This window comes from Rutidosis leptorrhynchoides, chromosome 2 (genome assembly GCF_046630445.1).
Source record: "Rutidosis leptorrhynchoides isolate AG116_Rl617_1_P2 chromosome 2, CSIRO_AGI_Rlap_v1, whole genome shotgun sequence".
Taxonomy (NCBI): Eukaryota; Viridiplantae; Streptophyta; class Magnoliopsida; order Asterales; family Asteraceae; genus Rutidosis; species Rutidosis leptorrhynchoides.
Window position 1 is genome coordinate 399,760,268 of NC_092334.1, and position 72,089 is coordinate 399,832,356.

General features: G+C 33.4%; 1 protein-coding gene across 1 annotated transcript; it reads right to left on the reverse strand.

Moving 5' to 3' along the window:
- Positions 1–12,842: 12,842 nt before the first annotated feature.
- On the reverse strand, positions 12,843–38,192 carry LOC139892221 (ABC transporter G family member 25-like). The gene is made up of 2 exons (XM_071875266.1): positions 37,273–38,192; positions 12,843–13,967 (listed from the first exon to the last, which is right to left on the reverse strand). The coding sequence occupies exons 1-2, from the start codon at positions 38,183–38,185 to the stop codon at positions 12,958–12,960; spliced, it is 1,923 nt and encodes a 640-aa protein (XP_071731367.1). The 5' UTR covers positions 38,186–38,192; the 3' UTR covers positions 12,843–12,957.
- Positions 38,193–72,089: the final 33,897 nt, after the last annotated feature.

The following is a 72,089-nucleotide window of genomic DNA, read 5'->3' on the forward strand; positions in this document are numbered from 1 at the left end:
AACATCTCGTTATCAATTAAAATATAAATATTAATATCAAAACATTTTATATCTAAATTACTATTATATATTATCACATCGTAAAATATATATTATTTTAAAATATTTATATAATTATGAAACAATAAACGAGTGCTATTAACCTTTAAAAAAATATATATATTTCGAACCCATATATATATATATATATATATATATATATATATATATATATATATATATATATATATATATATATATATATATATATATATAACACGTTGCAAGTTATTTTATATATCTAATTCCAAATATAATCAAAAGGAAAAGATTTTCTAAATCGAAGTGGACCTCACAATAGAGACTCGTAACAATCGTAATAGCTATGTGATTGTTAGATGCTATCAAAATATCCTCTACTTCGATCGTTTGATAATATCCTTTAATTCCGTCGATAAACATATAAAACATATATTGAGACAAATACGTTTAATGTGAAGTATTATACACTTAATACTTTGTTAACGTTTTCAAGTTATAATATTTACATATATATATATATACATATCTCATGTTTACAATCGTTCGTGACTCATCGAAATTTGGTCGAAGTTAAATGAATACATGAACACAGTTCAAAATGTTTGAGATTTAACTTATCAGACTTTGCTTGCCGTGTTGGAAACATTAAATCATTTAAGGATTAAGTTTAAATTTGGTCAGAAATTTCCGGGTCATCACAGTACCTACCCATTAAAAAAATTTCGTCTCGAAATTTGATTAGAATGGTCATGGATGACAATAAGTATGTTTTCATGATGCATACGAGCTGAAAATTAGAGTTTTATCATCATTGAGTAATATAGATAAAACAATTCGATTTTGTAAAGAGTACGAGTGAAGTTATCACAAAAGAGTGAAATGAATAAATGTAGATTCGTCATATCTTTTGACGTATATAGGATTGATTTCCGGAGTTCAAGGGATTTAGAGAAAATCTTCGTAATAAGATTTGATTCTTCGGTAATTAAGGAAATTAGGATCTTCTTTGATTAAATGCGATAACCTGTCACGATTGCTCTGTCAGATTTTTCGCTATAAATCCACTCCCTTCGTTTCTTTATTTCCACAGCTCACCTTCTATTCTTCCTCCCTCAACTCATACTTTAAAGTATTCGTCAATATGCTTCATCCAGTTCTGATTCTTGATATACTCCTAACTTTCATATCTATCATTCTTATTTTTCATCTGCCGCCGGAGGAATCTATTCACTTTTACTATACTCTTGGCTTTATAGTGTTTTAGTTCTCCCGTGTCTTTACGTTGCAATACTTATTGATATACACGGTTTGTAATTTATGTGTTGTCGTCGGGCTTTATATCTTTCCTTATTTTTCAGAGTCCCTGCTTCTGTCTTTCTATCATCATCGACATCCACATTTAATGCTCTCTCCTTTTTGCTGCGATTTATACTCCCATTTATATTTCGGAGCTTCATGCTCTGTTTTCTCTTCTATCCATTAAGCACCGTATGTAATGGTCCAGAATTCGCAGATATGAATTTCGTAATGAACATAGTTAATGTTCTAAGAAGGAAATTGTAATAGCACGATCTTGATTTGTCAAATTACCTGAATATCCGGAAAAGACCGAATCATCAAAAAAATATTTTCTTGATATTTTTAGAGGTTAAATAGAATACAAGAGTCGTGTAACATGGCACATGATGACGTTATGATATGTGAATCATCACATTCCATTTAGAAACTCAGCATGACTTACTTTAATATAATCACATTGATCAAGTGTCATTATATTATACTATCTCATGCTTCAGTTCTCAACACTACTTCAAAAACATTCATATTTTAAATTCGAATTTTCAGAATTTAGAAACTAAAACAGTTTCTTTTATGATGTAATGCAGATAGGGCACTGAGTTAAACTATTTCAGATAAGAATAGTTATGAAAATATTTTCAGAAATATCGAGGATATTTATAATGAAAGATATGATGATATCTTAGAATTTCTAATATCTAAAGATGATAGAGAAGATTTGTCCGTAAAAGTTTAGAGTTAGGAGCAAGATATTCGTTAATGACTTCAGCAGATACTGAATCATTTGGATTCTTTAAAGGCAGGTTTAGTCTTTGTGATTTGTCCACAGCCTCCTTCATGGTTTGCTCAATCCGTTTTCCAGTTCCAAACCTTCTCTTTTTCTGAGCTTTGCCAACACACTATTCTTTATCATCAAACTTTTGGCTATTAAAGTCGTTTACATTTTTTGCTGCTTCATCAGCATTTTCAAAACTTCGAGAACTAATTCGCGGTTTAGGGTGTTTTTCAGAAACTTCACATTCGAAGTATGTAAGTCTTGGAGATAGACGTTATATGTACATATATAACTGTTGGCGTAGAATTGCTGGGAAATTCAAGAATAATGATTGAAGCTTTTTGGTATGACAATTACTGTTACAAGATGCAGATGAGTACATGCCAGGGTTTCAATGAATATAATGATTTTTCGGAAAGTTAAAGATCAATGATGTTGCTAGTAAGTTTACTGCTAATATGGTGGAATATAAACGGTTCCCTGGTAACTATGACGAAGGGCAAACTTATATATCAAGGTTATAATGAGGCCTATTCGAATGAAAAATTGAAGTTGATTTGCTGGAGGTGTGACAAAACTGGCTACTTTGAAAAGGAATTGCAAAGTTATTTTCAGTAATAATAATGTCAAAGGATCTAGCACAATTTTGAATTCAAAGTATGGTTTTGTAAGATGTGAAAATTTAATAGTGATTTCTTCTGTTAAATCTTGACTCGGATTCTGATCTGTCAAAAATCAGAATGTATAATCGAATTTGTATGAAAATGGTTGTTATGATTCTTATGGAAGAATGTATATCGCTGTGAATGTAGTGAGTATAGTTAATGATTCTTGAATCAAAATTGAAGAATGTACAGTGTAACATATTAATTGTGAACTTATATATTTCCTGGGTATTACCTACCCGTTAAAAATTTCACAAGTAATATTTTGTACAGAAGAATTTTACTACAGTCTTTATGAAAATATATATGTATATTTTCTTCGGATGTAGTACGGATTTAATGAGTTAATATCATATTAAGCTCATTTGTTTTTCGGCTGGATTAGAAATGAATAATCTTTAAAACATTAAAGATTTCATAATTTTCGCGGAGTATTTCACTAATGTAATCAATACTTCATTATTCAATTTTATTGATATTTTCTCAGTGAATCATGTTGGTGTTCATGGAACTCTTGCTAACTTCGCAAGGTACGAATGATGTTTTCTAGAAAGTTTCGAGTACATCGAAAATAAAAGTGTAAAATCAGACGTGTAATTGAATAATACATTTAGTTTATTATGAAAAGGAATTCATTGAATTTGAAACAGAGACTGTAGTTAACGATGGTTATGTCGTTAATGTAGGATGTACATCATTGCATATTAGTAATATGAACTAACCGAGTAGTACCCACCAGTTAAGATTCACACGTAATAGCTTAGTACGAAAAGATTTATTTTGATTTCAAAATTCATATATATTAAATATACATATAATTTCTTCATAGGAAATGAGTTAATACTTCATCGGTTATTGTTGCTGGTATTTCTTGGTAACTACGGTGCGTATGACGTTGATGCTCGTGGAACAGATTGTGAAGTTGAGGTTTGCAATGCGGTTATTGTTGGTGGTGGTAATAGTACTGTCGGTGTTATTGTCGGTGATACTGTTGATGCCGGTGATGCTGCTGGTGCTTGTAACCTTTGCACCATATTCTCCAAAGCCACTACCCAAGCGCGAAGCTCGTTGACTTCTTCTATTACACCGGGATGATTGTTGGTTCGGACGAGCGGATGAATAAGATTCAGAATTTGAGATAGTATATTATCGTGACGAGATACTCTGGAAATGAGAGAGAAAATGGTGTCTCGAACAGGTTCGCCGGTAAGTGCTTCAGGTTCTTCGCCAAGAGGGAAATGTGGTGGATGGAAGGGATCACCTTCTTCTTGTCTCTAATGACTAAGCAGGTTACGAACCCATCCTCAATTCATCCAGAATAGGTGATGGGTGATTGGTTGATCTATTCCGGTTACACTGTCTTCGGAGTTCAGGTGAATATCCATATCGAAATAGCTGTCAGAGTTTAAGGAATTTGAACTAGATACGGGATCCATCTTCTATAATTAGGGAGATGATTTTTGATATGAAATAGATTATAGAATTTAGATTGGTACTCCTCAATACATAATTTACATATGTATATATAATACCAAAATTCCATAAATCACGGAGGAAATTTCGGAAGATGTCAAGCAAAGTTACAGTAACAGATATGCTAAGATATGAATTAGCAGATACGCTAATATATGAATTTTGTCTATACACTATTCATGCAATCAATGCAATAAGATGTGTCTAGACTTAAGAATGATAAGCATGTAATTTCTGACAAGAAATGATAAGCAAAACTTGGTAAAAACAGATACGGTCATAGTCCAGACTCACTAATGCATCCTAACAATTACCAGTTAAACACACTAATGCAAATTCTGGTTCCCTATGACCTCAAGCTCTGATACCAACTATGACGATCCGTCCAAATCCCTTTGGATAAATACATCATTCATCGCTTTCACAGTGAGGTACTGACCTCTATATGATACGTTTTGTAAACCTTTCATTCTTTTGAAAAGACACACCATAAATGAATATCAAATTCCAAGGTTTTTGACGTCTAATGATTTCTACATATAGACAATCACCGTAAATAATAGTTTACAATACTACATCCGTTGATAATGCAGTCAAAATAAGATACATGTTGATGATTTTATGAATGCAACGTTTTCTCGAATAAAGCATGTATGACTCCATGTACATAGCTTGTATCACATATAAGCAAACAGCGGAAGACTTCTAGGAATCTGAGAATAAATATGCTTAAAAGTGTCAACACAAAGGTTGGTGAGTTCATAGTTTTATTGTTGCGCATAATCTGTATATAAAGGTGGATCACAAGATTTCAGTTGTTTCATCCAGAAACGTTTATCAAAATATTCTACAAGATTGAGCACACTGGTAACTAAGCTTTAACGTTATAATAAGTACTCCTGTTTTAACATACATGCAACCAACATGTACAATACACGCAATCTAACATGTACTAACCTCAAATAGCATACGTCTGTTTTATAGTTCAGGCTAGGGTTTTCATACCTGGAACAGACGGGAATGTCAAGCCCTATGGATCCATATACAACTATTTACGCCCACCAGTTCTTATAACCGGCAGTTACTAGTTACTAAAGCTAAGGGATTTTCGGTTCAAACTCAGTGTAGAATTTAGTATGTACTTATATCCATTGCGTTTAAAGTAAAGTGCATGTATTCTCAGCCTAAAAATATAGATTGCAAAAGCAATTAAAAAGGGAGCAAATGAAACTCACCTTAGCAGCATATAAGATCATTCACCGAAATGTGACCGAAAATCAGAATGCAAAATAACCGTAGATCTCAACCTAGAGAACATATGTTGGTCAATACATGTCTAACAAGCTAGGTCAGGTCATAGTGTATCACAATCCTAATGCTCGAGACCATCAAACAAAAGTTAACAATAGTCATCTCAAAAGTCAGCCTGACCCAATATGCTCTTTAAATCTATACATGTTTATAGTATAAGTCATGATAATTGAACGAATTTATAGTTTATCAAACTCAAAATATTATTTATTTCAGGAGCTATGTTATATTTGAATTATCATGGCAATCGAACATATTTTACTATCTCACATAGTTTTCCAATACTTGTAAAATTAGATTATATTGTTTATAAAGATTTAAAACATAATAAGACAGTCAACTTTAACAATTGTTAAACAAGACGAGACGTGCCTTATATAGAAATTCATTTACTCGATTAGTAATATTTGAAAATCCAATTTATCAATCTTTTAAACAAGTTGTTTAAATATCAATTGCAGATTCAAAAGCAATTTCAATTAATGTTAATCATAATTCAGTTGATCATAACTTTTAATCCGTTCTTCGAAAACACACTATTTCTAAAGGAAAAATTAATAATTTTTCGATAGCTTTCCAACGACATGCATATCATATACCTTATATCAATAACATATGTATCAATTTCGTGATTCATCATACACTATCTATCAACATAATTAAAGCATACTAGCGTGCATAAACATATATACTCGAGCACTAGACAGGGATACACTATTAATATATATAAAAGATAAGATATGAATGCTCACTTATCAATATTGTGATTCAATATTGCAGGAAAGTACGTAGACGCAACGAGATGGATAAACACTAGGTCGACCACACGAACAAAACCCATGACCTCCAAAGCTATAACCCTTAATTTCCTTAGCTTAAACCCGTTTGAAAACTCATTTTGAAAATATGCGAGCAGAACCTCGTCGTAGTATTTTATATATAAATAATAATAATACTAATACTACTAATAATAATAAGATTAATAATCTTAATAATAATAATAATAATAATAATAATAATAATAATAATAATAATAATAATAATAATAATAATAATAATAATAATAATAATAATAATAATAATAATAATAATAATATATAAATATAGAGAGAGTAGAGATTGAGAAATGAGATGCATTCGGTACCAGAATGATCGAGCTTTATAGAACCTGATCAGCCTTTCCTTGCCATGTGATCGCATGGTTTGGAAGGCATATGGCCATGCGATCGCATGGCCCTTCCTGCCAGCTGACATCCACTAATTTAAGGGCTGCCGACACTCGATTATTTTTATTTAATATATAATATAATTAATATATATAATTATATATATTATATTATATTTACATCGTAGTTAAATGGTAATTTTAGTTCTGAATACTTGTACGTTGTCACTTGACTTATGTCCCGGTTCCGGATTTTAGAACGTTACTTCGTATGCTTTAATAACTTGTACTTTACATTTCGCGACATGTACATTTATCAATAATTAGACTTAATCAATGATAAACTATATTACCCGAAGTATAACTTAATCATTTGAGTGTTTTGGTCATTTGCTTCCTTAAATCAACATCTCGTTATCAATTAAAATATAAATAATAATATTAAAATGTTTTATATCTAAATTACTATTATATATGATGTTAAAGCGAAGGGGTACTAAATACTATAATATTTTAATAGGAAATACTATTAAATACGATACAATTTTACACAAGTTATTTATTTATTTATAGAGTGGATATACCTAAACCTTGCTACAACACTTATAGACAGTGTACCTAATCGTATAGTAGTGTAGTTTTTAGTAAGTCCGGTTATTTCCACAGGGAGCTAGCCAAGTTTAACGCTATATTTTTAAAACTATATTTGTATATAAATATATATATAAATATAAGAAGTATTATTATTATTATAAAAAGGGGGTTTTACCGTTTAATGACCGGTTTGTCGATTTCAAAACTTTAGTCGCAGTTAAAACCTAATGTAAAATATTAAATATATAAAAGACTTAATTTAAAGCGTAAAGTAAATAACGATAATTAAAATGCGAGAAAATAAAAGTACAATAATTTAAAGTACGATAAATAAAATGACGATTAATAAAAGTGCGATAATTAAAAGTGCAATTAAATATGAAATAAAGGAATTATGCTTATTTAAACTTTCGTAATCATGATGTTCGACGTGTTGATTTTAGTTTATTACCATGGGTTAATTGTCCTTTGTCCTGGATTATTCGATATGTCCATACGGTTTTGTCCATAATAGTCCATTAGTCATAAATATAAAGTGCGAGAGTCTTCGTCAAATTATCCTTATACCCGAAGTCAAATATTCCAATTAATTGGGGATTCGAACTGTAACAAGGTCTTATTACTTTGTTTAATGAATACACCAGGTTATCGACTACGTGTAAACCAAGGTTTTAATACTTTATTAACAATTACACCAATTATCCTTGAATGTAATCCACCCCTGTTTTAACTAGTCCATTAACTATTAATCCAGTCCCGTATCCAATAAAATGAACAATTATTGGTATTTATAGATATCCCGCCCACCGTACCCGATTAAGCGTAAGTGGTTATTTATAGATACGTCAAATTATAACCTTTATATTAAATTAACGAGGTATTGTTAAGTTAATATAAAACCCATTAATATCCCATAGTCTAATTTCCACAAGTGTCGTTCTTTTATCCAAACCCCAATTATGGTCCAAAGCCCAATTACCCAATTTTAATATTTAGCCCAACATCACGATTACTTCGGCATTAAATAAGCATAATAATAACTTAGCTACGAGACATTAATTTAAAAAGGTTGAACATAACTTACAATGATTAATAATAGCGTAGCGTTACACGGACAGAATTTCGACTTACAAGCTTAAAACATTCGCTAACATACCCTTATTATTAAAATTAAATTAAAATTAAAATTATAAATTATAAATATAAATATATATATTGAGAGATAGAGTAAGGAAAATAAAACGATGTGTAATTTTCGTGCAGAATTCGATGGCTTTTATAGGCCCACATTTTACTGTGCAGCTCCGCGAGTGCGGAGATTTTGTTCTTCTAAACTCTTCGAGTGCGGAGGTCTTAAATACAGCTCACATTATGATCCAAAACGTGGGCGGCTTTTAATTAATATATATAATAATATATATAATTAATTATATATTATATTATATTCTTGTGCACAGTTGACTTGTAATTTTTGGTCCGTTGCGTCGCGCGTTGAGAGTTGATTCATGTCCTGGTTTCGGTTTTTCGAACGTCCTTTTGTACGATTTAATAATTTGAACTTTGCATTTTGAGGCTCGTACTCTTGTACTTTTGAGACGTTTCTCATCAATAATTTGAACCTCTTTGATTGTACTTTGTACTTTTTAGATTTTTGGTCGTTTGCGTCTTCAATTCGTCGAATCTGCCTTTTGTCTTCACCTTTTATTATTTAAACGAATATCACTTGTAAATAGGACAATTTCAACTAAAAGCTTGTCTTTCTTGAGGGATAATGCTATGAAATATATGTTTGTTTTTAGCATTATCAATGTATTATCACATCATAAAATATATATTATTTTGAAATATTTATTTAATTATGAAACAATAAACGAGTGCTATAAACCTTTAAAAAATATATATATATTTCGAACCCATAAATATATATATATATATATATATATATATATATATATATATATATATATATATATATATAATATAAACACGTTGCAAGTTATTTTATATATCTAATTCCAAATATAATCAAAAGGAAAAGATTTTCTAAATCGAAGTGGACCTCACAACAGAGACTCGTAACAATCGTAATAGCTATGTGATTATTAGATGCTATCAAAATATCTTCTACTTCGATCGTTTGATAATATCCTTTAATTCCGTCGATAAACATATAAAACATATATTGAGACAAATACGTTTAATGTAAAGTATTATACACTTAATACTTTGTTAACTTTTTCAAGTTATAATATATACATATATATATACATATCTTATGTTTACAATCGTTCGTGACTCATCGAAATTTGGTCGAGGTTAAATGAATACATGAACACAGTTCAAAATGTTTGAGATTTAACTTATCAGACTTTCCTTGTCGTGTCAGAAACATTAAATCATTTAAGGATTAAGTTTAAATTTGGTCGGAAATTTTCGGGTCATCACATGTACACTCCACAACAAAATGGAATTGTTGAAAGGAAACATATGCACTTGCTCAATGTAGCAAGAGCTCTTATGTTTCAAGAGGGGGTTACCTTTGAATATGTGGAGTGATTGTGTTTTGACTACTTGTTATTTGATTAACATGACTCCTTCTTATTTGCTCTCTGGACTGACTCCTTATGAAATTTTATTTGAAAGATCTCCTAATCTCTCCCATCTAAGAGTTTTTGGCTATCTTTGTTATGCTGCTATTGTAAAACCTTTGGATAAATCAGTAGGTCTGAGCAGTGTGTTTTTATATGTTTTTCAAATGAGAAAAAAGGATATAAACTTTTTTTTATTCTAGAGATTTGTAATTTTATGAAACTGTTTTTCCTTTTAAAAATAAAAAATTTGTTGAGTCTTCTATGTCTTCTTAGTTTGATATAGATCGTAATCATTTAAATTTTTTTATCATGTTTTTATGAGTCAACCTAATTCTCTAAGTCTCAATGATGAAGGGAGTGATAATGATGATGATGATTGCAGTAGCGGCTCATGTCCTATGAGTAATGAAAGTTCTATTGATGGTAATGATAGTTACAATCATACTCCTAATGATGAGATCCTACAACAACACCTGTAGACAGTTCCACATCTTCTGAGGGCAATTCTAACTCTGAAATGAATAATATTAACTTAAGGCAATCAAACAGAGAGACTATTTTGCAAAAAATTTAATGATTTTATTGTTAAGGGGAAAGTTAAGTATGATGTGGAAAGAGTTGTTAATTATTATTTTCTTTATTCTGATAATTACTATTTTGTTTCTAATCTTGATAAATCTGTTGAACCAAAGTGCTATAGATAAGCTTCTTTAAGTCAACACTGGGTTGATGGTATGAATATTGAAATAGAAGCTCTTAATAGAAATAATACATGGATTGTTACTGATTTACCTCCTAATAGAAAATCTATAGGTTGCAAATGGATTTATAAGATTAAATACAAGTCTAATGGTGAAATAGATAGATATAAAGCTAGACTTGTGGGTAAATGATAGTCAAAAGGAAGGAATAGATTATGATGATACTTTTTTCTCTTGTTGTTAAACATGTAACTGTTAGGTGTTTCATTACTCTTTCTCCTAATCATAACTGGCCTTTATATCAACTTGATGTTAACAATGCTTTCTTTTTTGGTGATTTATATGAAGAAGTTTATATGCAAATACCTGAAGGTTATTTTTCTATTGATAATAAAAGAGTGTGTAAGCTAAATAGATCTTTATATGGGTTGAAACAAGCTCCTAGGCAATGGAATGCTAAACTTAATTCGGCTCTTATTAAATATGGTTTCAAACAAAGTTCTAGTGATTATTCTTCATATGTTAAAAATTCAGAGAATGTGTTCATTGCTTTTCTTGTTTATGTAGATGACATGGTTGTTACTGGAAATGATGCAAATGAATTGATAAGTTTAAATTATTTTTAAAGTCTAAATTCTCAATTAAAGACTTACGGAAATTAAAATACTTTTCTCGGAATAGAAGTTTTAAATAATGAAAAAAGCATTTGCATGAATCACAGAAAATATTGATTGACGTTGCTTAATTATTATGATATGCTTGGTTGTAAGCCTGCTAATACTGCTATTAAACCAAATTTATGTGTTTCTTTTGATCCAAGTGATAAAGTTAAATTGTTAACTAATATAACTGAGTATTAGAAGTTAGTTGGCAGACTTATCTAGCTTACTCTCACCAGACCTGATATTTCTTTTTGTGTTCACGTTCTTAGTCAATTTATGCATACTCCTTTAAAATCTCATTTTGATCTTGCATTTAGAGTATTAAGGTATCTCAAGGGAGCCCCGGGTAAGGGAATTCAACTTGTAAAAGGTAATAGTTTCAGCCTTAATGCATATTGTGATGCTGATTGGGGTAAATGCAAGGTCAATAGAAAGTCTGTTACTGGATATTTGACTTATTTTTGTAATTCTTTATTTTCTTGGAAAAGCAAGAAACAAGCTACCATAGCTAGATCTTCTGCAGAAGCGAAATATAGAGCTATGGCTATTACAACTTGTGAAATCGTCTAGATTAAAAAACTTTTACAAGATTTAAATGTTTTTGTTAATCTTCCTATTGAATTATTTTGTGATAATAATTCTGCTATTCAAATAGCTGTTCATCCAGTTTTTCATGAAAGGACCAGGCATTTTGAGATTGACACTCATTATATTAGAGAAAAGGTTTCTTGTGGTCTTATTAAGACTGTTAAGGTTCTTTCAGACTTGCAACTTGCTGACATCTTAACAAAAGGTCTAAGTGTTACTCAACATGGTTTTCTCACAAACAAGTTAGGATTATATGATATGTACCAAAAATAAGTTTGAGGGAGTGTTAAAATTAACAATTGTTAATTACTCAAACTTATTTGTGGTGTTTTCTAGTATTTTATGCAGGTTTTGTCATTGTTTTATGTTGAGGGATCAAAGGTGTCATTTATGGATTCTAGTACTTTGGGGTCAAGATTAGAGTATATATCTGACAGAGTTGAGAATCCATACATCAATCATCTCATTCGTTTTTCTGCTTCACCTAAAAAACCCTAATTCGTTTATACTAACTAGAGTGCAGTTGGATCATCACTTTGATGATCCTGTTTTCGATTCTGAGTGTTTCTCTTATGTGAGATTGTTACAAAGTAATTTTGGCTAGAATTATTGTGTTAGGGTTTGTTCATCGATCTTCTTTCACATCTGTGTGATTGAATTGTTGTCCTGGAAGATTTAAGTGTTTAAGGTGTTGTTGGTGATATTCGTTATCAATTTTAACATGTTCTTCGCAGTGGTGTCCATTTGGGCGGGTCTGGTTCAAGCTGCTTCTTTTATGATAATCTAGCCTTTTATTTTTTCAACATGATTCATACTTTGTAGGTTGCATACACAATGCTTTTATTCATCCATTTGAATAAGTAGGAGTTGTATGCGCATCACAATTACAGTATAATTTTAACACCCCAACCAAGCTTGAAACTAAATAAGCAAATATATAAACTTTTTATATAATAATTATGAAAGAAAGAAAACAAAGAACATATGAAATCCTTTACATTTATTCAAGTATGGTTCCTTGAATTTGTTAACCGCAACATCATGTGGGCGTTTCATCCTACTGTTACACCAATATCGATCACTAGTCACAAAAAAACCTTTATTTCGTTCACTTACACCTTAATTCGCCTAAGCGCAAGGTAAGCCAATAATCTATAACCAAAGAACATAATAACCAAAACACCTATACACGTACCAATCGACATTTGACCTTCAATATCGTCTTCAATGAACTTACAACTCGCATGTTTATCTGCATATCGGAAACACCCCAACAAATACCATATATCCCATCCTTGCCCATATTGCACGTGAATTAGTAATCTGTAACTATAAAACGTCGAAGAAATGTATTTCATCCAAGCCATAAAAGCAGGCACTTTATGCACATAATAACCTCCTGTTAACACAAAAGCTAACATGGTCACAGTTACTACTGTAGACCCTTGTTTAGCGTCCATTATAATCGCACCAACTGCAAATCCAAGTCCTTGCGAGACAAGTACGTACGCTAATAATATCACCAATGTTAAAACAAAGGCCCATGGTTCGGGTTTTAGCCCACACATCCAATAAGTTATGGTGAGAAACAGAGTTGGTAGAATTAGTTCCATAGGTGCATCTCCAACGATTCGAGCCATAAAATACGACGAAAGTGAATACATACCGGAAGCTCGTTCTTTAGTGAACACAGCTCGATCTTGCGGGAACGCAAAAACTGCGTTAAACGATGGAAAAACACCCCAAAAAATCGAAAAGAAGAATAGTAAACCAAGTCTATCTTGTATGTCCCTATAATCTGAATGCCACCACATAGTGCCAGCTAACAATGCGGCTGTGATTACTTGGATAACACGAAGGGGATTGAAAGTTTCGTGCTTTCTTTCTTTAAGGCTTCGTTGGATTAAAATTGTGAACTCGTTAAACCACGTGTTGACACCGTTTGCACATCTCGTTCTGTATTGTTTTGGTTCTAGATTCTTTACCGGCGTATGTTCTTTCGACGCGGTATCTAAGCACGCTTCCTTTATTTTCGACGCTAGTAAATCGTTGTACGAAGATGTCAAAGTGTTCCTTATGTTTGGTCTGTCTTTTTCAGTTATCGAGTCGTGTTGCAATACACCTGGCAGGATTAAATCGTTAAAGTTAGCACAAAGTGTTTGATCATGCATCATAAACATAAAACAACTAAAAAGCAAATCTAATGGGATAATGTTTGACTGCATATATAACATCTACACATGCACAAAGGCAAAATTTTCCTTGACCATTTAAAATAAACAATAGATGCTTTTTTATGTAACTTTTTGGTCAACGTATAAGGATATTCCCGTTAAGGCTGCTCGAAAAAAGGCGAGTATGTTTACTCAGATGTATGTACGCAGTTAAATCGAGTTATATCGTGACCGTTTTCAACCGTTTCCTTTGTCATTCTAAATATTTTTGCTCAAATGTACGTGACATAACTGGTTTATCCCATGATTTCTGACCCTTTTTCTAGCTACCTCAAAATGTGTTCCTAGTGACGTTTGAACTTGTGACCTCTTATATGATATCAACACGTCATCCACGTACTGGCTAATCGGTTTCATATAAAATGAAAGATGTGTAAGCTATAAAAAAGGTGAGAAACCACTATAAACGAAAGATGTAGATATATAAACTAAGAAAAGATGTATAATATATGTTGGTGTTGTAAAGTACTAGTGCACTTAAATCACTACTAATGGGATAAACGACAACCACCCACACCCTAAACAACTTTATTATCACAAAAGTGTGTCACTTTAATAGTATTATTATTGACCCCCATAACATGTGACTACAGTCATTCATATATATTTATTTCCATCTTACAGTTAAAAGGAGCTGTTTTACAAACTTCCAATCACAAAAACAGGCTAGATCGACACGTTTCCATGTACAACTTATCAATTATCATACATGTATATATAATTAAATTAAATAATCAATATATAAATATATAAACGATATTATATGGTTGTATTTGGCTTTTTATGATATGACTATATTGGTTGGCTGATGATCACTCATGTTGTGCATAAAAATATACGACTATTAACTTGATTTGACAACCTTAATTATTAAAAGAACCCTTTTCAAAAAGTGGGAATTATAATTTGATTGACGGTAACTAAATGGAATATATATGGATTATTTAATTAATAGTACTCAAAATGGATCACTTTTTTTTTTTTTTTTTTTTTTTTTTTTATCTTAGTTTACAGGGGAAGGGTGAACATTATTATTTAGATGTATGTGATTACTCTGTGATCGTTTTTGATTATATCTTTGACTACTCAATAAGTATGGTATTTGCCGTAACAAAAAAGTATAAGTTGATGTTTATCATTAAACATACTATGTTACTTGTATATATAAATTAACATGAAAAGCAATAACCAAATGATAACCAAATTTCAAACAATACTTGTTAACATATCTTGCTACTATGTATAACAACCCTCATATTTCCATACCTGAATTGACTAATTTGACTATAAGGTTGTTATCCATACGTAATATATAATTAAATTCGACGTTGATCAAATATTTATTTTTAGTTGACACGTTCTGTTAACTAAAGTTTACACTAATTATATAAAATAACTTTAGTTAATATTAATGCGTATTATATTATATTTAAAACTATATGTAACATAATTATTAATTAAATATAAGTTATTTTAATCATTATATATATTTTTAGCTTATAAAAAAAAAAAATAAATAAGATTTTTTTTAATAAATTAAATAATGAGCCCATGAATTTTGACTAAATATTTTCAAAAACAAAAACTTATTAGAAACATTTTTAACATGTTTTTATTATTTTGTCAAAATTGGCACCTTTATTTTATTATTTTTTTTTTCTTTTCACTAACCATTTTTTACCTATAAATACATGGCTCCTCATTCATTTTTTCTTGCCAAACACAAAAACTTAAGTTATTCTCTCAAAACCTTGAAGAAAATTTGAGGTACTTTCTATTTTTATTAATTTTTTTCAATATTGTCATTTATATTTATATTTATTGTATATTCTTTGTAAAATTCGAAATTAATTATGTTTATATGTTATAATTAGTATTATAAGTGTTATGATGCATAAAAATAATTTTGATAATTTATGGAATATTATTTATAATTAAATACGAATTATGTAGTGTTTAAACGTAAAAATAATGTAAAATTCGTAATAAATACTTTTAACCAAAAATAAAATATATATAATTTTTTTCTGAGTTTTTAAAACTTATATAGATCTGAAAAAATTATAAAAATAATTACTTGGGTCGAATTGGTATTTATTATATAATTAAACTCTATTATTATGTAATTCGAAGGTAAATTAAGAATAATTATAAAATAATAAAAAAATATTTTTTTAAATATTTTTCTACAGGTTATTAGACTGATAGAAACTTATAAAAATTATAAAAATAATTATTTGGGTTTATTTAGTAATTATGTAGAATTAAAATTATTTTGTGAATACATTAAGGGTAAAAATAAAAATAAATACAAAAATATAATACAAACATTTTCTTAAATTTTTCTACTAATCTATATGATTAACTAAGACTATAAAAATTATGTATGTAATTTTTAGATATTTAATTTATTATTTAGACATTTTTGAATAATGTTCGATTAATAAAACACTATTATTTTTGAAGTAATTTAGGTATTTTTTTAAAGGTAATTATATTTAATATATATAAGACATACTAAGGTATAATAACTAAATATTAAATAAAACTTAGGTTATATTATCACATATATAATTATTAAGTACATTAATAATTCGTTGTGTGTATACACCTAAAGTGAAGGTTAATCAAAGATAATGTATAATTCATGTGAACTTCATCGCTACTCACGGTCGTAAGTGAATGATGTCTAGGTTGCCATTTATGGGTAAGCTTGTGGATCTCGAATGCCATGACTTAGATTCTGGTCAAGAATCCTGGGCCCCCGGTTACATCTGGTCATTCCTGACTTATTTGATAGCAACGAAGTTTGAGTAAAGTTATACAACGTCTTGCTAAAGATTAACCCGAACTTTCTAAAATTGGAAAATTACTATAAGTGAAAACTTTCCATAAATAGTAACCTTCTGAAAATGGAAATTCTTTAGTGAACCATTACTATCAATATAGTACTATATACTATTGTCTGTTAGGCAATGTCTGATCATACGTTCTATCTCTAGGTTGAGATCTCGGTCACGTCCTTCCGTTCAATTCTTTCGTGTGCTACTAAGGTGAACTTCATAGCCCCACTTTTTACTGTTTCATAACTGTTTTACAACTTTTGGGGTGAGACACATGCTTGCTTTATAACTATTTTACACTTAGACACAAGTACTAAATTGTTAACTATGCTGTCATGCTTTGATTCATGCTAAATCCCTACCGTAATATCGTCAATTGCTACGTTTAAATGCAAACTTAATTATTGTGAGTAGGCCTATTGAGAGTAACGCCTCTAACCATTCGACCGTTGGTCTTTGGTTACATAATAATGATTCCACGACACTGACAGTACAATGTGTCATAGGATAAACTTGTTTAGTAGCGATATTACAAAATGCAGCAACACTTTTAGATTGATATTTCTATATCAATCAACTTTAAACTAAATCTTGTGGTCTAAAACTTTGGATATTATTTATAAACCTATGAATTTCACTCAACCTTTTTGGTTGACACTTTAAGCGTGTTTTGTCTCAGGTGATGATTGAGCTAGCTGCTACTTGCTACTAGATGATTGATGTATGCTTTGCTGCTTGCATGGAGTCCATCATTCATATTTATCATTTTGTTTAAGACATTTTCCATTTACTGTACTCTTATGATGTAAAACTTTGAATAATGCTTCCGCTGTTTATTTAATAAATAAAACGTCTCATTTAGAGTCGTTCTCGCTTATACAACTGTGTTATGATATGATTGGTCACAATTACCCCTGGTCCATTTTGGGGGTGTGACAGATTGGTATCAGAGCAGGTTGTTGTAGAGAACCAGGATTGCATCTTATGTGTGCCTTATACAATTAGGTACCTTAGCAATGTAGGACTACAATTTCCTTTGACTATAGTGCCTTTAATTGTTGCCTTTAACTGTTAAATGCTACACTATACTTTAGAAACTTTACTTATCTTAGAATGCCGAGCCAATCTAAGAACTCTGCTCATTCTCCTAAGTACTATTCAATTCCGCCACCACATTTAAATGCGACACCGTTCTCGACATTCCTATGTCATTTATCATGGTTTTGTGTATTATGTATTACATGAAATATTATCCATGAATTTTTTAAACTCCTATATTTGTTACTATTCATACTCAAACGTATATAACTCCTTGTTATATCACGTACCTATATGCTTTATGCCTTTATGCATCAGTTTGCGAACCGAAAAATGTCATCGAGTTATCGAGAATCTCAAAGACATTATAATGTCATCACTACTCATATTCATTACTTTTATACCTTTTATTTCTCGTTATTGAATTTTCTTGACGGATGGCGTCTACGAAACTCTAGAATGGAAGGGTTTGGATTACCGATTTAACGGATCCTATAGCTCAAGCCCCTAGACCTGAATAGGCCATTACGAATTGAAAGTCTTTAATCAAAAGATTATCAGATTACATACTTATCATTTTATGATCTCGACACGTCATACTGCTATTATTGGATTATAGACACATCATATCTTATTATATCTTATCATATCTATCTTAATAAACTTTGTCTAACACTTTTCCTAAATTTCCTCCGTAAATTACGAAAATCTTTTTGCTATATATACGTATATCAAGAAGACAAATATATCATTCAATATTCAACACTCATCTCATAACAAAAACCCTTATTCCGATCAGATAATATGGATTTCTCACATGATTCCTCGAACTCCTCGAGCTCCAATGGCAGCATAACCAGGAATGAACCAACCAATTAGTCATCATCTATTTTGGATGAATTGGGGATGAGTTCGTAGTAAACTTAATCAATGGAGACAAGAAGAAGGTGATCCCTTCCACCAACCGAATTCACCTCTTGGTGAAGAACCTGAAGCACTTACCGGCGAACCCGTTCGGAACACTATTTTCACCCTCATTTCCAGGGTATCCAGTCACGAATATATAATATCTAAAATTCTAGATCTTATTCATCCACTTGTCCGAACCGCCAATCACCCCGGAATAATAAAAGAAGTCAATGAGCTTCGCGCTCGAGTGGTGGCTCTGGAGAATATGGTGCGAAACCTACGAACACCAGCAGCAGCACCAACAGCATAACCAGTACCAACAGCATCACCACCAACAACATCAGCTTCACCAATAACAAACACCATAATCTGTACCTCGGATATCAACATCATACGCCCATAGATACCAAGGAATATTAGTAATAATGAGTTAAGATGTATTGACTCATTCTTCCTAAAGAACTATATATGTATACTTTATATATATGGATTGGAACAATAATAAATCTTTTCGTACTAAGCTATTACGTGTAAATCTTAACTAGTATGTACTACTTGGTTAATTCATATCACTAATATGCTATAATGTACATCCTTCGTTAATGACTTAATGATCATTAATCACTGCTTCAGCACAATAAACTCCATTTCATAATAAATCAAGTGTATTATTCAAATACATGTCTGACTTTACACTTCCATTTTCGATGTACTCGAAACTTTTTAGAAAACATTATTTGTGTCTTGTGAATTTCACAAGAATTCCACGAGCACCAACATCATATACCGAGGTATATCAATAACAATGAATGATGAAATATTGATTCATAACTCCATTAAAGAAATATTTCGCGACGATTATGTAATCTCTCAAGTTTTGAAGATTATTTATTCTTGTTCCAACCGCAAATCAAATGATTTTAATATTATGTTAACTCATTAAATCTATATTATATTTGAAGAATATATATATGAACGTATATCTCCATAAATATTGTAATTAAAGTTCTTTTGTACAAACTGTTAATTGTGAAAATATTTTATCGGGTAGGTAATACCCGAGAAATATTTATATCTCACATTAATATGTCGCATTGTACATTCTTCAATTCTGATTCAATAATCAGTAACTATACTACTTACGTTCACAAGATATATGTATCCGTTCACTAAAGAACAACCATTTTCGTACAAATTCAATTACATATTCTAATTTTGACATATCAGAATCCAAGTAAAGCTTTAGCAGGTCTTATCTTTCTAAAGATTACTAAATTCATATATATATTCATTCGTATTTTGTGATGAATTATCACGTTAAACCACCAAAATTAGAACCATTGATGGTTACATCCTATGCTTAAACACTTCAAATTCAAAATTCTTGAAAACATCTCGGATTGATAATCAATGATTCAGATTCGTTAATCTTGAGAATGCTGACGAAGCAGCAAAAGCTATAGGTGGTCTTAATGGCCAAAAGTTTGATGATAAAGAATGACATATTGAAAAAGCTCAGATTTAGAACTGAAAAACGGATTGAGCTAACCATGAAGGAGACCATGGACAAATCACAAGGATTAAACCTGTAATCAAAGAATCTAGATGATTCGAATTCTGATGAAAACCACAAAAGATCTCCTTACGCATTCTAAATCCTTACAGAAGAATTTTCCTCATTATCATTGGATCTTAGAAAATTCTAAGATATCATCGTATCTTTCGTTATAAATATCCTCTGTATTTCTGAAGATACCTTCATAACTATTATTGTCCGAAATTATTTATCACTTCGCACTATCTGTGTTACATAATAAAGGAAACTATTTTAGTTTCTATATTTCTATAACATACAAGTTTAAATTTTGAATGATTTGAGGTAGTGTTGGGAATTGAAGCCGGAGTTAGTATAATATAATGACGTCAGGCCAACATGATTATATTACAGTAAGTCATGCTAAATTTTTAATAGAAGATGATGATTCATAGACTGTTTATAATCATCATTTGCCATGTTACATGACTTTTACATTCTACTTAACCTCTGAACATATCAAGAACATATATTCTTGATAGTTCTATCCTTAGTAATTCTAGTAATTTGACAAATCAAATCGTGCTATTACCTTTCCTTCTGCTTTGTATATTATGATCATTCGAAACTCCATACCTACAAATTCTAGACCATTATTCGCTTGACTTGAAGTCGGGAAGGAAAAACAAGAGCATAGAGCTCCGACATATAAGGGAAAATATAAAGCCCGATAACAACACGGAAATTACAAACCGTGTATATCAATGCGTATAGCAACATAAAGACACGGGAGAATTAAAAACACTATAACCCCAAGGTAATTGTAGAAGTAAACAGATTCCTCTGGGGGTAAATGAAAAAGAAGAATGACAGAAACGATAGTCAGAAAAATATTCAGGATAAGAACTGGATGGAGCATTTTCACAATCTTTGAAAGTATGAATCGAGAAAGAAAGTATAGAAGTGGCGAAGATAATGAAACAGAAGAAGCTAATTTATAGCAAAATTCTAGACACAACAATCAAGGCAATTTTAATTTTCTTAATTACCGGAGAATCAAATCTTATACAGATTATAAAGATTTCCTTTAAATCCCTTGAATTCCAGAAATCACCTTTAATTATGTCAAAAGTTAAGGCAAACTGATATTTCCTTATTTCAAACTTTTAAGATAACTTCATTTATACTCTTCCTATAATCGAATCGTTTTATCCATATTACTCAATGTTGATAAAACAATATTTTCAACTCATATTCATCATTCTTGTTGTAAAGAATGACAATCTCTATCAAATTTCACGACTATGATTTTCATGAACTCCTATCTATTTTGTCTACCCTAGCGTGGTGGCATAAACGCTCAAGATTTAAATGAGCTCGATATTATTCATAACACATTTTATATATCCAATTTACTGAAATGACTTGTATAACATCATCATTTTGAATGATCTCCGCATTAATAATAAAATGCACGTCGTAGAAGAACTTGTAGAAATTATGGTATGTATGATTTTAATTCTTGAAACAGAACAATATTCTATCCGTTGGAATTCACGCAAGGCCCCGAGCATACCTGGGAACGTGAAAACCAAATAAAACGTAAATATCCTCGTCTATGTACGAACAACACCGATTAATGGCAACAACTAAATTTCGGGACGAAATTTCTTTTAACGGATAGGTACTATAACAACTCTCATATTTCCATACCTGAATTGACTAATTTGACTATAGGGTTGTTATCCATACGTAATATATAATTAAATTCGACGTTGATCAAATATTTATTTTTAGTTGACACGTTCTGTTAACTAAAGTTTACACTAATTATATAAAATAACTTTAGTTAATATTAATGCGTATTATATTTAAAACTATATGTAACATAATTATTAATTAAATGATAAGTTATTTTAATCATTATATATATTTTTAGCTTATAAAAAAAATAAAAAAAAGAAATAAGATTTTTTTTAATAAATTAAATAATGAGCCCATGAATTTTGACTAAATATTTTCAAAAACAAAAACTTATTAAAAACATTTTTAACATGTTTTTATAATTTTGTCAAAATTGGCACCTTTATTTTATTATTTTTTTTCTTTTCACCAACCATTTTTTACCTATAAATACATGGCTCCTCATTCATTTTTTCTTGCTAAACACAAAAACTTAAGTTATTCTCTCAAAACCTTGAAGAAAATTTGAGGTACTTTCTATTTTTATTAATTTTTTTCAATATTGTCATTTATATTTATATTTATTGTATATTCTTTGTAAAATTCAAAATTAATTATGTTTATATGTTATAATTAGTATTATAAGTGTTATGATGCATAAAAATAATTTTGATAATTTATGGAATATTATTTATAATTAAATACGAATTATATAGTGTTTAAACGTAAAAATAATGTAAAATTCGTAATAAATACTTTTAACCAAAAATAAAATATATATAATTTTTTCTGAGTTTTTAAAACTTATATAGATCTGAAAAAATTATAAAAATAATTACTTGGGTCGAATTGGTATTTATTATATAATTAAACTCTATTATTATGTAATTCTGTAAGATCCTGTTTTCTTTTTGGGTTTGGACGCCGTCCAAACATTTGGGACGCCGTCCCAGTTTGAAGACCTGGACGCCGTCCAACATTTTGGGACGCCGTCCAGGATGGCTGGTAGGCATGTCTTTTTGCTTTTAAATATTTTAGATGGGTAAATTGGTAATTTCACTTGGTGGACGAATTTTAAAGCCCTAGATCAGTTTTGGGAGTCTCATTACTCCATTCACAACCACCAAACATCATCTACCTTAATTCTAGAGAGAGAGTGCTCTTAAGTGTGAGAAAGCTCAAATAGGAGAGGAAGAAGCTTGTTTCGGGTTCAAGCTCGAGCATTGAAGTTGTTCAGCTCCTCGTTAGCTTCGTTTTGATTGTGGTGGTAAGCCCTAAAATTGATTTCTCTAGTAAATATGTTTAAGGGTTAGGGTTTGGGTTAATGTTGTACATAAAACCCATGTATGAGTGATTTGGGGGTTTTGGGTAAGTTTGGGTCATGAAGACCCAAATGGTGACTAACCTAGGGTTTTGAAAGGGTAAATGGTGTAAATGGGTCTTAAAGACCTAAGTAAATACTAATACACCTATAGTTAATGTTAGTGGGTGTGATTTGGGTTGTGGGTGACCCAAATGGGTGTGTTGACCTAGAAATGGGTCAAATGGGTCTTTGATGACCTAGGTTGTCTTGCATGTATGAAAACGAGTTAACCTTGTGGTTAAAAGTGTGTTAAGACCTTAATTGGCTAAAGTTAGGGTTTTTGGTGAAGTTAACCCATTATTAGGGTTAAAGGTGCAAAATGGGTCGGGATTGCACTTAGGGTCAAAAGACTCTAGATTGTTAAGTGAGTTGCTTGACCGACTTGAGTTGTGAATTGATTATGTGCTAAAATGTAATAGGTACGTTACATTGACGTTGCAAGTTCGGTTATCTTACACGAAGACTTTGAGGTGAGTGGAATAATTAAATGCGTATGTATATAATGTATCTATTTGTTGTAGCGTGAAAGGTGTAGTGTCGAGGTGTTAAGACACCACGTTTCACGTGAAGAGTGTAGCATCGAGGTGTTAAGATGCCACTCGGGTGTAGCATCGAGGTGTTAAGATGCCACCTAGGAGTGTAGTGTCGAGGTGTTAAGACACCACTCCGTAAAATAATGATTGTTGCATCGAGGTGTTAAGATGCCACTCGGGGTGATGTGCCGAGGTGTTAAGGTGCCACCCTAGGGGTTAGTGGTGCGAGGTGTTAAGTGCCCTAACGGATGTTATGAACACCGATGGCGTTTTCGCGAGCGCCGTTCCCTTGTACTATTGGTTAACCATGGTTATTTGTGTTGTAAGCATATTATATTATTCGAGTTACATTTATATGCGGATGTTATGCTAGCTTGGGGGTATTGGTGAATTATAGTTTGTTATTGCGACGATAAGCTAATGTTGTTTGCTAGCATGTTTGCGGATGTGTAAGTGTATGCAAGTAGGTATAATTATATATGTATTCGTATAATTATTGCATTCACTAAACTTTGCTTACCCTCTCGTTGTTTACCTTTTTTTATAGGCTCGGGCGTTGACAAGGGTAAGAGCGTTCAATTGGATTAGTGATCTCCCGCTTGTTTTGTTAGGGGATGCTTTTGGGTGTTAGCTTTTGGAGTTCGACCGAGATTGGGTAGTTTAACCCCAAACACCATGCTCTAGTGTCGTTTGGAACTTAAACTTATATTTGGTCGAAACTTTTATTTTAGAACGAAACTCGTAAAATGGGCGATGTGGGCCCGTTGATGTAAAACTTGATTTGATGATGAAAATCTCTTAGTTTCACTTATATTGACTTGTGGTAAAAAGGTTTTCGTTTGAAAGTGTCGGGAAGCGGGTTTTCCGCTCGTGTGAGTTGGACCCGTGATCAGTAGCTGGAAGGCCATTGGGACGCCGTCCCAATTGATTGGACGACGTCCCAGTTGTGTTGAGCTGGACGCCGTCCCAAAACTTTGGACGCCGTCCCATATTACTGAGCTGGACGCCGTCCAGGATTCTGGACGCCGTCCAGATGCACTGCCATAAAAAAAAAAAAATTTGGTACGCGTTTTTGGGTTTATGAAGTCGGGTTGTTACAAGTGGTATCAGAGCATGGTCTTAGGGATTTAGGCGACTTGAGATAGGTGCCTAGACTTAGACTTTATTGTGTGAGCGCCTTATGCGGGACTTGTAGGTCTTTGGGTCTAATCGGGAATTGTTAGTGCTTTGGTTTATGAGAATTAACCTTGTGCTAATTGTTTTGTGTTGTGTTTAGCAATCATCAAGCAAGACGGACGTTGTACTAGCAAGTGAATGCGACGTGCTCGCGTAACAACGAGTAGCTACCGTTGTTACGGGTGCAAATCGTGTTAAACAAGCAATGTACGACGATTGTTGAGCGAGATAGAGTAGTGTGGCACATATGTTTATACATATGTAAATTGTCCTTTCGTTTTTATGGTTTAACCTATTTCGTTTTATAGAATGAAGACGAGAAACGGTCCCGATCATGATAACGGAAGTACAAGCGAGGACGCCGAGTTTTCGGCCAAGGTTGAGGCCGTCTTTAAAAAGTTAAAAGCGGATTTTCTTACGGACGTCCGAAAGGTCTTTCAAGATTCGGTCGATGGGCAGGTGACCGATTTGATAAATGAACGAATGAAGGCCACTATCGAAGAGGCCCTTGACGCTAGGAATATCTACCCTCGCGGTGAAGGAGGTGAAGGAAGGCGGGACTTCCACTACAAGAACTTCAAGGATGCTCAACCCCCAATGTTTAATGGGGTGCGGGATCCTTTAAAAAGTACATGTTGGATCTCCGATATTGAGGGAGCTTTCCGTACCGCGGAATGTCCTCCCGAAAAGAAGGCGAGGTATGGCTCTAGCATGCTACGAGAAGAGGCTAAGTTATGGTGGGATGATAAAATCAACTTGTATGGTGAGGAACAATGTATGGGCTTGACGTGGGAAGAGTTTAAGAAGGAGTTTTTCAAGGAATACCGAACTTCTTCCGATCTCGATAGAATCCGGGACGAGTTGCACCATTTGCAACAAGGCTCAATGGACTTAGTTACTCTTAAGTCTACATTCTTGGCAAAGACTCGTTTTTGCCCGGAATATCTTGGTGATGATCATAAGCTCATGAAGGATTTCTACCGTACTTTGAATGATGAGTACAAGGGGAAGATTAGTCGGGGTATGGCTAAGTCTTTTGATGAATTGTTCGAGTTGGCTCGGGGTTTTGAGCCGGAGGTTCCAAGAAAGAGTGATTTCATATTTTCCAAAAGAAAATTTGAAGGTTTTAGTTACTCTAACGCCTCAAGCAAGAAGAGCAAGAGCAAGAGGGGGGCCGAAAGTGTCAATAGTGCAAAGAAGGGCACTACCGGCGGGTTTTCTTATACGTGCTACAATTGTGGGCAACCGGGTCATATGGCTCGTGAGTGTCCGAAACCACGTTCCGGAAACAAAGTCACTTGTTTTAATTGCGGCAAAGAAGGGCATAAGAAGCCGGAGTGTCCCGACTTGCGAAACGACAATGTGAAACAGTTAGAGAAGGCGGCGGGTACGGCTAGGGGTCGCAACTATTTGATGACCAATGATGAAGCCAAACAATCGCACGAAGTTGTCTCAGGTACTTACATGGTTAATTCTAATCCGGCAAGGATTCTTTTCGATAGCGGTGCAAATTTGTCGTTTGTGTCTCCTAAATTTGTGCCTAAACTTAATAGACCGTTAGCTAAGTTAAGTCGTCCGATAGAAGTCGAAATAGCGGACGGCAAGACGGTGCTAGTGGTTGATGTGTGTGAAAATTGTGATGTTGTTTTTGGTGCCGAAACCTTTAAAATTGATCTTATTCCAATGACCTTGGGCGACTTTGATATTGTCGTTGGTATGGATTGGCTCAATCGTTATAGAGCCGATATTGCATGCCATGATAAGTTTATTCGTGTGAAGACCCTAAGTGGGGGAGAGTTAATTATTCATGGTGATAAGCGAAGGAGACCGGTGCCGATATGCACTTTTGCACGGGCACGTCGTTTTGTTGTTACCGGTGGCATGGCTTTCCTTGCTCATGTTGTTGATACTCGCAATGAGCCACCACCTATTCGTGAAATTCCGGTTGTTAGTGAATTCGAAGACGTTTTTCCGGACGAATTACCGGGTGTTCCGGCGGAAAGACAAGTTGAATTTCGCATCGAGTTGGTTCCGGGGGCTACCCGCATTGCTAAAACTCCTTATCGTTTAGCACCAACGGAAATGCAAGAGTTGTTAAATCAAACCCAAGAGTTTCTCGAGAAGGGTTTTATTCGACCGAGTGCTTCACCGTGGGGCGCTCCGGTGTTATTTGTGAATAAGGAAGATGGTAGTATGCGTATGTGCATTGATTACCGTGAGTTGAATAAAGTGACGATCAAGAATCGTTATCCATTACCTAGGATTGACGATTTATTTGATCAACTTCAAGGTGCAACGTATTTCTCTAAGATCGACCTACGGTCCGGCGATCACCAAATGCGGGTCCGTGAGGAAGACATAGAGAAAACGGCTTTTCGAACGCGTTACGGGCATTATGAGTTTGTAGTTATGCCCTTTGGTCTTACGAATGCACCGGCGGCATTCATGGATCTTATGAACCGAGTGTGCCAACCTATGTTGGACAAGTCGGTAATAGTGTTCATTGACGACATACTAGTCTACTCGAAAAGTATGAACGAACATGAACATCATTTGCGTGAAGTATTGAAGACGCTACGAAAGGAGAAGTTGTATGCAAAGTTCTCCAAATGTGAATTTTGGCTAAGGGAAGTTCAATTCCTTGGTCATATTGTGAACGAAAACGGTATTCAAGTAGATCCGGGGAAGATCGAAACGGTGAAGAGTTGGGGACGACCGACTACGCCTACGGAAATCCGAAGTTTTCTCGGATTGGCCGGTTATTATCGTCGGTTTATCCAAGATTTTTCTAAGATCGCTTCTTCGTTGACGAAATTGACAAGGAAGAATGCGAGGTTTGGTTGGGAGAACGAGCAAGAAATTGCTTTTCAATTGTTAAAAGAGAAGTTGTGTCAAGCTCCGGTGTTAGTGTTACCGGAAGGTGTTGAAGACATGGTGGTTTATTGTGATGCTTCCTTAAATGGTCTCAGGTGTGTTCTAATGCAAAGAGGTAAAGTCATCCCTTATGCCTCTCGACAATTAAAGGAACATGAAACGAGGTATCCGACTCATGATCTTGAGTTGGCGGCGGTAGTGCATGCGTTGAAAATTTGGCGCCATTACTTGTATGGTGTCAAGTGTACGATTTATTCTGATCATAAGAGTTTGAAACATCTCTTTAATCAACGAGATTTGAATTATCGCCAACGTAGGTGGATGGATGTGGTGAAAGACTACGATTGTGAAATACTTTATCATCCGGGTAAGGCGAATGTTGTCGCGGATGCGTTGAGTCGAAAGAGTCAACATTCGGCGATAAAAGTGGGGTCATTACGTTTGATTATTACCAACGATTTTCTTGAAAAGCTTGGTGAGATTCAAATAGAGGCTTATGTTCACAACAAGCATACGGAGCGAATCGTGGGCCAATCGGAGTTTATTACTATGGGTCCGCGTGGTTTGTTGTCTTTCCAAGGAAGGGTGTGGGTGCCTAAGATGGGTGATTACCGACGAGTGCTACTTGATGAAGCACATAAGTCAAAATACTCCATTCATCCGGGCGCGACGAAAATGTATCTTGACTTGAAGAAAGATTATTGGTGGCCGGGCATGAAACGTGATGTTGTGAAGTATGTTGAGCAATGTGTCACGTGCTTACAAGTAAAAGCCGAACACCAAAAGCCGTATGGTAAGTTGCAACCGTTAGAAATCCCGAAATGGAAATGGGAGCACATTACCATGGATTTCATTACAAAGTTACCTAAAACGGTGAGAACCCAATTCGATTCGATTTGGGTTATAGTTGACCGATTGACAAAAAGCGCTTTGTTTCTTCCCATTAAAGAAGCGATATCGTCGGAGGCCTTGGCTAAGTTGTTTATCAAGGAAGTGGTCTCGCGACATGGGGTTCCTATATCTATTATTTCGAATTGAGATACCCGTTTTACATCTCGGTTTTGGGAAAAGTTTCATGAAGATATGGGTACGCAATTGAAGTTGAGCACGGCGTATCATCCTCAAACGGACGGTCAAACCGAACGTACGAATCAAACTTTGGAAGATATGTTACGGGCGTGCATCATTGACTTTGGTGGTAGTTGGGATGAGCATTTGCCTTTGGTGAAATTCTCGTACAATAATAGTTATCATACTAGTATCGGGATGCCACCTTATGAAATGCTTTATGGGCGTAGGTGTCGAACTCCCGTTTGTTGGGGAGAAGTGGGTCAAAGAGAGATCGGGAGTACCGATTTGGTTTTAGACAAATAGCAAGATCGATTTGATTCGGGAACATTTGAAGAAGGCTCAAGATAGGCAAAAGTCGTATGCCGATAGACGTAGGCGATTGATTGAGTTCCAAGAAGGCGATATGGTGATGCTTAAGGTTTCGCCATGGAAGGGTATTATTCGATTTCGAAAACGGGGAAAGTTAGCTCCTCGGTTTATTGGGCCGTTCAAGGTTTCAGCTCGTGTTGGTGAAGTTGCATATCGATTGGAATTACCCGAAGAGCTTGCGGGGATCCATAATACATTTCATGTTTCCCACCTCCGTAAGTGTCTTGCGGATGATTCCTCATGGATGCCTTTAGACGAGATCGAGCTAAACAACAAGTTAGAATATGTCGAGGAACCGATTGCTATCCTTGACGAGAAGGTGAAAATGTTGAGGAATAAAGAGGTGAGAACTTTCAAGGTTCAATGGCGGCGAAGTAAAGGTTCCGAGTTCACTTGGGAACCCGAAGAGTTCGTGTTAGTTTATCTTCCCTCGTGTCATGCGGCTTGGATTGCGAGGTCGCAATCCGGTTCAAGTGGGGGAGAGTTGTGAGATCCTGTTTTCTTTTTGGGTTTGGACGCCGTCCAAACATTTGGGACACCGTCCCAGTTTGAAGACCTGGACGCCGTCCAACATTTTGGGACGCCGTCCAGAATGGCTGGCAGGCATGTCTTTTTGCTTTTAAATATTTTAGATGGGTAAATTGGTAATTTCACTTGGTGGACGAATTTTAAAGCCCTAGATCAGTTTTGGGAGTCTCATTACTCCATTCACAACCACCAAACATCATCTACCTTAATTCTAGAGAGAGAGTGCTCTTAAGTGTGAGAAAGCTCAAATAGGAGAGGAAGAAGCTTGTTTCGGGTTCAAGCTCGAGCATTGAAGTTGTTCAGCTCCTCGTTAGCTTCGTTTTGATTGTGGTGGTAAGCCCTAAAATTGATTTCTCTAGTAAATATGTTTAAGGGTTAGGGTTTGGGTTAATGTTGTACATAAAACCCATGTATGAGTGATTTGGGGGTTTTGGGTAAGTTTGGGTCATGAAGACCCAAATGGTGACTAACCTAGGGTTTTGAAAGGGTAAATGGTGTAAATGGGTCTTAAAGACCTAAGTAAATACTAATACACCTATAGTTAATGTTAGTGGGTGTGATTTGGGTTGTGGGTGACCCAAATGGGTGTGTTGACCTAGAAATGGGTCAAATGGGTCTTTGATGACCTAGGTTGTCTTGCATGTATGAAAACGAGTTAACCTTGTGGTTAAAAGTGTGTTAAGACCTTAATTGGCTAAAGTTAGGGTTTTTGGTGAAGTTAACCCATTATTAGGGTTAAAGGTGCAAAATGGGTCGGGATTGCACTTAGGGTCAAAAGACTCTAGATTGTTAAGTGAGTTGCTTGACCGACTTGAGTTGTGAATTGATTATGTGCTAAAATGTAATAGGTACGTTACATTGACGTTGCAAGTTCGGTTATCTTACACGAAGACTTTGAGGTGAGTGGAATAATTAAATGCGTATGTATATAATGTATCTATTTGTTGCAGCGTGAAAGGTGTAGTGTCGAGGTGTTAAGACACCACGTTTCACGTGAAGAGTGTAGCATCGAGGTGTTAAGATGCCACTCGGGTGTAGCATCGAGGTGTTAAGATGCCACCTAGGAGTGTAGTGTCGAGGTGTTAAGACACCACTCCGTAAAATAATGAGTGTTGCATCGAGGTGTTAAGATGCCACTCGGGGTGATGTGCCGAGGTGTTAAGGTGCCACCCTAGGGGTTAGTGGTGCGAGGTGTTAAGTGCCCTAACGGATGTTATGAACACCGATGGCGTTTTCGCGAGCGCCGTTCCCTTGTACTATTGGTTAACCATGGTTATTTGTGTTGTAAGCATATTATATTATTCGAGTTACATTTATATGCGGATGTTATGCTAGCTTGGGGGTATTGGTGAATTATAGTTTGTTATTGCGACGATAAGCTAATGTTGTTTGCTAGCATGTTTGCGGATGTGTAAGTGTATGCAAGTAGGTATAATTATATATGTATTCGTATAATTATTGCATTCACTAAGCTTTGCTTACCCTCTCGTTGTTTACCTTTTTTATAGGCTCGGGCGTTGACAAGGGTAAGAGCGTTCAATTGGATTAGTGATCTCCCGCTTGTTTTGTTAGGGGATGCTTTTGGGTGTTAGCTTTTGGAGTTCGACCGAGATTGGGTAGTTTAACCCCAAACACCATGCTCTAGTGTCGTTTGGAACTTAAACTTATATTTGGTCGAAACTTTTATTTTAGAACGAAACTCGTAAAATGGGCGATGTGGGCCCGTTGATGTAAAACTTGATTTGATGATGAAAATCTCTTAGTTTCACTTATATTGACTTGTGGTAAAAAGGTTTTCGTTTGAAAGTGTCGGGAAGCGGGTTTTCCGCTCGTGTGAGTTGGACCCGTGATCAGTAGCTGGAAGGCCATTGGGACGCCGTCCCAATTGATTGGACGCCGTCCCAGTTGTGTTGAGCTGGACGCCGTCCCAAAACTTTGGATGCCGTCCCATATTACTGAGCTGGACGCCGTCCAGGATTCTGGACGCCGTCCAGATGCACTGCCATAAATTTTTTTTTTTTGGTACGCGTTTTTGGGTTTATGAAGTCGGGTTGTTACAAATTCGAAGGTAAATTAAGAATAAATATAAAAAAATAAAAAAATATTTTTTTAAATATTTTTCTACAGGTTATTAGACTGATAGAACTTATAAAAATTATAAAAATAATTATTTGGGTTTATTTAGTAATTATGTAGAATTAAAATTGTTTTGTGAATACATTAAGGGTAAAAACAAAAATAAATACAAAAATATAATAAAAACATTTTCTTAAATTTTTCTACTAATCTATATGATTAACTAAGACTATAAAAATTATGTATGTAATTTTTAGATATTTAATTTATTATTTAGGCATTTTTGAATAATGTTCGATTAATAAAACACTATTATTTTTGAAGTAATTTAGGTATTTTTTTAAAGGTAATTATATTTAATATATATAAGACATACTAAGGTATAATAACTAAATATTAAATAAAACTTAGGTTATATTATCACATATATAATTATTAAGTACATTAATAATTCGTTGTGTGTATACACCTAAAGTGAAGGTTAATCAAAGATAATGTATAATTCATGTGAACTTCATCGCTACTCACGGTCGTAAGTGAATGATGTCTAGGTTGCCATTTATGGGTAAGCTTGTGGATCTCGAATGCCATGACTTAGATTCTGGTCAAGAATCCTGGGCCCCCGGTTACATCTGGTCATTCCTGACTTATTTGATAGCAACGAAGTTTGAGTAAAGTTATACAACGTCTTGCTAAAGATTAACCCGAACTTTCTAAAATTGGAAAATTACTATAAGTGGAAACTTTCCATAAATAGTAACCTTCTGAAAATGGAAATTCTTTAGTGAACCATTACTATCAATATAGTACTATATACTATTGTCTGTTAGGCAATGTCTGATCATACGTTCTATCTCTAGGTTGAGATCTCGGTCACGTCCTTCCGTTCAATTCTTTCGTGTGCTACTAAGGTGAACTTCATAGCCCCACTTTTTACTGTTTCATAACTGTTTTACAACTTTTGGGGTGAGACACATGCTTGCTTTATAACTGTTTTACACTTAGACACAAGTACTAAATTGTTAACTATGCTGTCATGCTTTGATTCATGCTAAATCCCTACCGTAATATCGTCAATTGCTACGTTTAAATGCAAACTTAATTATTGTGAGTAGGCCTATTGAGAGTAACGCCTCTAACCATTCGACCGTTGGTCTTTGGTTACATAATAATGATTCCACGACACTGACAGTACAATGTGTCATAGGGTAAACTTGTTTAGTAGCGATATTACAAAATGCAGCAACACTTTTAGATTGATATTTCTATATCAATCAAATTTAAACTAAATCTTGTGGTCTAAAACTTTGGATATTATTTATAAACCTATGAATTTCACTCAACCTTTTTGGTTGACACTTTAAGCGTGTTTTGTCTCAGGTGATGATTGAGCTAGCTGCTACTTGCTACTAGATGATTGATGTATGCTTTGCTGCTTGCATGGAGTCCATCATTCATATTTATCATTTTGTTTAAGACATTTTCCATTTACTGTACTCTTATGATGTAAAACTTTGAATAATGCTTCCGCTGTTTATTTAATAAATAAAACGTCTCATTTAGAGTCGTTCTCGCTTATACAACTGTGTTATGATATGATTGGTCACAATTACCCCTGGTCCATTTTGGAGGTGTGACACTATACATGCCTTACGAGCAGCGTAGTGTGTTCTTGTTCATTGGACGATAACTTTACTAAATAGGTTCGTTAATCACTTAGGTAAATTTGAAAGCTGGAATGAAATTAAGAGATGTTATATCAGTATGTTTTAGTTACTAATAACAAGTTTCACATGATAAACTTATATTACAAAAATGTGGCACGTACACCATGTTGGAGACAATGGACTCATATCTCACAAAATATTGGAGATAATCGACATAATCAATTACTTGGAGCCAAAGACAAGATCAGTTAAATTAGAAAATAATTAATTTATATGTTTCCATATTGTATTCCTTAAATTAAGGATTGATTGTTGTAATTTTACTGATCTTGTCTTTGACTCCAAGTAATTGATTATGTCGATTATCTCCAATACAAAAACAAGGAAAAAGAAGGGGAAAAAAGTAATCTAAGGACACTTCAATGGTTTGTATAGGGTAGGTATTCCAAGTAACTAATGAGGTTATATACCTATATACGGAGTATGATCTATCATTTTGCTATAAACTAACTATTAATATTAATATTAATTAATAATTAATTAATGTAAATAACCATTAAACTAGATTAATTAAAGAAATAATCTTATCAAAAAATTAAGTATCTTTTTTTTTTTTTGAAAAGCAGAAATATTATAGAAATATGTACAGAGAAGCATTGTAGAAATATGTACAAAAAATTAAGTATCTAATAAGTATCGAATTCCAGTAGAATGTTGTGTGTTCCACATGTTTAGCTTTAGCTATAACAAAATAAAAAAAAAAAATAGTTGGATGCACACTAGATATAAATGTTGTGATCTAAAATTAAAGTTATCACAATTTTCCATTAAACAGTAATTAAAACTAATAAAAAAAGACACCTTTTTATAACTTTTTTAAAACGTGAAAAAGTATGGTAGAAACTTTATTCCCCACTAATAATCATGAACAAAATATACTCTTATTTAACCTTTATAATAACTGGTAACATGTATTATTGCTAGTTCCCTTTGAGGAAAAGATGCCCTTTCCAACTCATGATAAGGACAAATTACAACAAAAACGTATATAATTTGATTTGTAATACTTGTTACTCTGTAATATTTTTCTAGAAAAATAATAATCATACCTGATACCTCTAAGGACTATAATTAAGCATTAACTCTAAAGTTGATATTTTTAATACTACGTATAAAACTATATATTTTTATGTTAAATTGAACATTTGAATTTAAACATGAAAATTACATTATAATTGAAAAATTAATATTTTATAATAAATGATTAAACGTAGCTCTCAGAATCACTTTTCGCATTTTTAATACATTTTAAATGTACATTAACAAGTTATTTTTTACAATTTATTAATAAAATTATTGTGAATTTTTTATACATGATGATAAAATTATCTAATACTATTATTAAATTTATTTTATAAAAAACATACATAGGTTTTTAAGTGGTCATATAAAGGAGTAACAGAAATAAAAAATAAATATACGTAACTTATAATAGGTGTCAGTGTCAAGTGTATTTTGACTTTGTTACTAGCAATTCATGAAAACAAAGTGACTCCAAACTATGAATCATATCTTCCCGGCATTGGGAACCAACAGATCGATCGATAAAAATAGACGCAAATGGGTTTACAACCATCTACACGTGTCACCTTTCTACTTATGCCACATGGACACAACCTAGAGTATCACTAACACAGTGGCGGACCCAGAAAATTTTACCGAGGTGATTATTTTTTTAAAAACGTAGAGATTTTTTTTGCACAATATGGAGGTTTTAGAGCAAAATTTTGAAGTTTTTTGGGCAAAATAAAAAGATTTTGGGCAAAATATGAAGGTTTTGGTGCAAAGTATGAAGAGTGGGGCAAAAAAATTCCACCGGAAGCAAAATCGAAAAATCGAAAAAATTTGCACTAAAAATTACAAATTCACTGGAGGCGGGCGCCCCACTCAACTAATTCGACGAATATCCGGTTTCTACTCTTCTATAGCACGACAATTAATCCGGCATCAAATTTAGTGTACCCTATGTTTTTATAAACTTATCCTCAAATAAATATCCACATTTTCATTTTAATTATTATTATTATTATTATTATTATTATTATTATTATTATTATTATTATTATTATTATTATTATTATTATTATTATTATTATTTTTATTATAAGTGTATGTAAATTTAAATTTCATTTCTAAAAAAATGTTTATCTTTAGGTTTTTAACTTTAATAACAAAGTTATACTTCTAAGATTTTTCATGTTCGGTTTAGAGAACTCCATCATGATTATTTTCAATCTTTTTTATCATACAAAAATTCGAAGCTAAGAATTTTTACAAGGATGTGGGCTAACAATTGCACTACCTTGAATCGTTTTTACCTTTAATTACAATTTTTTTGCAAAAGTCTAATATATATATACGATAAAGTAACATTAAACTCCATAAATGAAAAATCTTTATGCATTAGTTAAAATTGTGTCAGCCATCAATAAAGATATTTATCTGACTTTAAAAGTCACTACATATAATTATTACTCCGTTTTATTATTTGACTTTAAGACAAGTTACCACATAGTATTGTATATTATATTATATTATATTTACTAAAACTAAAAATATAGCCTTGACTTTAATACATCATATATTCAATGATTATTATGTAATTTTTTAAGCTACTTTTTACTAGATATTTATCTATAAAAATACGTAGTATATTTTTAAATGCTCCCACCACCGCCTTTCTTACCACTAACTTAAAGTTCTTTTACATTTTCAAAATATGAAATTAAATTAACGAAGGGTGCGTGACTGCGTGTACTTTGTTTATTGATTCATTTTCAATTTTAAAAATATTCACATGTAATTAAATTATACGTATAGATGCATGCATGTATCTATCTTAACAAGTTGTTGGGCCTCGATCTAGACCTTGGCGGCTAGAGATCAAGACTTCAAATATACCATTTTTCTTTTAATTCATTTGATAATTGATAATAAATTAATACTTCAACAATCACTTTCACCATTAAATAATTAAATAAAATCAAAGAAAACGAATGAAACTATACATCTTACTATAGATAGTATATATTTGCTAACTGATAAGATTTTTTTGTTCAACGCGACGATTTATGACGTTTTATAATATATATCGGTTATGGTTATTGGTTATTGTACTATTTAAAGTAATCCAAATTAATTAGCTTAAAATAGAGCATGAGTAGTCTCTCTTCACATAAATTAGTTACGTTTTAATCTCTTCATTAGTATATCTTTAAAAGGTGTTAATGAATCGGAATTATGACAATATACATACTTACATTAGTATCATTATTTATTGGTTTTTGGCATTATTTACCTAATAGTCATCATCTCAATATAATTCAATCTCATGGCAGCAAATATCTGTTGTTTGATATTTCAACGACACAATAATATAAACACAAATGGACACACTCAATAAGTCAACAAGTCAACCTAAGAATGCCAAAAAAATAACAGTTGGACAAAAGAGATTAAATTAACGTACCATTTGCTAAATCGAGCAAGAAATCAGCAGGGTTCATCGGAAACGTTGGCCGAAAACCGACCGAATCGAAATACCTCATTGCATCACATCCTTTTCCGAAATAAATGCACCTTCCTTCCGACAAAACAAGCACGGTATCAAACATTTGAAAAACTCTACTAGACGGTTGATGAACTGACGTCACAACCGTCTTTTCTTTATTATGTGCCAACCCTGATAGGGTTGACACAAGCTTATGAGCCGATGTCGAGTCCAGACCTGACGTCGGCTCATCTAAAATTAACAAACTAGGGTTTATTAGCATTTCATGTGCAATGCTCACACGCTTTCTCTCTCCGCCTGAAACCCCACGAATAAATGTATTTCCAATTATTGTATCCTCACATTTACACAATCCTAATTCTGTTATAACAGAATCTGCGACCTCTATCTTCTCCTGGCGAGTCAAGCTCCTCGGGAGACGTAAGAGGGCGCAAAAAATCAACGTTTCCCGCACTGTTAAGTGAGGGTACAAAACATCATCTTGTGTTACAAAGCCAGTGTGTTTTAGTACATTTTTTGTAAGTTTTCGGCCATTTGCAAGTACCGAACCGGTGAAGTAATGTGAAGATAGTCTTCCGGCTAGTGCGTTTAAAAAGGTTGATTTTCCACTTCCTGATGGACCTAAAACTGCCATGAGTTCACCCGGGTGAACCATGCCAGTGATCCCATTTAGAATGGTGCGTTCTTGAATTATGGACTCATTTGAATAATTACCACCTTTGAACATGGTTGTAATTAGACCATGACCGGTTTTTGTGTTGCTTTGATCTATTTTGATCTTGTAACATATGTCAATGAAGTGTAGATGAATTGGGTAAGATAGTTTTTGAGGTGGATGTTGTTGTTGTTCTTGAATTGTTGTTGTTGTCATTTTTTAATTTGTAACATATGTTAAAGGAAGAAAAAATTTAGAATGAGAAATGGAAGGGAGAAGGGAGTATTTATGGGGATGTTTGGTGGATGTTGACAGTGGTTTTTGACGTCAAAAGAAGGTGACACGTTAAGGGTGAAGGTTACGTGGCACGTGTAAATGAAAGAGGGGGTGTTTGGTTTAATGCTTTATTCTAATTCTAATTTTTCTTTAAAGTGGGAACCAACTCTTCCCCAATAATATATAGTACCTCCATTCCACTACAAGTGTCCACTTACTTTTTTACACAGTTTTAGTAAATCTCACTAACTCCATTCTCAACCAATCAGAAATCTTCTCTCTCCAGAATAACCTCTTCTCATTGGTTGAAACACAAAGTGGACACTTGAAATGGGACATCTCAAAATGGAAATGTGGACACTTGTAGTGGGACGGAGGGAGTAATATTTTGTTTTACATGGTTAATACTTATTTTTTATTTGATTGGTGGTTAAATCCATGTTACTATCTTATTAGATTATAACTAGTTTAGCAATTCACCGGTTTGCTTAAAGAAAACATAAAAAGAATAATAACAAATAATGTTTATATAATCATTAACATTGTTAAGTAACATTATACTGTAACATACTAAGAATATATGGATAAGTAACAGACATAACAACTAATGGTTGTAAGCAAAGATAAATACGGAGTACCTACCCATTATAGTACTTAGGGTGCGTTTGTTTACCTCTTAATGGAATGGTTCAGCACTGAATGCTAAACCGTTCAGCATTCAGTACGTTTGTTTCTGACCTCTGAATGACATATGGTGCTGAATGGTTCAGAATTAAGCTCTGAACCATTCAGAGCAGAAACACTCTCTTAACCTTAAGAGCCTAAATTTTCTATAATATTGTCGTGAAATCATATCCTGATCACTTAACTAACAAGTATATTAAATTTTTTATTAATGGAACATGTTAATAAGGTAGTTTTACTCGGTTCATATCGTTCGTTCTAAATGATTATCAAACAGCTTATTTTCATCCAGAGCAAACTTTATTCAGAGGCTCTGAACCATTCAGATTATGAACCATTCAGCACTAAATCATTCAGTTTTATCAAACGCACCCTTAATCTGACTATGATGCTATTACTGTAACAACCCAAACCAAACCACGAACAAACCCGCTTAAAATGTCAAAAAAAAAAAAATTGTTTGTTCAGCAACTGGCGCGGCGCGCCGATATGGTATGTCCAAAAAGTCTTGAAACGTGAAAAAGATTAGCCACTTCCCGACATAGTTAGACAAAACGCTTTTAACAACATATTCAAATATGTACAACTAACACTTTTCAAACATAAAATAAGTTTTATAAAGTGGGACCCACATCGGCCGTTTTACGAGTTTAATACATAATGAGAGTTTCGACCACCAAAAAGTTTAAATGCCAAACGACGCATCGAGCATGGTGTTTGGGGTTAAACTACCCAAGTCTCGGTCGAACTTTCAAAGAGCTATAATCCCCGAGCCACTAATCCAAGCGAATACCTTTGCCCTTATCCAAGCCGGATCCTAAAAAGGTAAACAACGAGAGGGTAAGCTAACGCTTAGTGAATGCAATAATTATACATATACATATATAATACACCTACTTGCAAGCACTTATACAAATACCTCATACACGCTAGCAATTTACATAGCATACCATCGCAAGTATAACTCTAAACCCTTCAAGATCACAAGCTAGCACAACAATATCATATATATAACCCGAATAATATAATATACTACAATACAACGCGTAATTATGGTTAACTAATAACACAAGGGAATGGTACTTCGAATTTTCCATCGGTGTTCGTAACAACCGTTAGTGTACAACGAAATATATCACTAACCCCTAGGCGACACGGACAACGAAATATCCGTTCAAGCAATCGTTAGTGTACAACGAAATATATCACTAACTCTTGGGCAATTTGGACAACGAAATATCCATCGTTAGTGTACAACGAAATATATCACTAACTCTTAGTGGTATAGACACGTATACCCTGCCCCATCCCCCGCCCTACAAATAGATACATTATATACACACATGTATAATCATTCCACTCACCTTACGCCTTCGGTGAATCGATAAACCAAGCTTGAAACTTCAAGGTAACACACCTATTACAATGTACACATAATCAACATCCATTCAAGTTGGTCAAACTCGCAACACTCATCATCACTAGGTCATTTTGACCCATTTGGACACTTAACCCTAAAATTGGGTCAACTCACACCCAAAACCCTAACGTTAGCCAAGATAGGTTTAAAACACATTTCGACACTAGGTTTATGCATTAATCACAAACATTAACTAACTTAGGTCTATTTTGACCCATTTGACCATTTAAAGTCAACACACCCATTTCGGGTCATCCACTAACCCACACAATGCCCATTTACATATATATATGTGTGCTAGCAATTTACTAACTAATTTAAGTCCATAAACATCAATTTAACACTTTGAAAACCCTAGTTAGTCATCTTTGAGTCTACTCGACCCAATTTCACCCAAAACCTCCAATTCACTAACAAATGAGTTTTATGTGCAACACTACCCAAATCCTAACCCTTAATACAATTAAAGTAAGAAATTAGGTTTTATAACTTACCAACACAATCACCACGTAGCTAGCGACTAGATGAACGACTTTAGAACTCGCACTAAGACCCGATTCAACCTCCTTCTTCCTTTAATGGAGCTCTCTCACTCTAGAACTTCCTCTCTCTCTAGGATTTAATGGAAAGTGATAAGGTAGATGGAAATGGAGTAAATGAGGCTCCAACAACTGATCCCAAGCCTTAAAGTCGGGTCCCATGTGAATTTACCAAAAAGCCCTTAAAATATCTAACTTAAAAGCAAGTAATGAGCTGTCAGCCCGTAATGGCGCGGCGCGCCATAATTCTGCGCGGCGCGCAGATAGCCTGGGCAGAATTCTTTTCCCTTTTAAAGTATACAACGAAACCTCCACTATACAAGTAACTTAATTACACATATGTACAATGAAATATTTGGGTCTTACAACTCTCCCCCACTTATTCGGATTGCGTCCTCGCAATCCAAGCCGCATGACAAGAGGGAAGATAAACCAACACAAATTCTTCGGGTTCCCATGTAAACTCGGAACCTTTATTACGACGCCATTGAACCTTAAAGGTCCTCACCTCCTTGTTACGCAACATTTTCACTTTCTCATCAAGTATAGCAATCGGCTCTTCCACATATTCTAACTTGTTGTTTAGTTCAATTTCGTCTAATGGCATCCATGAGGAATCATCCGCAAGACACTTACGGAGATGGGAAACATGAAATGTGTTATGGATCCCCGCAAGTTCTTTGGGCAATTCCAATCGATATGCAACTTCACCAACACGAGCTAAAATCTTAAACGGCCCAATAAACCGAGGAGCTAACTTTCCCCGTTTTCGAAATCGAATCATACCCTTCCATGGCGAAACCTTAAGCATCACCATGTCACCTTCTTGAAATTCGATCGTTCGTCTACGTTTATCGGCATACGACTTTTGCCTATCTTGAGCCTTCTTCAAGTGATCCCGAATAATATCAATCTTGTTATTCGTCTCCAAAACCAAATCGGTACTTCCGATTTCCTTTTGACCCACTTCACCCCAACAAATTGGAGTTCGACACCTTCTACCATATAACATCTCATATGGCGGCATTCCAATACTAGTGTGAAAACTATTATTGTACGAGAATTCCACCAAAGGCAAATGTTCATCCCAACTACCACCGAAATCAATAATACATGCACGTAACATATCTTCCAACGTTTGATTCGTACGTTCGGTTTGACCGTCCGTTTGAGGATGGTACGCCGTGCTCATATTCACCCTCGTACCCATATCTTCATCAAACTTCTTCCAAAATCGAGAAGTAAAACGCGTGTCCCGATCCGAAACAATAGACGCGGGAACGCCGTGTCTCGATATCACCTCCTTAATGAACATCTTCGCAAGTGTCTCCGACGTAATTGCTTCTTTAATAGGAAGAAACAATGCACGTTTCGTCAATCTATCAACAATCACCCAAATAGTATCAAATTGGGTTCTTGCCGTTTTCGGCAACTTGGTAATAAAATCCATGGTAATATGCTCCCACTTCCACATCGGAATTTCTAGCGGTTGAAACTTACCATACGGCTTTTGGTGTTCGGCTTTAACTTGCAAACACGTGACGCATTGCTCAACATACTTAACAAAGTCGCGTTTCATGCCTGGCCACCAATAATCTTTCTTCAAATCAAGATACATTTTCGTCGCGCCCGGATGAATGGAATACTTTAACTTATGAGCTTCATCAAGTAGCACTTGTCGATAATCACCCATCTTCGGCACCCACACTCTTCCTTGAAAAGACAACAAACCACGCGAACCCATAGTAATGAATTCCGATTGCCCCACAATTCATTCCGCATGCTTGTTGTGAACGTAAGCCTCTATTTGAATCACACCAAGTTTTTCAAGAAAATCGTTAGTAATGATCATACGTAACAATCCCAATCGTAACGCCGGATGTTGACTCTTTCGACTCAACGCATCCGCGACTACATTCGCCTTGCCCGGATGGTAAAGTATCTCACAATCATTGTAGTGACCCGGAAATTTCCGACCAAATTTAAACTTGATCTTTATATGAATTCGACACGATAAGCACAGTCTATTAAACTGAGTCTCATAATGTTTGAACTATTTCCATGAATGCATTTGACTTTGACCATCTCCGACGATTCACGAACAATTGTTTGTATACAACAAATGATATGGATATAAAAATGTATATAATTATAAAGATACGTATTAGAAATTATAAAATATTATTAACCCAAAAAAAAAATGTAAAATATTATGCAAAATAAGTCGTTACTAAAATAAATCTAGATATAAATGAATTTTCTATAATCAATATTATTAAATGTATATTGAATTATATATAAAAGGTGTAAACATTAAATATTCAAAAGAGTGATATCCTACAAAATACTATATATATATATATATATATATATATATATATATATATATATATATATATATATATATATATATATATATACTGTGTATGAGTATAAGTTGGAAAAATAGTTGTATATTAGTATTATTATTACTTCATTTTTTTTATTGATATTAACACTAATGCTGATATTAATATCTGTATTATTAATTTTACTATATAAGATATTTAGATATGAAAATTGATACAATTAATGTATTATAACTACTAAAGTCACTATTATCAGTATTAATATCATTATTATAATAATTAATAGAAAAATTATAAGTATTATGATTATTATTATTATTACCAAAAGTTATAAATCTTATTTAAAATTTATCATTATTACTTTCATCATTAGTCTTTATATGTTTGATTTTTATTTTAACAAATATTATGACCAATATTATTATTAGTATTTTTTTACTATTATGAATAATAATATCAATATTATTATTATTAATATAATATAATTATTAAAAAAAATATAATAATAATACTAATATATAATGACAGATATGTACTGATAAGATCACAGGTATATTTTTTTTTTGGTTGTTTCTTCTTCCTCTCCTTTTCTTCTTCAAACCCGTGAACTTCATATCCACCATCAACAACTCTTCAAATAATTTGACCGACTTTTATTTCAGTGTAAATCATTCTACTACAAAATAAATTGATCAATTTTTGAACTCAGCTGGAAGATCCAATAAACCCACCACAGCCTTCGGTATTTTTTAAAATCCATTTCATCTTTAATTTGATTTTGAACGAGATTACAAAAAGTAAAAATGTCAAGTTGTTAGGAATCCTCCATGTAAACTTTCTGCAAAACATCAAATCTCAATTCATTATATCGTGTCTGAATTTTCGAAGTCAAAGTTATGAAGAAAAAGTCAAACTATTTGTTCATAAGAAAATTCGAGTTCGTTTTTGGATTTATGGAACAAGTGATGATTTCTCAAGTTTGTATACATTATTTCCAAACTATTTTGTGTAGAAAGTTTTCGTTAAAACATCCCTAAAAATCGAATCAATTTTTTTTTTCTTCTTTATAGCAGCGACGGGCTGCAAGGTTTTTTTTTTTAATTTTATTTATTTATTTGTTAATTCAATTATTAATGATTAATTAGTTGTTTCAAAGTTTATATAACGTCCAAATTCAAATCGTGCAACTGTTATTAAGATGTCAAAAGAGATTGTGGGTTTGATAGATTGAAGATGATGAAGAAGAGGGAGAAACAGAAATACAGTTTATATAAAAGAGGTGTTCAATTGTAAACAGAAAAACAGATATGGTGTGCTGGTTTGGAAACGTTATGGGGTAGCGGGTGGTCCTGGGTTCAAGTCTCGGTTTGGGCAGTGTTGTATATTTTTTTGAGCTTTTAAAGGTAGTTCACTTATCAACTTATTATTATTATTATCTTTATTATTATTATTATTGTTATTATCATAAATGTTATTATTACTATTATTAATATTATTGTATTGTTATGTTATTAATATTACTCACTAGTATCATCATATTACTAAATATTACCATTTATTAATATCATTAGTATTAACATTATTAATATTAACTGTATCATTATTATTGTCACTATGAATTATTACGATTAAGATTATGGATATGATAATTATGGATAATACTAAGTTTATGAATATTATTATCATTACAATAAGAAAACTTAGTATTAACATTATTATTATTATTATTGAATAAAGTAAATTCTTACTAATGTTATGATTACTAATATTATTATCTTTACGAAATATTAATATTTAGTATTATTATTATTAATACAAAGTACCATTATTATTATTTCGAATATGATTATTATTATTATTGTTCCAACGAAAATAACACAAACTATTATTATTAGTACCATTAATATTAGTACTAGTAACATTGTAGACTTATTATTATTATTAACAAAAGTATTATTATAATGACTATCATTAGTAATAAGATCGCATATTAATAGTTATTATTATGAAGTATTATGTATTATTATCGAAATTATTATTTTTCATTATCATTATTATTATTAACTTATCATTTTATATAAAATTTACATTAATATTATTATTATTAAATTAAATAGAATTATCATTCATATTTTAATATTTTCATTAATTTGACTAGCAAATGATCTTTATATAACAATATATTTTATAACACAAATGTAAACTATATTAATATCTTATTTATTAAAATAAATAAAATGAATATAATGAAGCATAAAAGTTATTTTAATATTAAGACTTATATTACCAATAATATACATATTTGTTCAATTACAAGTATATGTATTAATATATATATATATATATACGAATGATATAGGTTCGTGAATCCGAGGCCAACCCTGCATTATTCAATGTCGTAATATGTATTTTTACTACAAAATACATTTGGTGAGTTTTCATTACTCCTTTTTTAAATGCTTTCGCAATATATATTTTTGGGACTGAGAATGCATGCGCTGCTTTTATAAATGTTTTACGAAATGGACACAAGTGATCGAAACTACATTCTATGGTTGGATTATCTAATCGAATATGCCCTTTTTATATAGTCTGGTAATCTAAGAATTAGGGAACAGAAACCCTAATTGACGCGAACTCTAAAGATAGATCTATCGGGCCCAACAAGCCCCATCCAAAGTACCGGATGCTTTAGTACTTCGAAATTAATATCATGTCCGAAGGAGGATCCCGGAATGATGGGGATATTCTTATATACATATTGTGAATGTCGGTTACCAGGTGTTCAATCCATATGAATGATATTTTGTCTCTATGTATGGGACGTATGTTTATGAGAAATGGAAATATGAAATCTTGTGGTCTATTATATTATTGAAAATGATTATTTATGTTAAACTAATGAACTCACCAACCTTTTGGTTGACACTTGAAAGCATGTTTATTCTCAGGTATAAAAGAAACATTCCGCTGTGCATTTGCTCATTTTAAAGACAGTACTTGGAGTCGATCATCGCAATGGAACCAGTTGTTGGTGACTTCGTCCAGATGGATTAGGACGGGTCCTTTCAGTTGGTATCAGAGCGGTGGTCTTAGCGAACCAGGTCTGCATTAGTGTGTCTAACCGATAAGTCGTTAGGATGCATTAGTGAGTCTGGACTCCGACCGTGTCTGCATGTTAATAGCTTTGCTTATCATTTCGTGTCGAAAATTTCCTGCTTATCATTCTTAGGGAATCACTTACTTATCAATCTTAGTCTAGACATGTTTTACTGCATTGACTGCATGAATAGTGTATAGACAAAATTCATAACTTAGCGTATCTGATACTTTATATCTTAGCGTCTATGTTACTGTAACTTTGCCTGACAACTTTCGTAGATTCCTCCATAACTTATGGGATTTTAGTATTATATATGCATATGTAAATTATGTATTGCAGGGTACTAATCTACATCCTATAACCTATTTCTTATCAAAAATCCTCCATCTGACCGTATGAGATGAATCCTGCAACCAGTTCGAGTCCCTCAGATTCCGATAGCTATTCCGATAGTTATTCCGACAGCTATTCCGACATAGATGTTCACCCGAGCTCCGAAAACAGCGTCATCGACATGAATCAACCAATCAGCCATTATCAATTCATCTGATGGGTTCGTAGTCGACTTAATTAATGGAAATGCGCAGAAGGCAATCCTATCCACCAACCGAATTCAACTCTTGACAATGAACCTGAAGCGTTTACCGGCGAACCTGTTCGAGACACCAATTTCAGTCTTATTTTCGGGGTAACTCAACAAGATTATATTCTATCCACAATTCTGAACCTTATTCATCCGCTCGTTCCGACCGACAATCATCCTGGAGTAATAGGTCAACGAACTTCGCGCTCGAATAACCAATTCGAAGAATATGGTGCAAAATGTACCAGCTTCAGCAACATCACCGGCACCAACAGTACAATCAATAACAGCACCAGTACCATCACAATCCATGCTTCAATATCATCATCTGAACTTTGAGTATGATCTTCGTTCGACATGTCGAATATGTAATCTCTAAAGTTTTAGAGATTATTTATTCTAGTTCCAACCAAAAAGCAAATGAGTTTAATATCATATTAACTCATTAAATCCATGAATACATTTGAAGAAAATATATATGTATATATGTTTTCATAAAGATTGTAATTAAAAATTCTCTTGTACAAACTGTTAATGGTGAAAATATTTTAACGGGTAGGTAATACCCGAGGACTATTTAAATTTCACATTAATAAGTTACATCGTACGTTCTTCGAATCTGTTTCAACAGTCATATACTATCCTACTTACATCCACCGATATACAAATCCGTTCACCACAGAATAACCATATTCATCCAATTACATATTTGGATTTTGACTTATCAGAATCCAACAAGTGGCATAATGAAGAAATAATGGACACAATAAAAATTGGTTAGAAACAGATTAATTAACAATATGAAATTCTATTAAGAATCCACGCTAACAAAATCTTAGCTGACTGTTCCTAGCTAACTGTTAATTCCGTATTACCATTTAATTATCGCAATTTATTTATCGCAATTTATTTTATCGCAATTTAATTATCGCAATTTTAATTATTGTCATTTAATTTCTGTTATTTACTTTACGCATTTTATTTATCGTCATTTAATTTCTGTTATTTATTTTACGCACTTTAAATATCGGAACACGTATACAAGGTTTTGACATATCATATCGACGCATCTATATATATTATTTGGAATCACCATAGACACTCTATATGCAGTAATGATCGAGTTCTCTATACAGGGTTGAGGTTGATTCTACAATAATATATATACTTTGAGTTGTGATCGAGTCTGAGACAAATACGGGTCACGATACGTATTAATTAATTCGAATATTATATATTAAACTATATACGAATTATTGAATTGCTAACTGTGGACTATCAACTGTGGACTACCAACATTGGACAATTAAAATGAATTAAAATATTGACTATAATATATGAAACTAAACAATTATTCAAGTTTGCCACTTGAATTCATCTTAAACCTCATTTGTATCTTCACGATTACATTCTGCGTTCAAACCTTTCATGATTCTTGAAAACACCTCAACCGAGAGGATGAATCAACCGCACTTCATCTACGGAAGGAAAGATTTGTGCATATAGTTATGCACCTGAGAAACTCTCGGCAACTGAGTAAAAGTTTAACACGTAGCCGCGTCAGATCCTTTGGCATTTATTAGCAAAAATAACTTGGCGATCCCTTTTCAAAGTAGCAAATTTTGTCACAGCTTCAGCAAATCAACTTCGACTTTTTGTTCGAAACAACCTCATTATCACCTTGACTAATATGTATGTTCATTTATTGTTACCGGGAACCTTTTATATTCCACCATATTACCGTCAGCGTTTAATCATCTAAAAACACAATTTTCTCGAAATCATCTCGGATCGATAACAAATGATTCAGATAGGGTAGCAGTAAATGTAGAGGAATCGGCAATCAGTACTTTGAAAACTCACAGCATATCTACATCAACAGTTATATGTATGACATTTATCTCTTAGAATTATGATCTCTCATTCTGAAATTCCGAAAAAAAACACTCAGTCATAAATCAATACTCTGAATGTTGAAAAATCTGAATGAAGCAGCAGAAACTGTAGATGACCGTAAACGATCATAATCATCGAAAGTTTGATGATAAAGATTAGTATGTTGGAAAAGCTCAGAAAAGTTGGAACTGGAAAACGGATTGAGCTAACCGTAAAGGAAACCAAGGAGAAATACAAGTAACATACCCTAAATTCATAGAACCCAGATAAATCTAGATCCGTTGAAATCTTTAGAGAATATCTTGCTCCGAAGTCATGTTAAAATCTTGCGGAAAATCTTTCTCCATAAACCATCGAACTTAGAAATTCCAAAATATCATCATCAATATCTTCGATATTTCTGAGGATAATTTCATAAATATTCTCATCCGAAATTATATACCTCTTCGTGCGTCCTGTGTATCATTATGTTGGAAACATTCAATGGAAAATTTAGTATCGAAAAGCGGATTATGCGAAACTATGAAGGAAGCCGTGAACAAATCACAAAGAATAAGTTTGACTTCAAAGAATCCAAATGATTCCGTTTCTGATGAAATATTTAGCGAATACCTCGCTTCCGAATCTAAACCCTTACGGATAATTCTGCTTCATCATCCATCGATATTAGAAATTCCAAGATATCATCGTATCTTTCATTATAAATATCCTCCATATTTCTGAAGATATTTTCATAATTATTCTTATCTGAAATTAATAATCTATTCGTGCTATCAATGTTACATCATATAGAAACTGTTAGTTTCTATATTCTGTAAACTTTCGAGCTTAAAAAAAAATGAATGTTATTGAAGTAATGTTGGGAACTGATGCATGAGTTAGTATAATATAATGACACTTGATCAATGTAATTATATTATAGTAAGTCATGCTGATTTTCTAAATGGAAAATGATGATTCACAGATTATAACGTCATCATGAGTCATGTTACATAACTCTTTCATTCTGATTAACTTCTGAACATATCAAGAAAATATATTCTTGATAGTTCTATACTCAGTGATTATGATAATTTGACAAATCAAATCATGCTAATACCTTCTTTCTTATTTAGAACATGATGTTTATCCGAAATTCCATACTTACGAATTCTGGATCGTTACTCGCTTTACTAGAGGTCGGGAGAATAATAAAAAGGCAAAGAGATCCAAAATATAAGAGAAAATATAAAGCCCAATGACAACACCGAAATTACAAACCGTGGATATCAGTACGTATAGCAATATAAAGACACGGGAGGATTATAAATACAATAATCCCTAGAGCATAATAGAAATAAACAGATTCTTCAGGTGGGAGTTGGAAAAGAAGAACGATCATTGCGATAGTTAGAATAAGGACAAGGATCAGAACAGGGTTAAGCATTTTCATAAATCCTTTGAATTTGGGAATTGAGTATAGAAGTGGCGAAAATGAATGGAACGGAAAAGGTAAATTTATAAAGGAAATATCAGACGTAGTAATTGGGGCAGATCACCGCATTTAATTAAAGAGATCTTAATTTCCATAAATTCCGAAGAATCAGATCTTATAGATCTTCAAGATTTCCTTTTAAATCCCTTGAATTCCGGAATTTAACCAAGACAACGTCAGAAGTTAAAACGAAACTTCATTTATTCATTTCACTCTTTTGTGATAGCTTCACTTGTACGCTTCGAATAATCGAATCGTTTTATCCAAATTATTCAATAATGATAAAAACTCTATTTATTAGCTCATATTCGTCAGGAAAACATATTTATTGTTAGCCATGACGACCTCACTCAAATTTCGGGACGAAATTTCTTTAACGGGTAGGTACTTTAGTGACCCGGAAATTTCCGACCAAATTTAAACTTGATCTTTATATGAATTCGACACGATAAGCACAGTCTATTAAACTGAGTCTCATAATGTTTGAACTATTTCCATGAATGCATTTGACTTTGACCATCTCCGACGATTCACGAACAATTGTTTGTAAACAACTAATGATATGGATATAAAAATGTATATAATTATAAAGATACGTATTAGAAATTATAAAATATTATTAACCCAAAAAAAAAAATGTAAAATATTATGCAAAATAAGTCGTTACTAAAATAAATCTAGATATAAATGAAGTTTCTATAATCAATATTATTAAATGTATATTGAATTATATATAAAAGGTGTAAATATATATATATATATATATATATATATATATATATATATATATATATATATATATACTGTGTATGAGTATAAGTTGGAAAAATAGTTGTATATTAGTATTATTATTACTTCATTTTTTTTATTGATATTAACACTAATGCTAATATTAATATCTGTATTATTAATTTTACTATATAAGATATTTAGATATGAAAATTGATACAATTAATGTATTATAACTACTAAAGTCACTATTATCAGTATTAATATCATTATTATAATAATTAATAGAAAAATTATAAGTATTATGATTATTATTATTATTACCAAAAGTTATAAATCTTATTTAAAATTTATCATTATTACTTTCATCATTAGTCTTTATATGTTTGATTTTTATTTTAACAAATATTATGACCAATATTATTATTAGTATTTTTTTACTATTATGAATAATAATATCAATATTATTATTATTAATATAATATAATTATTAAAAAAAATATAATAATAATACTAATATATAATGACAGATATGTACTGATAAGATCACAGGTATATTTTTTTTTTTTGGTTGTTTCTTCTTCCTCTCCTTTTCTTCTTCAAACCCGTGAACTTCATATCCACCATCAACAACTCTTCAAATAATTTGACCGACTTTTATTTCAGTGTAAATCATTCTACTACAAAATAAATTGATCAATTTTTGAACTCAGCTGGAAGATCCAATAAACCCACCACAGCCTTCGGTATTTTTTAAAATCCATTTCATCTTTAATTTGATTTTGAACGAGATTACAAAAAGTAAAAATGTCAAGTTGTTAGGAATCCTCCATGTAAACTTTCTGCAAAACATCAAATCTCAATTCATTATATCGTGTCTGAATTTTCGAAGTCAAAGTTATGAAGAAAAAGTCAAACTATTTGTTCATAAGAAAATTCGAGTTCGTTTTTGGATTTATGGAACAAGTGATGATTTCTCAAGTTTGTATACATTATTTCCAAACTATTTTGTGTAGAAAGTTTTCGTTAAAACATCCCTAAAAATCGAATCAATTTTTTTTTTCTTCTTTATAGCAGCGACGGGCTGCAAGGTTTTTTTTTTTAATTTTATTTATTTATTTGTTAATTCAATTATTAATGATTAATTAGTTGTTTCAAAGTTTATATAACGTCCAAATTCAAATCGTGCAACTGTTATTAAGATGTCAAAAGAGATTGTGGGTTTGATAGATTGAAGATGATGAAGAAGAGGGAGAAACAGAAATACAGTTTATATAAAAGAGGTGTTCAATTGTAAACAGAAAAACAGATATGGTGTGCTGGTTTGGAAACGTTATGGGGTAGCGGGTGGTCCTGGGTTCAAGTCTCGGTTTGGGCAGTGTTGTATATTTTTTTGAGCTTTTAAAGGTAGTTCACTTATCAACTTATTATTATTATTATCTTTATTATTATTATTATTATTGTTATTATCATAAATGTTATTATTACTATTATTAATATTATTGTATTGTTATGTTATTAATATTACTCACTAGTATCATCATATTACTAAATATTACCATTTATTAATATCATTAGTATTAACATTATTAATATTAACTGTATCATTATTATTGTCACTATGAATTATTACGATTAAGATTATGGATATGATAATTATGGATAATACTAAGTTTATGAATATTATTATCATTACAATAAGAAAACTTAGTATTAACATTATTATTATTATTATTGAATAAAGTAAATTCTTACTAATGTTATGATTACTAATATTATTATCTTTACGAAATATTAATATTTAGTATTATTATTATTAATACAAAGTACCATTATTATTATTTCGAATATGATTATTATTATTATTGTTCCAACGAAAATAACACAAACTATTATTATTAGTACCATTAATATTAGTACTAGTAACATTGTAGACTTATTATTATTATTAACAAAAGTATTATTATAATGACTATCATTAGTAATAAGATCGCATATTAATAGTTATTATTATGAAGTATTATGTATTATTATCGAAATTATTATTTTTCATTATCATTATTATTATTAACTTATCATTTTATATAAAATTTACATTAATATTATTATTATTAAATTAAATAGAATTATCATTCATATTTTAATATTTTCATTAATTTGACTAGCAAATGATCTTTATATAACAATATATTTTATAACACAAATGTAAACTATATTAATATCTTATTTATTAAAATAAATAAAATGAATATAATGAAGCATAAAAGTTATTTTAATATTAAGACTTATATTACCAATAATATACATATTTGTTCAATTACAAGTATATGTATTAATATATATATATATATACGAATGATATAGGTTCGTGAATCCGAGGCCAACCCTGCATTATTCAATGTCGTAATATGTATTTTTACTACAAAATACATTTGGTGAGTTTTCATTACTCCTTTTTTAAATGCTTTCGCAATATATATTTTTGGGACTGAGAATGCATGCGCTGCTTTTATAAATGTTTTACGAAATGGACACAAGTGATCGAAACTACATTCTATGGTTGGATTATCTAATCGAATATGCCCTTTTTATATAGTCTGGTAATCTAAGAATTAGGGAACAGAAACCCTAATTGACGCGAACTCTAAAGATAGATCTATCGGGCCCAACAAGCCCCATCCAAAGTACCGGATGCTTTAGTACTTCGAAATTAATATCATGTCCGAAGGAGGATCCCGGAATGATGGGGATATTCTTATATACATATTGTGAATGTCGGTTACCAGGTGTTCAATCCATATGAATGATATTTTGTCTCTATGTATGGGACGTATGTTTATGAGAAATGGAAATATGAAATCTTGTGGTCTATTATATTATTGAAAATGATTATTTATGTTAAACTAATGAACTCACCAACCTTTTGGTTGACACTTGAAAGCATGTTTATTCTCAGGTATAAAAGAAACATTCCGCTGTGCATTTGCTCATTTTAAAGACAGTACTTGGAGTCGATCATCGCAATGGAACCAGTTGTTGGTGACTTCGTCCAGATGGATTAGGACGGGTCCTTTCAATCATAATCTTTCACCACGTCCATCCACCTACGTTGACGATAATTCAAATCTCGTTGATCAAAAAGATGTTTCAAACTCTTGTGATCCGAATAAATCGTACACTTGACACCATACAAGTAGTGGCGCCAAATTTTCAACGCATGTACCACCGCCGCCAACTCAAGATCATGAGTCGGATATCTCGTTTCGTGTTCCTTTAATTGTCGAGAGGCATAAGCGATGACTTTACCTCTTTGCATTAGAACACACCCGAGCCCATTTAACGAAGCATCACAATAAACCGTCATGTCTTCCACTCCTTCCGGCAACACTAACACCGGAGCTTGACACAACTTCTCTTTTAACAATTGAAAAGCAATTTGTTGCTCGTTCTCCCAATTAAACTTCGCGTTCTTCCTCGTCAATTTCGTCAACGAAGAAGCGATCTTAGAAAAGTCTTGGATAAACCGACGATAATAACCGGCTAATCCGAGAAAACTTCGGACCTCCGTAGGCGTAGTCGGTTGTCTCCAACTCTTCACCGTCTCTATCTTCCCCGGATCTACTTGAATACCATCCTTGTTCACAATATGGCCAAGGAATTGAACTTCCCTTAGCTAAAATTCACATTTTGAGAACTTAGCATACAACGTCTCCTTCCGCAACGTCTTCAACACACTACGCAAATGATGTTCATGTTCCTTCATACTCCTCGAATAGACAAGTATGTCGTCGATGAACACAATTACCGACTTGTCCAACATAGGTTGGCACACTCGGTTCATAAGATCCATGAATGCCGCCGGTGCATTCGTAAGGCTGAAAGGCATAATCACAAATTCAAAATGCCCGTAACGCGTTCGAAAGGCCGTTTTCTCGATATCGTCCTCACGGACCCGCATTTGGTGATAGCCGGACCGTAGGTCAATTTTAGAGAAATACGTAGCACCTTGGAGTTGGTTAAATAAATCGTCAATCCTAGGCAATGGATAACGATTCTTGACTGTCACTTTGTTCAACTCCCGATAATCAATGCACATACGCATACTACCATCCTTCTTTTTCACGAATAAAACCGGAGCGCCCCAAGGCGAAGCACTCGGTCGAATAAAACCCTTCTCAAGTAACTCTTGGGTTTGATTTAACAATTCTTGCATTTCCGTCGGCACTAAACGATAAGGAGTTTTAGCAATGGGAGTAGCTCCCGGAACCAACTCAATGCGAAATTCAACTTGTCTTTCCGCCGGAACACCCGGTAACTCATCCGGAAAAATGTCTTCAAATTCACTTACCACCGGAATTTCACGAATAGGTGGTGGCTCATCATGAGTATCGACAACATGGGTAAGAAAAGCCATGCCACCACTAACAAGGAAACGACATGCCCGTGCAAAAGTGTATACCGGTACAGGTCTTCTACTTTTATCACCATGAATAATTAACTCTCCCCCACTTGGGGTCTTCACACGAATAGACTTTTCATGGCACGCAATATCGGCTCTGTTACGATCGAGCCAATCCATACCAACCACGATATCAAAATCACCCAAAGTCATCGGGATGAGATCAATTTTAAAATTCTCGGAACCAAACACAACATTACAATCCTTACACACATCAACCACTAGCACCGTCATGCCATCCGCTATTTCGACTTCTACCGGACGACTTAACTTAGCTAACGGTTTATTAAGTTTAGGCACAAATTTTGGAGACACAAACGATAAATTTGCACCGCTATCAAATACAATCCTTGCCGGATTAGAGTTAACCATGAAAGTACCTGAAACGACTTCATTGGATTACTTGGCTTCATCGTTGGTCATCAAATAATTACGTCCCCTAGCCAACCCCGCCGCCTTCTCTATTCTCTTAACTTGATTATTTCGGAGTTCGGGGCACTCCGACTTTCGGTGCCCTTCTTGTTGACAATTGAAACATGTGATCACATTAGTACGCGGTTTTGGGCAATCACGAGAGTAGTGACCTTTTTGCCCACAATTGTAACATGTGGTCACGTGAACACTAGGAGCACCCTTATTTACACTACCAACACTTTCGGATACTCCCTTACTCTTCTTGTTCGAAAAACTAGAAGCTTCAAACTTTCTTTCACTTGGCGCATAACTAACCGGACTTAGAGCTTGCGCTTCAAACCCCTTCGCCACCGCCAAAAGCTTAGCAAAAGTCTCAACTTGACCAATACTAATTTTACCCTTCAAATCGTCTCTAAGGGTCGCATGAAAGTCTTCCATTAACAATTGATCATTCCCCACATACTTGGGGCAAAAACGCGCCTTGGCGAGAAAATTGGTTTTGAGAGTGTTTAGGTCCAAAGACCCTTGACGCATGTTCCTTAACTCGTTGCGCAATTTGGAAAGATCTGCTTGCGTACGATATTCAAGGAAAAACTCCTTCTTGAACTCCGCCCAAGATAACCCTACGAAAGCCGCATCACCCACCATATCAATCTTACCATCGAGCCAATCTTTAGCATGGCCCCGTAGCACACTAGTAGCAAGCCTTGTATTTTTCTCGGGAGGGCACTCGGTCGTGCGAAAACAACCTTCAACATCGAAAATCCAAGCCGCACTTTTCATGGGGTCGGGATCCCCGTGAAAGTGAGGAGGCTTAGTCGCCAAGAAGTTCTTATAGCTAAACTCTAACTCGCCCATAATTTGAGGTCTAGGAAACCTCCTTTCTACTTCTTATTTAACGGCATTGGTCATTCGTTCTTGAATCATATCGACAATTTGTTCCGAAACCGACTCTTCGAGAATTTGCTTAACCTTTCGAGAGAAAACCGAAACATAGTTTTCTAGAGCGGCCTCTATTTTGGTGGTCATCTCGTCCGTTTCCTCCACATGAGAAGGACCACCGTTGCCATTCGTATCTGTTCCGTTTCTCGTCTTCATTCTAAAGATTAAAGAATGGATTAGACATCACCAATGAATTAATACGCATAAATACCTATGCATATGACCGTACACACCCCACATCTAACTCAATGCTTGTCGCACGTCCTTGCTTGACTTGACTTGAAACCGTAATAGTGGTCGCGACTCACTATTACGCTCACATGCCGTGCCATGCTCAAACGTATCACAACCATCTCGCTCGATGTTCAAAACAATAACACACGATTAGTAACATCATATCATATCATAGTTAGTCCACCTATGCATTAAAGAACTAATCAAAGCCCGCACCGACCCGTAGTCCTACAAGTCCCGCATATAGTTCAACGACTCAAAAGTCTAAGTCTAGGCGCCTATCTCAAGTCACCTAAATCCCTTAGACCATGCTCTGATACCACTTGTAACAACCCAAACCAAACCACGAACAAACCCGCTTAAAATGTCACAAAAAAAAATTTGTTTGTTCAGCAACTGGTTGTAATGAGTCCATACTCTGTAACTATCTTATTAGATTATATCTAGTTTAGGGACCCGTGAATTCACCGGTTTGCTTAAAGAAAACATAAAAAGAATAATAACAAATAATGTTTATAAAATCATATATAATCATTAACATTGTTAAGTAACATTATACTGTAACATACTAAGAATATATGGATAAGTAACAGACATAACAACTAATGGTTGTAAGCAAAGATAAATACGGAGTACCTACCCATTATAGTACTTAATCTGACTATGATGCCATTACTGTAACAACCCAAACCAAACCACGAACAAACCCGCTTAAAATGTCAAAAAAAAAAAAATTTGTTTGTTCAGCAACTGGCGCGGCGCGCCAGTACCCTGCGCGGCGCGCCGATATGGTCTGTCCAAAAAGTCTTGAAACGTGAAAAAGATTAGCCACTTCCCGACATAGTTAGACAAAACGCTTTTAACAACATATTCAAATATGTACAACTAACACTTTTCAAACATAAAATAAGTTTTATAAAGCAGGGCCCACATCGGCCGTTTTACGAGTTTAATACATAATGAGAGTTTCGACCACCAAAAAGTTTAAATGCCAAACGACGCATCGAGCAAGGTGTTTGGGGTTAAACTACCCAAGTCTCGGTCGAACTTCCAAAAAGCTATAATCCCCGAGCCAATAATTCAAGCGAATACCTTTGCCCTTATCCAAGCCGGATCCTAAAAAGGTAAACAACGAGAGGGTAAGCTAACGCTTAGTGAATGCAATAAATATACATATACATATATAATACACCTACTTGCAAGCACTTATACAAATACCTCATACACGCTAGCAATTTACATAGCATACCATCGCAAGTATAACTCTAAACCCTTCAAGATCACAAGCTAGCACAACAATATCATATATATAACCCGAATAATATAATATACTACAATACAACGCGTAATTATGGTTAACCAATAATACAAGGGAATGGTACTTCGAATTTCCCATCGGTGTTCGTAACAACCGTTAGTGTACAACGAAATATATCACTAACCCCTAGGCGACACGGACAACGAAATATCCGTTCAAGCAATCGTTAGTGTACAACGAAATATATCACTAACTCTTTGGCAATTTGGACAACGAAATATCCATCGTTAGTGTACAACGAAATATATCACTAACTCTTAGTGGTATAGACACGTATACTCGGCCCCATCCCCCGCCCTACAAATAGATACATTATATACAAACATGTATAATCATTCCACTCACCTTACACCTTCGGTGAATCGATAAACCAAGCTTGAAACTTCAAGGTAACACACCTATTACAATGTACACATAATCAACATCCATTCAAGTTGGTCAAACTCGCAACACTTATCATCACTAGGTCATTTTGACCCATTTGGACACTTAACCCTAAAATTGGGTCAACTCACACCCAAAACCCTAACGTTAGCCAAGATAGGTTTAAAACAAATTTCGACACTAGGTTTATGCATTAATCACAAACATTAACTAACTTAGGTCTATTTTGACCCATTTGACCATTTAAAGTTAACACACCCATTTCGGGTCATCCACTAACCCACACAACGCCCATTTACATATATATATGTGTGCTAGCAATTTACTAACTAATTTAAGTCCATAAACATCAATTTAACACTTTGAAAACCCTAGTTAGTCATCTTTGAGTCTACTCGACCCAATTTCACCCAAAACCCCCAATTCACTAACAAATGGGTTTTATGTGCAACACTACCCAAACCCTAACCCTTAATACAATTAAAGTAAGAAATTAGGTTTTATAACTTACCAACACAATCACCACGTAGCTAGCGACTAGATGAACGACTTTAGAACTCGCACTAAGACCCGATTCAACCTCCTTCTTCCTTTAATGGAGCTCTCTCACTCTAGAACTTCCTCTCTCTCTAGGATTTAATGGATAGTGATAAGGTAGATGGAAATGGAGTAAATGAGACTCCAACAACTGATCCCAAGCCTTAAAGTCGGGTCCCATGTGAATTTACCAAAAAGCCCTTAAAATATCTAACTTAAAAGCAAGTGATGAGCTGTCAGCCCGTAATGGCGTGGCCCGCCATAATGTAACATCCCGTTTTTCCCGTACGTGACTAAAGGTACATATTTAACCATTTGTACGTTATGATTCGGAAGCTTATGCGTAATTGTATAGATAAACGTATATATATAATTTATTGTGTGCTAGTTAACATGTGCGTATATAAGTGTACAAATGAGCTTGTGTAGTGTTAGGTCTCGTGAGACTTAGATGTGAGGCTTAGACGAGTATTGGGAACGAGAATGAAGGAATTAGTTGTGGAAACCTTGGAAATTTGACTAACTAGTCGAAGTGGCCAGACCCAGGCGTATGTCGCGCCGCGACAAACGGGTCCGCGCCGCGACCCATCAAGCGTTTCCAGATCAGAACAGGACTTAAGCATGGTGAATTTTACTTTGATTCGTCACGCCGCGACGTTTAGTGCCGCGCCGCGGCAGGCCTGCTGGCCAGGTCCCGGTTTTAGGTTAAATTAAGAGATTTTGAGGGGCAAAATGGTAAATAGACGTATAGATCAGATGGGTGCATTAAATCTGGTCCACTAGTTCATTTATTTCATTTTCCTTTTTCATTTTCTTTCAATTTCTCTCCCAAAACTCTAACACTCATTTGGATTCAAAGTGAGATTGAGAGAGGAAGGATTTAGGGTTGATCTTTGGAGCAAGTATTAAAGTTGTTCCTTGTGACTCTAGCTACGTGGTGATAGTCTCGGTAAGTTCTAACTCTAAGTTTTGAGTTTTAATTGATTATGGCTAGGGTTTTGGTTAATAGAAGCTTGTATGACCCATTTGGGAGTAAAATGGGTGAATTTGGGTTAGGTTGTTGTAATGAAACCCTAATGGCCATAATCTAGGGTTTTGGCCTTGTAATTGTGAGTTGAAAGTGTTAATGATATTAAAAGCATTAAACATTTGTTAAAATTAAAAGAGATGTCATTTGGGTTATGTTTGACTAGTTTGGATGTGAAAGTGTCAAAATGGGTCAAGAATGTACTAGTTGACCTAGTTTGGGTAAAATGGGTGTAAATTACCCTAGGTGGATGTCAATTGAGGCTAGTAGACTTTAATGCACTAATGTTGGTAACTAAAGTCGAGTCTTGGCCATTAAGAGGGCGGTTGTGATGTAGTTGGGTCATTTAATGCGAATTGAGTCATTAAATGCCCAAGTAATTGTAATGTGGTTAATTCCACTAGTTTATGTATTGAATTGGTACTTAATGTATTAGGTACTTGGCTTTGAGTTTGGAAGCGAATATTCATCATCCTTGTGTCAAGGTGAGTGGAATAATTATGCGTGAACGTATATAATGTATTTATTTGTGTGGTATGAATGTGGAAGTGTCGCGGTGTTCAAGACACCACATTTTAGGTAACGAGTAGTATTGTCGCGGTGCTTAAGACACTACTCATTGTGTAATTGACTTGTGGAATTGTCGCGGTGTTTAAGACACCACAATGTCATGAGAGTGGAAGTGTCGCGGTGATCAAGACACCACTCATTGTATTGAATGAAGTGTGGATTCGTCGCGGTGTTTAAGACGCCACATTGTGTAAGGGTGAGTTAGTCGCGGTGTTTAAGACATCACCCGGGGGACTAGTGATTACGCGGTGTATAAGTAACACTAGTGGATGTTATGAACTCCAACGGACCTTCATGTACCGTTCTCTTGTATACTTGGTTAACCATGGTTGTGCGAATTGTACTTAGCATATTATATTGTGAACTATATGCTAATACTATTGCTAGCTTGATGTGGAACGTGGATAGTAGTTTATGCATGATGGATTTCATGTTGGTTGAGTTGCTAGCTTGTATGTGGTATTGTGTAAGTGTATGCAAGTAAGTAGGTTATATATGATCATGTATAATTATTGCATTCACTAAGCGTTAGCTTACCCCTCTCGTTGTTTATCTTTTTAGTTGCAGGCGAGGATAAAGGGAAGGGGATTGTCGGACACTAGATGTCCTTGATGATGTGCTTGTAGGAGCTTTTGGAAGTTGACCACCTTTTGGGTAGTTTAGTCCCAAACCATGCTCGTTGGGTCGTTTGGTTTATAAACTATCATTGTATTCGGTCAAACTTATATTTACTTAACTAATGGCCTTTGTGCCCTTTTGTAAACATTGGTAATGGTTGTATGGTTTAATGGAACTTGTGATTTGGTCTACATATTTAATTGGCGCGTAAATGTGTATTATAAAAAAAAAAAAAATTTATCGTATGGAGTACGGGTTGGGTTGTTTCACATAATTTTGCGCGGCGCGCAGATAGCCTGGGCATAATTCTTTTCCCTTTTAAAGTATACAACGAAACCTCCACTATACAAGTAACTTAATTACACATATGTACAATGAAATATTTGGGTCTTACATTTACAAAACCCAATTATGTGGCTGTAAGATTAATATATAGTGTTGTGACTTGTGAGAAGGTATTGTTCTCAGGTTCTCAATGACCTGTCCATCAATAATCCCAAATAAATGTGTCCTGAATCCACCTTAAAAATCTCATATGACCAAAAAGAGTTTCAAGCAATATTACGCGAGTCCTGAAGATGTACCAAAGCCGCATTGAACTAAATACTCCCTCCATTTTTGCCATAAAACGAACATCTTTGCTCCTTTATTTGGACTTATCGATCCTGCAGATAAAAATCTTTTAAGTGTTAGGGTTGCCAAATTTATATAAAAACAAAAACCCATCCAAAGTTACATACGTTGTCCATTTTCTTAAACGAATCAGAACCATTCTATAAGCACACGTCAATCAATCAAGCCAACTCCATTACATCTACTTCCACACCTTACTCCAAGTTGCCACACTATACTGTCTTTAAAAAAATGGGCAGCTTTATGCATGTTATAATTGTGAAATATAAAGATGATACATTTACTATCAAAAAAATATATATATATACATCAATAACCAAGTTGAAGATGAAGCAACACTATCTTAGTGAAACATATGATCAAGTGCCCTTTTCACACCATTTCATCAATAACCAAGTTGAAAATGAAAACACGTGTCTCGGACATCCTACTATGTAAATATACATCTTAAGGACATGTCATCGAACACCTTTCAAGCCCTACTCACACCTGCATCAAATTCAATTATAAAAATATAAAATTTGATCTTAAAATAGCTCAAGCATAAAAAAAAACTTTAGATCGATGACAAAACACATTCTTATTAAACTCAATCGCTGAGACATATAAACATTGGAAATCATTACGAAAAAAATGTATAGCAACAAAAAATTAGGCACCTAATTATATACTCTTGTTCTTTTCTCCTGCTCATTTCGGTATCATATTTACCATTACTTATAACAGAAAAAAACAATATATGTAAAGAAGAAAAATCAATTTTTCATCCCTGAAAGATGTAGCATGTTAGACCATTCTAATTGTAGCGTTATCACCCTAGTATTTACCACCATCACGCCTCCATCACGCCACTATGGGGCGTGATGGAGCCAAAAATCCGTTGGCGTGATCGTTGCATCACCGGGGTGAGTATCGAATGAGGGATTGCCACCTCATTTTGGTGATTTATTTATCTATATATCCAGGGGCGAAAGTGTGTAGGGGCAGAGGGGGGCGGCCGCCCCAAGTGAAAATTTTTTTCAGTATAAAAATTTTGAGTTTTTCGACTTTGCCCCCGGTGGATTTTTTTTGCCCCCAAAACCTTCAAATTTTGTCCCAAATTCTCTAACTTTTCCCCCAAAATCTTCAAATTTTGTCCAAAAAAATTGCTACGGTTTAAAAATTTTTTTTTGCTCCCAGTGAAAAAAATCTCGCCTCTATATATACCCCTCACATTAAATAAAAATGTGGGACCAAATACCCCATCACATAACCATCACGCCATCCCACTACAAACTCCATCACACCATCACGCCATCACCTTTGCCAAATCTGCACTATACTCCATAAAAACACCTCATCATGCCCCATCATCCCGGCACCACTGTGAATGGTCTTAGAGCACCTACATTGATGATTACAATAATTTTTCAGCCCTGAAAGATGTAGCATGAATACAAAACACTCTCACCTAGTGGCTGATCATTTTAAAATATACTTTACGAAATAAACACACACAGAAGTCCAAGTGTGAGTGCATGAAGATTACTTCTTGTAGCCATTTGAATACACAAATATTTTTGGTGGCATATTTTAAGAGTAAAGATACTATGTGTTATAATTCAGTAGGCTTATAACTACCTTTAGTGGTTTGATTCTTGATGTTATAATTCAGTAGGCTTATAACTACCTTTAGTGGTTTGATTCTTGATGTTATAATTCAGTAGGCTTATAACTACCTTTAGTGGTTTGATTCTTGATGTTATAATTCAGTAGGCTTATAACTACCTTTAGTGATTTGATTCTTGATTTAGAATACTAATAATGAAGTGTAAGAACAAAGATGATAATGGAGAGAAAGAAAGAAACACTTTGTAAGTGTGAGAAATGGTGCAAGTTTAATGCTTGCATTCATGAGTATTTATAGCCTAAAATCTCAATATAAAAATACATACTTTGTGTACCAAAATTGACTATATGTATACACCAAAATTGACTATCCATATCTATATTATTATTATTATTATAACACTCCCCCTTGGATAGCAATTTTATTTTGTTGAAGATCAACTATAAATTACTGCCTCGTTAAAAACCTTGCTAAAGAAAACCCAGTGGGAAAAAAAATTTTAGCTAAGGGAAAAAGAGTGCAGCATGGAGTTGACTCCCCCTCAAGTAGACATCGCTTCAGCTGTTACATCTTTTGAACATGTCTCATGCCAATGTTATGAACGTGTGTTCTGAAAATAGCAGTTGGAAGTGCTTTCATGAAAAGATCAGCAGAGTTTTTGCTAGATTGCACATATCTCATTTCAATCTGGTTGTCCTTAATGAGATTTTGAGTGTATGAGAAGAATCTAGGTGGTATGTGTTTTGTTCGGTCACTTTTGATATACCCTTCTTTCATCTGTGCTATGCAAGCTGCATTATCTTCAAAGATAGTTGTTGGACTTTTATCGCGTTCTAGTCCACAAGAATCAGTAATGAGTTGTGTCATTGATCTCAACCAAAAACATTCTCGAGTAGCTTCATGTAATGCAATCACTTCGGCATGATTTGACGATGTAGCAACAAGTGTTTGTTTTTGAGAACGCCATGATATTGCAGTACCTCCATTTAGGAATACATATCCAGTTTGAGATTTAGCTTTATGTGGATCAGATAAATAACCTGCATCTGCATAACCAACCAAATCTTGTTTTGATTCGTTAGAATAAAATAATCCTAAATCAGTAGTTCCTCGAAGGTATCGAAATATGTGTTTGATCCCATTCCAGTGTCTTTTGGTAGGAGCAGAGCTGAACCTTGCCAACAAATTAACTGCAAAAGAAATGTCAGGTCTTGTACAATTTGTAAGATACATAAGAGCTCCAATTGCACTAAGATATGGTACTTCTGGTCCAAGAATGTCTTCTTGATCTTCACATGGACGAAATGGATCAGCTTCAACATTGAGTGATCTAACAACCATAGGAGTACTTAATGGTTTTGCCTTGTCCATATTGAAACGTTTCAAAATCTTTTCAGTATATGTTGTTTGATGTACAAGTAAACCATTAGGCATATGCTCAATTTGTAAACCAAGGCAATACTTGGTTTTTCCGAGATCTTTCATTTCAAATTCTTTCTTTAGAAGTTGAATGGCTTCATGGATCTCTTTATTTGTACCTATGATGTTAAGATCATCAACATAAACAGCTATGATCACATATCCGGAAGTTGTTTTCTTAATGAAAACACAAGGGCAAGTAAGATTATTTGTATACCCTTTGCTTATCAAGTAATCACTTAATCGGTTATACCACATACGTCCCGATTGTTTTAACCCATATAAAGATCTTTGTAATTTAATCGAATACATTTCTTTGGGTTTTGCATTTGATGCTTCTGGTACCTTAAATCCTTCAGGTATCTTCATATATATATCACTATCAAGTGATCCATATAGATAAGCAGTCACAACATCCATGAGATGCATTTCTAAATTTTTAGAAACTGCCAGACTGATTAAGTACCTAAAAGTAATTGCATCCATAACAGGAGAATAAGTTTCTTCATAATCAATTCCCGGTCTTTGAGAAAAACCTTGAGCTACAAGTCTAGCTTTATACCTTGTAACTTCATTTTTCTCATTTCTTTTTCGGACAAAAATCCATCTGTATCCTACAGGTTTCACATCTTTAGGAGTGAGAATGATGGATCCGAAAACTTTTCTTTTATTGAGTGATTCTAATTCAGCTCGTATTGCTTCTTTCCATTGAGCCCAATCATGTCTATTTTGACATTCAACCATAGATGTTGGTTCTGGATCATCATCATTATTCATGATGTCATATGCAACATTAAATGAAAATTTCTCATCAAGATTTTTCATTTCATTTCGGTTCCATAATATTTTTGAATATGCATAATTGATTGCAATTTCTGTATTGACATCATCAATCTCCTCTGCAGTAGGAGTACTGATTTGTGGTTCTTCTTGAACACTTTCTTTTACTTCATTATCAGCTGATTTTCTTTTTCGAGGATTTTTATCCTTTGAACCGATTGGTCTTCCACGTTTCTGACGTGGCAAAGATTCATGAGTGACGTTATTGCCAGCTTTTGGAATTTCAATTCGAGCTGGAGTATTTACTGCTGGTATATATGATTTTGTCACCGTTTTTGTATCTGTAAATGCATCAGGCAATTGATTTGCAAGTTCTTGTATATGCATTATCTTTTGAACTTCTGTCTCGCATTCTTTTGTGCGAGGATCAAGATACTTTAATTGAGGTTCACACCATGAAACATCATTTTCTTTATTTTTCATTTCTCCCCCTAATCTAGGGAACAATGTTTCATTAAAATGACAATCAGCAAAACGTGCTGTAAAAACGTCACCTGTCATAGGTTCAATATACCTTAATATTGAAGATGTTTCATATCCAACATATATTCCCAACCTCCTTTGAGGACCCATTTTTGTACGTTGTGGTGTCGCAATTGGAACATACACTGCACAACCAAATGTTCTAAGATGGGAAATATTTGGCTCTTGACCAAAAGCAAGTTGTAGGGGGGAATATTTATGACTTGCACTTGGTCTGATGCGAATCAATGCAGCAGCATGTAAAATTGCATGACCCCATATAGATACAGGGAGTTTTGTTCTCATTATCAATGGTCTAGCGATTAACTGTAAACGTTTAATCAATGACTCGGCTAAACCATTTTGTGTATGCACATGAGCAACAGAATGTTCAACAACAATTCCTATAGACATGCAATAGTCATTAAATGCTTGAGATGTAAATTCACCAGCATTATCAAGTCTCACCCTTTTAATGGTGTAATCAGGAAAATGAGCTCTCAATTTAATAATTTGGGCAAGAAATTTTGCAAATGCCACATTACGGCTTGATAACAGACAAACATGAGACCATCTGCTAGATGCGTCTATTAGAACCATGAAATATCTAAATGGTCCACATGGTGGATGAATTGGTCCACATATATCACCTTGAATTCTTTCAAGAAACATTGGTGATTCTTTCTCAACCTTAAGTGGTGAGGGTCTAGTTATCAATTTTCCAAGAGAGCAAGATGTACATGGAACCATTGTATCATGATGGATTTTTCTATCCTTTAGTGGATGTCCATGAGTACATTCAATAATCCTTTTCATCATTGTTGATCCTGGATGGCCTAATCTGTTATGCCATAAACTGAATACACCAGGATCAATATATTTTTCGTTAACTACCATATGTATTTCTGGTACATTTATATGTGTATAATGTAATCCAGAACTAAGTCTTGGCAGTTTTTCAACCACATGACTCTTGTCAGTGATACTTAAATATTTCTCATTTTCTATTGTCACTGACTGATAATCATACCCGTTAAGGTATATGTCGGAGAAACTCAATAAATTTCTGCTTGATTTGGGAGAAAATAAGGCATCATTTATTAAAAATTTTGTACCATTTGGTAGTATGAAATTTGCCTTTCCTATCCCTTTTATCAAGTTAGCAGGTCCTGATATTGTATGTATAGTTCCTTCCGTTGGTTTTAGATCAATAAAATATTTCTCGGATTTAAGTATAGTGTGTATAGTTCCACTGTCTGCTATACAGAGATCTCCACCACTTGATTGATGTTGTATTCCAGCAAAATTCATATTGAACTTCATATATAAGAAATAAATAGTGAGTACATTAATATTACACAATATTTTAAACGCAAATAGATAGTACTGAAACATTTAGCAAACATAATGACAAAGACAGACGATATTAAATCGTTTATTTTTCAAAAGACACACAACTTAAACATTCAAGAAATCTTCATATAAATCAGATGGTTTCTCAGTGACTGTTGGATCAATATTATCCACAAAATTTACTTCCTTTTCTTTACCTTTCAGCGAATCCTGATACATCTTAACAAGATGTTTAGATGTTCGGCAAGTATTAGCCCAGTGGCCCATTCTACCACATCTGTAGCAAGATTCTTCAGAATTTTTAGAAGAATTTTCTTCAACATCTTGTTTAATGGGCTTGTTTTGTGGTTGATATTTATATTTTCGTGGATTACTATTTCTTTGACCACCACGGCCACGACCACGACCACGTCCACGCCCATTACCATTACCATAAGGATGGTTTCTACCATAGTTATGGCTTTTGGCATGATGATGGTGATGGTTATTATAACCACGACCTTGCTCGCGTCCTTGTCCCTGTTTATAATTATTTGCAGTATTTGCTTCAGGGATTGCAAGTGTACCAGTAGGACGGGATTGCTGATTTTTCATTAATAGCTCATCATTTTGCTCTGCAACTAAGAGATATGAATTAAGTTCAGGATATGTTTTGAACTTTAGCATTCTCAAATTTCTTTGCACTGTGATGTTTGCAGCATTCATTGTGGAGAAAGTTTTCTCCATCATGTCTGCATCACTAATTTCATGTCCACAAAATTTAAGTTGTGAACATGTATTATACAGAGCTGAGCTGTATTCATTTACTTTCTTAAAGTCTTGGAACCTTAATGTTCTCCATTGTTCCATTGCAGCTGGAAGTAAAATTTCTCTTTGATTATTGAATCTGCTTTTGAGACCTTCCCATAAAACATGGGGATCTTCTACAGTCACATAATTATTTTGTAAGCATTCATCAATATGTTGATGAATAAAGCAACATGCCGTAGCTTGTTCTTTTTCAGAACAAGTGTTGTTTTCATTTATGGTTTCAAGAATGCCCATTGATTTAAGATGCATTTTTACTTTTATAAACCATGGCATGTAGTTGTTTCCAGTTGATTCTAAAGGAGTAAATTTAAGCTTTTCCAGATTCGACATTTTCTATTATCAAAAATTAAAACAAACATCATGATAAATTAGAGTCAATTTATATTCATAAGTATATAAACATTAAACATAAATTTAATATAACATAAATGATAAGTAGGTGACAGTGTCGACCATGTGTAAGCAATCATAAATAAATGTTATATAACAAAAATATAAATATTAGTAAACATAAATGAAAAATTTGGCGACAGTGTCGACCATATATTTTTTCAGGTGGTATAACCGACCTATATCATTCTGGTGGTATAACCGACCATATATCATTTTGGTGGTATAACCGACCATATATCATTTTGGTGGTATAACCGACCATATATCATTTTGGTGGCAGAGCCAACCATATTTAGTATTAAGATTATCGTGCTGATAACGTGTTATAATTCAGTAGGCTTATAACTACCTTTAGTGGTTTGATTCTTGATGTTATAATTCAGTAGGCTTATAACTACCTTTAGTGGTTTGATTCTTGATGTTATAATTCAGTAGGCTTATAACTACCTTTAGTGGTTTGATTCTTGATGTTATAATTCAGTAGGCTTATAACTACCTTTAGTGATTTGATTCTTGATTTAGAATACTAATAATGAAGTGTAAGAACAAAGATGATAATGGAGAGAAAGAAAGAAACACTTTGTAAGTGTGAGAAATGGTGTAAGTTTAATGCTTGCATTCATGAGTATTTATAGCCTAAAATCTCAATATAAAAATACATACTTTGTGTACCAAAATTGACTATATGTATACACCAAAATTGACTATCCATATCTATATTATTATTATTATTATAACACTATGGACATAGATAAAGTATAAATAATCTAGAATCTACAATAATCCACCCAACCCAACATCTAAACCCAAAGGGTATATTTGTTTAAAATCCTCTATGAATACAAAACAATCCATCAATAAAACTATGCACATGAATTAAACAAAATATAATAGAGATTTACCAAGCTATGAAGAAATCAGCAACCCGTACTAAAAATATATACCATGCATATATATATATATATATATATATATATATATATATATATATATATATATATATATATATATATATATATATATATATATATATATATATATATATATATATATTATGGCGTATAGATTTTAAAGTTAACTATATTTGTTGGAATATCTTGATTTAGTTTATGAGACTCATTAGAATTGTGTTTTAACTTTATATATATATATATATATATATATATATATATATATATATATATATATATATATATATATTGGCTGGATCAAGAGGGAAGTAACCAATCGGGGGGAAGCGGGGGGAAGCAAAATTTTTTTTTTTTTTGTTTCTTGAAAAAACCTCGTTCACGAACATTATAGATTGGATGAAAATATGAACATTTAATAAAGACACTTTGTGATAAATGTTTTTATTTTGGCGGGAAAACACTCGAAGAAGTAATATATAACAATTATCGTGTTTTTCGAGCGTATGTTGAGGTTTTAATATTAGGGTTTAGATATTAGGGTTTAGGGTTTAGATTTAGGGTTTAGATTTAGGATTTAGATTGAGTTTTATAAACCCAAAACACCAAACCCTAAACCCTAAACCCTAAACTCTAAATCGGGCTAAATTTTACTTCACAAAACATGAAGAAAAAAAAACGTTAACATTCTTCACGAACAATATTATCATGAATGTTATTTTTGTCGATCGTTTTCCAGCCAAAATAATAACATTCATCACGAAGTGTCTTTTCTAAATGTCCATATTTTCATCCAATCTATAATGTTCGTGAACAAAGTTTTTTCAAAAAACGAATTTTTTTTTTGCTTCCCCCCGTTTCCCCCCAATTGGTTACTTCCCCATTGATCCAGCCCCTATATATATATATATATATATATATATATATATATATATATATATATATATATATATATATATAGTGAAAGGATCATGAGAGACTTGACTAAGGAGAGAACCCATAGCACCATGTTATTTCATGAAGAACAGCAGCGACTTTTTATACTTTCAGGTTGAAATTGATTTCACAATTAAACTGATTTCATGCCTCAATTCCTTCTGCAAATTTGTTTCAAATCATCCATAGAACCTTCGTTGATCATTATATTGATCATAAACATCACAGATTCTTCCAATCAAATTATTGACCGAAGAACACAGAAGTTTGACTTCAAATATGCGAATTAATTGATGAATCTCCAGCTGATCTAAAGCATTACGAAGCTGAAATATATCATAAGAAATCCAAAACAGCTCTCGGATCAAATTTTGGTGGAGTAGATTTTGCACAACTAATCGATCTCCACTTTGCGGTTAGAAACGAAAAACTCGAGATCGATTAGCTTGAATCTATTGTTGTTGATGCTTGCTGGTGATTTGAGAATGTTAGGAATCATATTAGGAATGAGAAACTGATCTCAATTCATGTTGTTACGAATTTGATTTGTGGTGTTCATCTTCAAAAAACAGAGCGTGTCTGTGTCTGCACCCAAAATAAGCTCAATCTGCACGCATATCGACTCAATCTGAACGCAGATCGACTCAATCTACACGCAGATTGAAGGTTAGTCTGAAGGTCAGTTAGATGGTTCTCTACCATCGTTGGTTCTCTGTGGATCCTCACCATATATATATATATATATATATATATATATATATATATATATATATATATTAGATTGACTTTTTTGTTCTTTTTAGTCTTGTAATAGCCCCATCTTAGTTGCATACTTGTTAGTTAAAGAAATAATGATACACCTGTAACACATGACCAGTCAAATGAAGTCAACCAACAAGTCAACGCAGCTGAATCTGAGGTGGGGCAAAGAAGATCCAAACGTAATATTGGAGTGCCAACTCGATTGAATGACTATCAACTCACAAGTAACAGAAGAAACAAGAAGACTTAGTTAGTTAGGGTTGTTAGTCAATTGTACACGTGTCAGCATATCCCCAATTTGTTTGTTATAGATGTACGGTTAGATTAGATTTGGAATGTAATAATACTGTGCAATTATAAGAAGAATGTAATCAATTTTTCAATAATTAAAATTCTATTTTCTCTCTTTTCTCTGGAGTTTTACCTGGCTCGAATTAGGG

Excerpts from the sequence above, each read along its gene's own strand:
- LOC139892221 (XM_071875266.1), bottom strand. The coding sequence starts at position 38,185 with ATGACAACAACAACAATTCAAGAACAACAACAACATCCACCTCAAAAA. Across the intron at positions 13,968-37,272 it reads CTTGCTCGATTTAGCAAATG|GTGTATTGCAACACGACTCG; the intron begins GTACGTTAATTT and ends TAATCCTGCCAG.